This window comes from Heptranchias perlo, chromosome 29 (assembly GCF_035084215.1).
Source record: "Heptranchias perlo isolate sHepPer1 chromosome 29, sHepPer1.hap1, whole genome shotgun sequence".
NCBI classification, from domain to species: domain Eukaryota; kingdom Metazoa; phylum Chordata; class Chondrichthyes; order Hexanchiformes; family Hexanchidae; genus Heptranchias; species Heptranchias perlo.
The window spans coordinates 27,037,347-27,109,435 of NC_090353.1; the positions used below are offsets into that span (position 1 = coordinate 27,037,347).

Here is a 72,089-nt window from a genome sequence, read left to right on the forward strand (position 1 = left end):
TTGCAGACAGCGACTGCGCAGTTTATGCATTCCAGTGATTGTTTCTATTAAAAGACCTGTTAAGATCCATTTTATTGTATGCAGCTTCGTTAAGTAAAGGCCGCAGAAGATATTTATGTCTTAGTCTGCAAAACATTGCAAGCGTGATAAACTGTATCCTCTACCTCCCTGTGAGCTATGATTTTGTGTTGCCTTGTGACACCAGCTGGATTTCATTCATGATATTGTCAGTCATGAGTTATCTAGTGAGTTCCACGTGGAAATTAAAATCATATTTCATATTGAGCTATTGAGTATTTTGTATTTACTGTACAAGCTTATTTGGAGAGAAAGAATGCTCCCCCCAACACTCCCAACAGCATCGAAAAGAAATAAAACCAGTGCAGCAGGGGAGATAACAACACTAAGTGATTTAATGTGAAGTTTATAGCTTAGAAATTAGTTTTGGCAATATCAGTGAATGAGCACTTGATACGTTCATATGACACCCCCCTGTCCATTTAAAATGACCAGGTTAATGTCTGAATTAAAATAGCAGAGGAATGTCACACAAATGTATAAAGCACTCATCCATTAATATCCGACATAGTCCTTGTGTAGATAATTATTACGCTATAGCTGTTTGCTTGTATATTTATCTTCCTTTTATGTCTGGTTTTATTCACTGGTCCTTTAACACCCCGAGTCCAGCGTGGGCCATCAGATTCCAGTATACGCTAATGTTCTGCCAAATGTTTCCCAGTATGGTCAGGTTTGCCAGTTCCATTGCCTGTAATCTCCTCGTCACGTCACAGATGTTTAAACGATAACAGTGCACACACACATTTGAGTTAGATATTTTATCTGTAAACATTTACTTTACTAGGTTTACGACTGCCACCTCTCTAGTAAGACTACGCACTCTACAGGAAGTAGGTGCACTGTAGGACATTGTGGAAGGGTCTGCAGCTGCAGAGCTCTGACCCAAACACATGAGGCACCAGTCCAGCAGGACAAACATTATGTCATTGCACTGGGATTTCCCAGTGTTTGGGTATGAGTGGCAAACATCAAGGCATAGTCATTTAAATTCCAGGCCTTCCCTTCAAAATTCAGAAATTCCAGTTCACTTCTTTCCCATTTGCACAAAATGAAATTTAGTTTGAATCCTAAGGGCATTGATTGGTGAGGAATGACAAACTATTCAGCCTATTCATTGTAATCCACACCTCCAGGAATCAAAAGATCTGTTCAATGATTTTGTCACATCTCTGCTCAGAATCTAAAGCACGGAAACAGGCCCTTCGGCCAACTGGTCTATGCCAGTGTTTATGAATCATTCGCGTCTCCTCCCATGCTAATTACTCCTTCCCACCTTGCCCCACATATCCCTCTATTCCCTTCTTCCTCATGCATCTAGCCACCCCTTAAATGCAACAATGCTATCTGCTTCAACCACTCCATGTGGCAGCGTTCCACATTCTCACCACACTCTGTGGAAAGAAATTCCTCCTAAATTCTTTATTTGATCCGTTAGTGACTATTTTATATTTATATCCCCTTGTTCTGGACTCACCCACAAGTGGAAGCAATTTCTCCGCATCAACCCTATCGAACCCCTTCATAATTTTAAAGAGTCCTATCAAGTGTCCTCCTGGTCTTTTCTATTCCAGAGAAAAGAGCCCCAGGCTGCTCAATCTTTCCTGCTAGTTGCATCCTCTCAATTCTGGTAACATACTTGTAAATCTTATCTGCACTTTCTCTAGTGCTTCAAAATCCCTTTTGTAGTATGGTGATCAGAACTACATGCAATACTCCAAGTGTGGTCTAACCAAGGTTTTATATAAATTTAGCATTATCTCTCTGCTTTTGTATTCTCTTCCTCTAGAAATGAACCCCAGTATTTGTTTGCAATCGTTACTGCCTTATCAACTTGTGCGGCTACTTTTAGTGATCTATGTATCTGTATTCCCAGATCTCCTTGTGCCTCTACCCAATTTAGTTTCTTACCTTCCAAGGAATAAGCGGCCTCCTTTATTTGTCAGACAGCTCATCGCACTGTGGGTCAGAGAAGTGCAAGAATTCAGTCTATTTACATCAGCTTGATTTCCAGTTGTTTCAGAACTAGTGATAAACGACGGCCAGTGTGGGGAGAAGCAGGATTGGAGTAAATAAATTCTTACTGTTTAAATGGTGCATTTTGAAATCAGATAGCTGTAAGTGTTGAGCAAATACAGGTCTATAACTGTGTGGATTTATAACTGTGCTGTAAACAAAGCTTTAAATGGATAATTATTTGCCAGCAAGTGCAAACTTCAATTCCAGATTCAATGTTTAAACTGTAGATGTCTTTCCTCTATACCCTATAAGACTATGATCTAACAGTGGCTATGTGAAGACCCAGTCAACCAATTTGGTAATTTAGATTTGAAGATCCTTGCACAATGCTTAAGGCTCAATTGGTAAGAGCACTGCTGTGTGAAAATGAGTCATGCAAACCATGAAGATCCTGGATTCAATCCCCAGTCTGTGCTGAGTTAGCAGGTCTTGGCGAGTGTGGTAATAGGAACACTACAATTGCTGCGTAAGGGAAAAAATCAGCCAGGATTCCCATTCCTAGTCACTATCCAATGTCTCCTGTTGGAAAGTGCACAGCTGTGGAAATTGGATGGGTTTGACTGGAACGATCTCTGTTGTTTGAAAGTCTGCTGCTGCTTACTGCCTCACCATACGTATGAAGATTGGTCAAATGGACAGGCTAACTGCAATGGGACTGCAAGTCAATATAAGTCAACACCTTCAGGAGAGATGGGGAACAATTGAAGGTAACAATCTCTTTTTAAAAATGTAAATTCCTAACAATCAAACTGGGACCGTCCAATTTTGAATTTTGTCATTTGTTAAAAACACAAAATTATAATTTGGCATCAAAATAGTGTCATTTACTACATGATCCCTTAGTGATAACGTTTGTTGCAGGCACGGAAACACTGGCTGAATTTGTAGCGTTATGCCACATTATTGCAGCACAGTCACATGGCCTCCTCCCGACCATGTGTACTTCTCAATGTTTGCAGTGTTATACACAAAAGAGTAAACAACATGTGAACTGGACTTGAGGGAGGGCAGTGAAGGAAAAAACTATGGAATCATTTAACAAACAATTAGCTGCTGCGATGGGAGAACTGTAGATTCTATATTGATGCTTGAGGTAGGGTGAGCCCAATTATCCTTTCTTATCCATATCTACCTTGTGAATCTTATGATTAACTGGATTTTTCAAACTCTGTTCTAGCAGATGCTATAGGACCTGTATGGCCATAGGTAGGTCTTTTCTCTGTACACTACAGTGTTAGACCAACACATTTTAAAACCAGAAAAATAACAGTGGGACAGGAAACAGCAGACCTTATGATTGTTTGTAGGGGCAGGCAACATTTTTCTCAAGCTTGAATAAATGGCAGGCAAGGACATTTAACCTTCCCACCTGAGGGAAATGTTATGAAGGTGAAGATTCAGCCAAGTGCTGAAGAACACGAGGCATAGCCAAACTCGTGCAGGATTTAAAGACTGCAATACACCACAAAAGATTTAGGTTATCATTAACACTTGATAACATGCCAGTAAACTAGATGGGGATGATCATCACGAGAGATATCCTGGAAACGATAGTGAGTTGGATGGACTGGCTCCGTGAACCCGACCTTGTAAAATTGTCGAAATAGTTGCATGTTGGAGGTGGGGTCAATTGCTCAGCATATACTTCGTTGGTTTTTACAATTACGTATACGTAGCGACTGTACTTTTCTGTTTAAGTGAATGAGTTATCTGACGTTATTGAAATTATGGACAGTAGGACCTTTCTCGCCTGTATCAAGCAATATTATATTCCAATATTAGCTCTTTAATTTCTCATATCTATAATCTTGGGGCATGATTTTAGCAAGGTGCACGGTGGGTGGGAGGGGTATTCCTGACGGGAAACCAGGAAGTACCCGGATGTCCTTATGATTTTGACATAAGGACATGTTTTATTTTTTGTACATTCCCCGTTTGACAGGCCAGCCTGATTGACAGGGTGGCCTCAGTCGGACGGGAGAAGAGGAAGGAAGAGGACATGAACAGATAAGTGTTAGATGGGGTGGTGGGGTGGGGGTGTCATTGGAGGGGGTGTCATTGGAGGGGGGTCAGGGGTCATCAGCGGGATTAGTCATCGGGGGTCAGGGTCACCGAGGAAGTTGGGGGTCAGTCATTGGGGATCATCGGGGAGGGGGTTCAGTCATCAGCAGTCATCAGGGAGGGCTCAGTCATCGGAGGGGGGTCGGAGATTGTGGGGGGGTCGGAGATCATGGGGGGGTCGGAGATCGTGCTGGAGGTTCGGAGATTGTGGGGGTGGCCGTTGCAGGTAAGCTTGTTACGCCTGGGGGAAGCACTCCTGCTCCTCTGGGCCCACAAGCAGTGCTATAAAGTCACTTTACTGCAGTTTTGGGCTTTCTCACCTCCTCTCACGTGGCATGCAGGAGAAGGCCGGGGAATCCCGGTCTCCAGGGGTTAAAAGCAAAAAAATCTGTCAAAATGGAGGCCCGCAGCTTCCTTGAAAGCTTTCAATGACAACCCACCTCCTGAGAGTGGCTTGGTCGCCTGTCCCTTGACCTGCCTCCGTTAAAAGTGGAAGTGGGCGGATTGGGGGGCGGTTTTACATTTTCTAAATTTTTACTGCCCCCGCCCCCACCCCACGCATTTTTCCCATTTAAAATCATGCCCTTGGTGTTTTGTTTTTCAAGTTAAACCTCAGGGCACAGAGAATAATGTTGGATATGAAACAGTTTGGTGCAGAATGTGACCACTTCAGAACTGTATTGCATACTGTTGTTGCGCTGCTAATATTGTGCTACAGAGCTAAATGCTTTGGATCTCCTGCTACTTTGTGGCAAGTTTGAGCTACTGCATCTTAGTGTGTGTGTGTGTGTGTGTGTGTGTGCTTATAGATGGTATTTAAGAATACTCTACTGAGACAAATGACCAATATGTCTCAAGTTGTGGACATTGGTGAACATTTTATGCATATGATGTGATCATAGGCTACTCTCATGCAGGGATATTGTGATTGCTGTTTATGGATTCTATATCTTACAAAATATACAAAAATAAGCTTTATCCAGTCATGATGCATAAGTCGCATTACACAATGTAGATTTTGTTGTTGTAATTTTACCCTTATCTTACATCCTTAATCTCCTTTGTTATGTTGTCCCCCTTCAAACAAAATGGTGCCACGATTTTACCTGTGAAATTCTCCACACATGCTCTCAATGCCACCTCCTCTTGTCCAACAGAAGGTGCACCTAGCTGGCAGCATCATATTCTCTGTCGATTTCTCCTTGATTCACGCTAATTAGGGGGAATTTTAACTCCTCCGCCTGGCAGAAACCGAGCGGTGGGCAGTTAAAATGGAGCAGGAGACATATTTGCTGGTCTCTCGCCCTGGTCTTGTTCACTGCAATTTTAAATCCAAAGACTTGAGCACCTAATCTAGGCTGAGACCAAGGAAGTGCCGCCACTGTTTGCAATGCCGTCTTTCAGATGAGAAGCTAAACTCCATCTGCCCTCTAAGGTGGATGTAAAAGGTCCCATGGCACTTTTTGAGGAAGGGCATGGAAGTTCTCCTGGTGTCCTGGCCAACATTTATCCTTCAACCAACACCACTAAAAAAAAAATTATCAGGTCATTTTTCTCATTGCTGTTTGTGGGTCCTTGCTGTGCGCAAATTGGCTGCTGTTTTTTTTTCTACATTACAGCAGTGACTGTACTTCAAAAGTACCTCATTGGCTGTGAGGTGATTTGGGATGTTGTGAGATCATGAAAGGTGTTGTATAAATACTAGTTCTTTCTTTAACGAAAACCTCCATTGTGATGCTAGGAATAGAAGAGCTAGGAATTGCAGCCTCAACCTTCAGCAAATCTGCTGAATATAAGCAATAGAGCTCCACACACCATTTTTCCTGTCTGTGGAAGTGTCTCCCAATTAGTGTCATTGCTTTGAATTCTGATCCTTACACACAGCAATTCAGATGAATTAACCGTCACAAGGTAGCTGAGTTACTTGAGTGTGCATGAGGTTCTGGGAATTCTGTGACTTGGCCTGTGTCACCCAATATCTTCCTGGGTTCCCAACAACCACCAGGATTGTTGGCCTAATCATGGTGTAACCACTACTTGAATGACCTCGTCTTCTCTTTTGCTCTTTTCAACCTTGGCGGTACCCTGTACTATGGGTCTTGACCCTACTCCTGGGTTTTTGAAGTAAAAAAAAATCTACAACAAAGGCAATTACAAAAAATGTTCACACCCTTTTAGTAGTCACCTTGACACAGGAGGTTTTTGCCGTTAGAGGCTGAAAATCTACACTTGCAATAGTCCTAGTTCTGACCCCTGGGGAACACCACTGTATACCTTCCTCCAGTTTGAAAAACTTCAGGCACACTCCCGCCATAGATCTGATGGGAGTGCAGTCGAAGGGCTAGGAATTAGGCCATAACCTGGCCTTCTCCTTCACTTTCCACAGGGCCTTGTGTGGAGTGGAACCTCCATCCATGCCCCAACAAGGTCACCTGTTTCTGAGGGGACAACACCAGAGAAAGAGAATCCCAGGCCAGGGACTGGTAGAACAGCAGCAGCCTGGATACGAAATTAGCTAAGAGACAGGAAACAGAAAGTAGTGGCAAGTGGTTGTTTTTCAAACTGGAGGAAGGTATACAGTGGTGTTCCCCAGGGGTCAGAACTAGGACCACTGCTTTTCTGGATATATATTAATGACTTGGACTTAGGTATACAGGGCCCAGTTACAAAATTTGCAGATGACACAAAACTTGGAAGTGTAGTGAACAGTGGGGAGTATAGTGATAGACTTCAAGAGGACATAGATAGACTGGTGGAATGGGCGGACACATGGCAGATGAAATTTAACGCAGCGAAGTGCAAAGTGATACATTTCGGTAGGAAGAATGAGGAGAGGCAATATAAACTAAAGGGTACAATTTTAAAAGGGGTGCAGGAACAGAGAGACCTGGGGGTAGGGCAGGTTGAGAAAGCGGTTAAAAAAGCATAAGGGATCCTGGGCTTTATAAATAGCGGCATAGAGTACAAAAGCAAGGAGGTTATGATGAACCTTTATAAAACACTGGTTCGGTTATAACTGGAATATTGTGTCCAATTTTGGGCACCGCACTTTAGGAAAGATATGAAGGCCCTAGAGAGGGTGCAGAAAAGATTTACTAGAATGGTTCCAGGGATGAGGGACTTCAGTTACGTGGATAGACTGGAGAAGCTGGGCTTGTTCTCCTTAAAGCAGAGAAGGTTGAGAAGAAATTTGATAGAGATGCACAAAATCATGAGTGGTCCAGACAGAGTAGATAGAGAGAAACTCTTTCCATTGATGGAAGGGTCAAGAGGACCAGAGGACACAGATTTAAGGTGATTGGCAAGAGAACCAAAGGCGACGTGAGGAAAAACTTTTTTTACGCAGCGAGTGGTCATGATCTGCAACGCACTGCCTGAAAGGATGGTGGAGGTAGATTCAATCGTGGCTTTCAAAAGGGATTTGGATAAGTACTTGAAGGGAAAAAAATCTGCAGGGCTACGGGTAAAGGGCGAGGGTGTGGGACTAGCTGGATTGCTCTTGCAGAGAGCCAGCACGGCTAGACGGGCCAAATGGCCTCCTTCTGTTCTGTAACCATTCTATGATTCTATGATGTGCCTGGGTCATGGCCTGAACCCCTGAATCTAGGCCTGCATTGTTTTTTTATCATCTCACTTATAAAGGGACCAATGGACTACATTAAGCATGTTCCTGAGGGAGGACCAGAATCAATTACATTTGGTGGGTTGCCCCAACTGGCAGAAGACTAAGTTGTGCCCCCAATAACACGGGTGCCTGTCAGGATTATTAAAATGAGGGAACCTTCTCCTGACTCTGGAATATCCAGTGGGGTCAGTGCCAGAGATTCCCAGCAGGCCAATCCTGGCACATACACTGGGATCGAAGGCCCATGGATTCTTGGCCCCCTTGTGTTTTGCTGACAAGACAAACCAAAGCAATTGGTTTCCCTGAATCTACCCTGACAAATCCCTATATAATTTTAAAGACCTCAATTAGATCACACCTTAACATTTGAGGTAGAGGAAAAATTATGCAGTGATCACTGCTGGATAGTGTACATGCAACACATGTCCATCTTAAGACCTGGCTAACATTGTTACACAGAATAATTCATGTGTTTGCTTCTATTTAATTTTTATTTGCTGAAACTGTCAGTCGTCAAACATCCTACTCCAAGTCTCACCCACTGCCTGACTGGACTGTCCAAAAGCTGGCAACTTTGTGTGCAGTGTGGACTATGAGTGATATTTCTATAGGCATTTAAGAACATTAATCTGAGAAATTACTGTTGGTAATATTTGCGGTAGGATTCTTAATGCATTTGTATGACATTCCTTTGACAACTAATTTAACAGAGTCATTAGCCCATCTATAATATATTAATATATTGCATATTCCTGTTAATGTCACACTTACCCCATCACATTTTGTTAATACCACCTTTATTTTTATGAAACAACATATCCTCAGATGTGCTGTGAGCAATGCCACAGAAGACTAATAATGTCTGTGTCAAACTAGCAAAGAGGAATGTGTTAAGTATTTGTATCCTAATGGCACCAATAGTCATTTCTCGGCTTTTATTTTCATTACTGTCTAACATCACTTGCAGAGATTGTGAAAATAACAAACAGATGCATAATAAATAAATCCAAAAGGGTATCTCAATGCAGAAAAGATACAATCTGATTAGTCTGCCAGTACGCAATCATCTTTTTTGTTAGGCTAAGCGAATCTGGGCAATTTGGCCCCTTTAAAGGGCAAGTTCTTTGATTATTTGGGCTGCATTGTTTTCAAATGCACATGGTACTATTTCCTGTGAAATACTGTGGCAGTGATTCGTGGAATCTTTATCAAAGATGTCGTTTTTATGTTGCCCTCATATGCAGAAATTGAAAACTAGATGAAGATACCATGAAGCAATGTTACATTTTGGGTGAAAGAAAGCTGGTTCTTAAAAATATCGAAGATTGTTGTATCAAAAGAGTTACCACTTTATGCCGCCTTTATACTACAGGGTTTCCTCAAATGGCAAGCATGACATTGAAAACAACCTTAAATGTTAAAGACCCAGCACTAGTGATCCCAGAGATACCCAAATTATTCTTGAACAGGAGTTTTGTTTCTTCAAAGTAATGCTTCATGGCCCAGAGTGCAGGACACCACAAAGGGTGACAAGAGTACAGGACGAGTTCACCAATCCCAGGCACCCAATGGGAAGCTGTCTCAAAGGGAGTTTGGGTCAAAGAATTGGTGCTGTTTGTTTAAGCCCTATCTCTGACCCACACTCCCTTTAAGTGTAGTTCCCCACTAGTAGTGGAGGATCAGTGCATTTACCTGTAAAAGAGATGAGATAACTAGGGCAGTAGTGATTAAGTAGCACTAGGCCTGAAGAACAAGGAAGATAGAGAGTTCCAGTTTTGAGCTCCTAGCAAAGAGTGAGTTAAGAGTAGAGACTGTAGGATGGATCTTAATTTCAATACAGTGAAAGCACAGGGAGGAGAAAAAACATGAAGGACAATTTTGGAGGAACAAAAGGGTGAAGTTCAGAGGAACACATAGCAGCATTGATAAAAAATGGTGCCCCTAATTGAAAGTGCTGCCACAATCTTGGGTCAGCCAGACATCAGAAAGATCCAGGCCAGAATGATAAACTCACAAATGAAACTTTTCATTGAATTTGTTTTGTTGTGAAATCCATCCTGGGACAGATTCGGTGCCAACGGGAATCATGTCATTTACAGAACCACCTCCATTGGAAGAAACATAAAATATAATGTAAAGGGCCTCAAAAGTGCTACTCCAAGACAAATGGTCATCAGTAAATCTTTGAACTAGTAATGGTCCCCTTATGAAATAGAAAGCTTTATAGAGGTCTGTATGATGGATTTTGTTTTTCACAAGTGAGGTGAGCAAATTGTGAGCAATAAAATTCTGATTGAGTTATGGTCAGCCTTGTAAGTGGATTTTTTTTTCTGTAGTTGGGAAATGAAGAATAAACCATGTGGTAATTGTACAGCTCCATTATGACATATTATGATACAATTCCAATACCACATATCAGCGTGCTACAATGCACAAAAGTTTTAAAACTTGAATATATTCCTTAGATTTTTACCGTTAGATGTTCCTCTTTCTATTCTCAGTGGTTGGTCCCACCACCTATGTAGCAATAGTGACTTCATTTCAAAAATAATTAATTGGTTGTGACGCACATTAGGATGTCCCGAGGACGTGATAAGGTGCTATATAAATATTAGTTTATTCTGATGATCACAGCCATGCTTATCATGCTTTTTGTTCAACTTAGGACATCACCACTTGTGAGTAGTTCACTTGAAAAAGGAGGCATCATCATTTTGGTAATAAAATTTGTGGTCTGCAATATTATTTAAGAACTTTAAAAATATTTTTTCAATTTATTCTTGGGATGTGGATAATGTTGGTACGGCCGGATTTATTCCCTGGTTGTCCTGAAATGATGGGCCACCTTATTCAACTATTGTAGACCTTATGGTGATGGTACTCCTATGATTATGTTAGGTAGGGAATTCTGGAATATTGACCCAGTGACGATGAAGGGCCGGCAATATATGTCCAAGTCAGGATAGTGTGTGACTTGGAGAGAACCTGGAGGTGGTGGTGTTCCCATGACATTGCAGCTCTTGTTCTTCTCAGTAGTAGGGTTCACGGGGCTGGTCCTAATAGAAACTGTTAATTGTCAAGATTTTAAACATATATGTCACTTTGGGAATTCACTGTAAATGGTTCACTCAAATCCAAATGCCACTGTTTGCTTGTTCCTTGATTATTCTTTATCTTTGTGGCTTTCAAGAGCGCTCAGATCCCCTGAGAGCCTTGCTTGAGCCAGGAAGAAAAAGAAAAGATGATCTGAACTCTTCCACTGTAGTATCACATGGATTTTTTTTATTAAAAAGTTTCTATGAAAGAACAAGACCCATAAAAACAAAGAAAATCATAGAATTTCACAGCACAGAAGGAGGCAATTCATCTCGTTGTGCCTTTGGCAGCTCGTTGAAAGAGCTTTCCAATTAGTCGCTCTCCCCTGCTCTTTCCCTTCTTTCCTGCAAATTTTTCCTTTTCAAGTATTTATCCAATTCCCTTTTGAAAGTTGCTATTGAATTTGCTTCCACCACCCTTTCAGGCAGTACATTACAAGTATTGGTAAAGCAATGTTGAGCGCGGATTTTAAAAGCCCATTGTTGTATGAGAAAGGGAAAACAGGGAGAGGTAAGAAGTTATAGGGGGTGAAATTGGACTGTTTAGCGCTCATTTTTAGGCACTATGCGGCCAACTAAGCCTCGAAAATGGGGTCTGAGATGTGTGCCGGCGTGCAAACCCCTTTACCAAAATGGCCTCGTGCAAAAGTGTGCAGGAGGCCATCTTGGTAAAGGGGTTTGTGCGCGGACACCTAACGACTGCTGGCAACATGCAGAGTAGGGAAATTATGACGTGATCAGTGTGCAACTCTGATTTAAAGGGACCACTGTTATTTTGGAACTCCACACAATGCACTGTCTTAACCTCGCACAGCTGAACATGACTTAAAGGGCATGAAGGACCTCCCCCTCCACCACCACCACCAGCGGTTTTTAAAGGGATCATGCAGGAGTTACAGGTTATTTGCTGGATTATTTCTTATGGCTGCTGGTTCCCTATACTTGGATAAAGTTTCAATACTCTACAGGGAGTGGGCTGGCTGGCTGGCTGACAGGCAACAGCAACAGCACTGGTGGGGTGGGAGCAGGATTGCTGTCATCCTGAGAATGGACAGCAGGTTCGTGTTCCATGGAGCCACTGCCACTTGCTGCCTCTTGTTATGCACCACCTTCTCCTACAAGAAAGAGGGAAAAGTGTAACAGTGAGTGTCCTGCAAGATATTTGGGTGATGTGGCTGTTATGGTTGAATAGCTACCAGTGTGCATAAACTGTGAGTTGTGGGTGTGATGCTTGCAACAGTGCTAAGTGTGTGAGGGTGAGATAAAGCATATGATTTGAATGGTTGAGTACTGACTGAAAGAGGTTGTTGGTAGGTGGGTGACAGGGGTGTAATGAATTGAGCAGTCAATGAGGCTAATGGTGCAGTTGGTACGATATGCCACTTGTAGCTTGAACTGACTCACCTTGACTACTCATTTTAAATCATTGAACTTCTTCCTGCACTGAATTCCTGGCATTTACCTCCTCCCCTACTTCCTCCCACTGCTTCTTCAGCATATGTCTAAAGGGCTTCCTGCCCCCCTGCAGATACAGGATAGCTTTCCTTCTCTCCACCTCCAGTGCATCATCAGAGAACCTTGATGTGCACTGTCTCCCAGGCACAGCCATTCTTCAAAGTATCACAGCACAGATTCAGTTTTGAAAATGACTCCCACCACTTCGTGGAGCCACAATGCACCTCCCCTTTAAGAGATGCAGGCTGCCTATAAGAAGCACGAGCCAATTGCGATATCAGGGCCCCCTGCTGATGCGTACAGCCGATCAACAGCGCAGGTGGCGTTGGCTGCCCGCAGCAATCATTTAAAGCCGCAGGCTGCACGAATGTAACTTGTTGCCTGCATCGCTATGAACAGGCACGGGTTAATTGCGTACCGCTCGTTATCAAGGGTAATCCAATTTAACCCCCATTTGGTTTTGAGGTCCTGTGAAAAATGAATTAGAGGAGGAGATGGTGTGAGTGCACTTCATTTCAACACAGATAATAAGAAAGGAGATGGAATGTGTAGAACAGCAGATTAGTAAATTGGGAGGAACAAGAGAGGGAAGTTCAGAGGAGCAATAGCCTTAGAATTATTGATAAAATAGAGAAAAAGAAAAGTTGTGATGGAGAAAAAAAGGTTAGAGGTGAGAAAAGGTTTCGCTGGTAGGAATGTGAGAGATGCATGCTGAGAGAGTCTCTCCACATATGGGAGTAGTATTCAAATCTTGGACTTGTGCATTATAGAAATTTAAGAGCTGTTGAGGGGAAAAAGATATATTTAACATGGAAAAGGAAAGCTAGTTTTGTGGAGGCAGCTTTAGTGATGGAGAAGACGGGGGAAGTTTCATGTGAGATCAGAGAAGACAGTCAGGTCAAGAATATGAATAAATGAAGAAGGAATGAATGGAGGCATCGAAAAGTTAGAGATGAAGAAATAGTCGTTGGTTTGACTTGCAAGAAACATGAAGTAACTGTGCCTTCAAAGAATTGAAAGCAACAAGATTTTCAATGCCCAACCAAAAGGGCATGTAGATCAAAATTTAGTGATTCAACCACTGTACTATGAAAGGAATGATGGTTGTGTGCATTGGAAATGCACAATCTGAAGGAACTTAATGAATACAGAATGAATTCATTGGCAAAAGAGTAGAGAAGGTGAGATGGAGGTCACTGATCCCAGAAGTGTCACCACTGTGTTTTTTCTGCAATCTATTCAAGTTTTAAAGCCTGGAGTCTGTACGAATAGGAATTAATATTCTTGTGAGAACCTGACGCAACAAAAAGAAAAGTAATACCAATGGCTACAGGCCGAAATATAGGGGGTAATTTTGACTTTGTGCGATAGTGTAAAATGGGTGATAGCAAACCAGCAGCTCATTTTATATCTCTCCCGAACTTTATTTCAATTGACTTCAATGGAAATTAAATCGGGAGAGATGTAAAATGGGCTGCCAATTCGCTATCACCCATTTTACACTAACGCACAAAGTCAAAATTACCCCCATAGACTCAATACTGTACAGTCTGTTAGATTCATTGGAGTAGCTCAAATAGATTAATGCTGATGTTAGAAAAAAGGACTATACAATGCATGTGTAAGGGAAATGTCTCATGACGATTGGAGTTGTATAGTCTTTCTCACCGGTTTTATCCCTTCCCTTCCTCTCCTAATAATGTTGGTTCCTTGTTGGATTACAGTTCCATAGCAAACTGTACCTCACCCAACCAGATACTATTTATACATAAGCTTTGACAACAAACTTTGGCAGTCCATTTAACTACAGGGGCATTAAAGCCAACCTGAATCCTGTCCTCACTCTGAACCGCACGCACACACTTCCAGTACAGGGTTCCTGAATAGCGATCAAAACAGGAACCCTGATCAATTTTCCCTACCTAGCCAAGAACTTCTGAGGCCAATCGTGGTCCCCCTAGCACCTCACTAGCTGAGATTGGCTAACTCAGCAAAGTTGATGGTTGTATCTGGAACCTTGCTGGTTCGCATGGCTTGGCTCCAAACTGAATAAACTTGCTGAGCTATTTTGCCAGGACCAATGTATTCTTAAAGGGACAGGTATTTTGAAATCTGTTTCCCTTGTGCTGGACTAGCTTTGGATGGCCACCCATAGTGTGTGGAGGAGTACAAGTGAAGAATCACCACATTCAAGGATAACCACAGATTAATCCGTTACAGATTTGCATTAGATATCATATGTGCCAACTGGGTATAAATAAAAAACACTTCCAAGATACCAACTTCACAGGCAAGTATAGCAGGTGTTGCACTTCTAGTGCATCAATAGTAACGATTGTGACAGATTTATTGTGCAATTCCAAAACATATCATTATTAGCAAACACAGGGTGAGGTACTAATCACTGTTTTGGCTGCTCAAATGTGTGATTACAAACAAAGCAATCCGGAGAAAAATATATATGTAAAAGATAACTATTTGCGGAGTAACAGATTCCACACATATCGAAACTGCTGACGTGTACTTAACTTGGCAACAGTGAGTGCCAAACGTAACCCTGGATGGTGGGTTATCCAATACAGGTTACAAAAATATACTCATATTGTCGGTGTAGCTACAATGAAAGGTGCTAAACATACAGGTCAAAGGTCATTGTGTGTCTACTAAAGGACAGTTTTCCCACCATACAGTCACATTTTGCTGGGTATGGGATGGGAAAAAGAACATGTGGGAAAATATTTTCAGTGCGTTGACTCACTGATTGAGTCTAATTCAAACACGTAGCGTACTGATAAGGTTCCAACAAAACTGGTTTGTTTTCAAAGAATATAACTGACCACATAGTTAATTGTTGTATGAAGAGTGCTGTTGAATCCAATGAGAAAAAGACAGTCCTACCTATTCCCTGTCTATGATTTCAGGTTGAATTGAATAACGCAAGTAGGATAATCTGCAGAAAAAAAAACTTGTATTTACATAGCACCTTTCACGACCTCAGGATGTCCCAAAGCGCTTTGCAGCCAATGAAGTGTAGTCATTGTTGTAATGAAGGAAATGTAACAGCCAAATTGCACATAGCAAGGTCCCATAAACAGCATTCCGATAACATACCAGATAATCTGTTTTACTGATGTTGGTTGAGAGCTAAATATTGGCTAGGACACCAGGGAGAACTCCCCTGCTCTTCTTTGAAATTGTGCTATGGGATCTTTTACCTGAGAGGGATGACTTTAACATCTCGTCTGAAAGACAGCACCTCCAACGGTGTAGCACTCCCTCAATACTGCACTGTAGTATCAGCCTAGATTTTGTTCTCCAGTCCCTTGGTGGGTCTATGAACCTACAACCTTCTGACTCAGAGGCAAGCGGGCTACCACTGAGCCACGGCAGACACTCATAGTATTCTCTCACCTGATGTCAGCACATATCGACTTTCCAGAAGAGGTGACAAAGTTCATGGATATTGTGGGCTGCATTTTCCTCTGTTTTCTTCCCCAAAATCGTGTGGGATTGTGGTAGAAGCAGTCGGGAAATGGGGCAGTGAGGCCTGGAAACTAACTCTGATTTGCCCTCTTGTTTGGGGGGGGGCAGAAGATTTGCCCATGCCCGCAACCCGGTGGAGCTTGTTTCTGCCCCATTTTCTGATCCCCCTCCAAGATTTCTATCGGGTTTCCACCTTGGCCCTGATGGAAATTTAAGGGTCAAAATGTATTACCTCACTCTTATCACATTAAATTTCATCTGCCACCTATCCACTCATTCTGATAATCTAACTTTGTCCACCTGAAGTTTTTCACAGTCCTCCTCACTGTTTTACAAACCCCTACTTTTGTGTCAGTAGCAAAATTCAATATTAAGCTCCAGAAGCTCAAGTACAAATCATCCATATTTACCAAGAACAAAAATGGACCTGGCATGGACCCCTAGGATACACCACTTCCAACCTTTCTCCAATCCAAACAACACCAGTTTACCCTAACCTTTTGTTTCCTGTTCATCAACCAACTTTGTATCCATTCTGCTACATTTCCTCCTATGCTATACACCTGAATTTTTGTAACAAGTCTCCTGTGAGCCATCTTATTGAAAGCCTGCTGAAAATCCATACATACCACATCTACTGAATGCCCTTCAATTATTCAATTGGACACTTCTTTGAAAATGCTTTTGGATTCAAAAGCAAATTCTAAAAGTGATTAATGGACTGTAACCCTTGTGAGATGGTTTTTTTTTACAGCAGTAGCAATGGAATGCATTTGTGAAGACTTAGTTCTATGGGATAAATTTTGCAAGAGCCCACACTGCCAGCTGGAGCCTTGTACACAGGTGCTGGCAAGTGCCCACTATTTTCTGTCAATTTGGAAAATTGCAAGTTTGCTTAATCTTTCCTGATAGGTATAACCTCTCAGTTCTGGTATCATCCCAGTAAATCTTTTTTGCATTTTCTCCAGTACCTCCATATCCTTTTTATAACATGGAGACCAGAACTGTACACAAGTGTGGTCTAACCAAGGTTCTATACAAGTTTAACATAACTTCTCTAACTTGATAACTTGATGAGATGGTGAAGAAGTGTTTCCTGATATCAGTCCTGAACCTGTCCTTTACCAGTTTGTACTTATATCCTCTTGTCAGACAGTTGAAATTTGACTTGAATCAATGCTCTGGATTAACCTTTCCCATTTCACTTAGTGTCTAATATACCTCTATGAATTTCTCTCTCATTCACCTCCTTTCAAGGCTGGAGAATCTGAGAATTTATAACCTTTCTCCATAATTCAGTCCTCTGATACCAAGGGTCAGTCAACACATCAGTTTAATGTCATGACAAATGTGTACACACAACAACAACTTGCATTTATATAGCGCCTTTAATGTAGTAAAACATCTCAAGGCACTTCACAGGAACGTTATCAAACAAGATTTGACACCGAGCCACATAAGGGGATATTAGGACAGGTAACCAAAAGCTTGGTCAAAGAGGTAGGTTTTAAGGAGCATCTTAAAGGAGGAGAGAGAGGTGGAGAGGTTTAGGGAGGGGTTTTCAGAGCTTAGGGCCTAGGCAGCTGAAGGCATGGCCGCCAATGGTGGAGCATTTAAAACCGGGGATGCGCAAGGGGCAAGAATTGGAGGAGCGCAGTGATCTCGGAGGGTTGTAAGGCTAGAGGAGGTTACAGTGATAGGGAGGGGCGAGGCCATGGATGGATTTAAAAACAAGGATGAGAATTTTAAAATCAAGGTGTTCCCAGACCGGGAGCCAATGTAGGTCAGTGAGCACAGGGGTGATGGGTGAACGGGACTTGATGTGAGTTAGGATACGGGCAGCAGTGTTTTGGATGAGCTCAAGTTTATGGAGTGTGGAAGGTGGGAGGCCGGCCAGGAGAGCAATGGAATAGTCGAGTCTAGAGGTAACAAAGGCATGGATGAGGGTTTCAACAGTAGATGAGCTGAGGCTGGGGCGGAGATGGGCGATGGTACAAAGGTGGAAGTAGGCCGTATTGATGATGGAGCGGATATATGGTCGGAAGCTCATCTCAAATAGGACACCAAGGTTGCGAACGGCCTGGTTCAGCCTCAGACAGTGGCCAGGGAGAGGGATGGATTCGGTGACTAGGGAACGGGGTTTACGGCGGGGACCGAAGACAATGGCTTTGGTCTTCTCAATATTTAGTTGGAGGAAATTTTTGCTCTTGTCAGGCAAGCAGTGTGGCAAATCAAAGACAGTGGAGGGGCCAAGGGAGGTGAAGGTGAGGTAGAGCTGGGTGTCGTCAGCTTACATGTGGAACCTGACGTGTTTTTGGATGGTATCACCGTGGGGCAGCACGTAGATGAGAAATAGGAAGGGGCCAAGGATAGATCCAGGGGGGACTCCAGAGGTAATGGGAAGAGAAGCCATTGCAGGTGATTCTCTGACTACTACTGGATAGATAAGAATGAAACCAGGCGAGTGCAGTTCCACCCAGCTGGATGATGGAGGAGAGGCTTTGGAGGAGGATGGTGTGGTCAACTGTGTCAAAGGCTACAGACAGGTCAAGAAGGATGAGGAGGGATAGTTTACCACAGTCACAATCACATAGGATGTCATTTGTGACATTTGTCACAGTCGGTAAGGTGATGTTCATTGATAATATTAACATATTGAGCTTTTTTAGTTACTGAATTCAAAAGGAGCTTTAAAAGAAGTGATGGACATAGCAGTACATTAATGTGGTTTATCCTGGCATTGATACTCTAGAATTTTTTTTGATGCAAACAATATTTCTAAGCTTGCACATAGGGTGTAAAGGTTAACATGGTTTTTGATTAATAAGAACTATATAAGGCTGTACATTAGGCAGACTGGAGCTGCCAGTAACACACATCACACTGCTTGTGATGAAGATATGATTAACCTCGATTCTAAAAGCCTGCACTTCACAAAATCAGGTGCACTAATCCACTTAATTGTTTCAATGCAGTTAGAATAAAAAAGCTACTTAATAGTCGTCAGTAACCACACCAAAATTTATTTTTAACTGAAATACTCTCCTTTTCTTTTATCTTCTGCATGTAGAATGCACGGTTAAAGACAGTTTTATAAAGAATACTGTGAGACATTTATTATTAACATTATTATCATTGCATTCTGATCCCAGAATCAACAAGATATATCTTGGCTCAACCTACTGGGTCCCCTGTTCTTCATGAACCAAGGCGGATAGATGGTGTTAAGATACAGATCAGCCATGATCTAATTGAATGGTGGGATCTATGAATCTGTTTATTTCAGAATGGTTTTGTGTCTTTTTATCAGATTTGTGTTGGTACTGTTAGCATTGGATGTTTTGTCATCGCAGCTGTCTTCATTATCTGAAAGATGTTGATATATCATCATATTATTTGCCTTTTACTGTTCTGATTATATTTTGACTATTTTGAATTTTTAAAATAAAAGTTTTGAAAAAAAAATGATAATCCAAGACTCTTGTGAATACTTTGGGAAACGTTCGTTAACACTGTCCATCTAAGGGTCAACGGCAAAAAGGTAATGGGAAAAGTGGATGAGCATAACACCTTACTACCCAAAGAAATAAGGCTCAGCTAATTTTCTGTCAACAAGGCAAAACCATTTTAATATACTGCTGTGGTATTCAGGTGGGTAACATCTGAAAGATTACTATCACCAGCACAAAGTCTGAGGCAGGATATCAGGACTAGTGCCAAAACAGTAAAGCAAAGGCCAGTAGGTCCTATTTGTAGAAAGGTAAGCAATGTCAGCCTGGTTGCCTTTATCTAACATGGCTGGAGCTCTGCCCTATGAGAACTGGGCTCTACCAGTTTATTGGGCCATCTTTAAAAAAATAACAAAGTTGTTAAAGTTTTGAGTCGCCCGTAACGCTTCTCTTTTCAGATCGAAAAATTTGGAGGAAGTGGTAACTGAGCCTAACCCTCCTTGATTTACATGAAGTATCCACAGGAATGGTAAGCCATTACTGCTTCTCTGGGCACACTAGAAAATGGAGATCATTCAAATTGTGTAACCACGCCACCATGGAATGCTTATCAAACCACCCACCCAAAAACTCCTCCCTATGTTTCCTGTTTATGTGGGGTCACCAATATCATAGATTTACCATTGTTTTCAGACCTGTGAGAGGTGTTTGTGGCCTGTACCATGAGTCAACAGTGTGGGTTTTTCCAGTCTCGACCATTAACCTTCTACCCAAAATAAACGCAATGATAGTGTGAGCTTACAGATAGTGGTCTCTAAAATGATCTCTATTTAGAACTCATTTCTATGAACTCACTATTAAGCTCCCAAAGTCATATATTTTTGAATTTAACTTTTTGCAAGTCTAGACACTCCCGATTGCTTGGGTGCACTGTCAATGAGTTAGTGAGACACACGGACTACGAAGATCCCTGGTTCAATCCCCAATTTCATCTGAGTTAGTTGATCTCTGCCTGGGTGATGATATGGCTAGGGGCAACTGGGGACGAAATTGGGCTGTATAGCGCTCATTTTGTAGGTGGTATGCGGACCCCTAAGCCCTGAAAATGGCATCCGAGATGCACGCGCACATTTCCGATGTAAAGTGCGCAGAACGGCATCTTGGTAAAGATGGTTGCGCATATGACGAACGCCGGCAGCATGTAGAGTCGGGAGATTATGATGTAAATCAGTGTACAATGCTGATCTGAAGCAGCCAGCAGCATTTGGGAACTCCATGCTCCAGCCATCGCACAGCTGAACGGGACTTAAACGGTACGAAGGAACCCCCCCCCTACCAGCGCTATTTAAAGAGATCATGCAGGTGTTACAGGTTAGTTGCTAGAATGGTTATTCTGGCTGCTGGTACAATTGTCCATGTTTGTGGAAGTTTCCTATTCTTGGGAGAAAGTTGTAATACTCTATACAGAGTGGTTTGGCTGGCCTTGTGGTACTGTTAGTGGCATTCAAAATAGTGTGCTGACCAAAGTTGCTTCCAGACATGGGTGGCCTGCCAGGGCTTCCCCTGGGAATTGAACATGACTGGGAGCATACAGAGAAGCCACACAAAGCAGGACAATCTGACATAAGAGGGAGGAGGAGGAAGTGGAGGAAGAGGCAGGGAGGCAACAAGGTAGACAGGTCCTGCCTGCCAGGGCTCTGCATGACCAGATGATTAATAAGCGACACCAGTACCCTCAACGACACCTCCCCGTTCAGTTCCACACTCCTCACCTTTCCTCTCCCATATAACCATCAAATCGTCCTCCTTATGATGACACATGGCTTTCATTTCTGCGATGAGCTGAGGGAGGAAGCAAACACCAAATGCAAATGCAAATCCAAATTTCTCAATTAACATATGCAATAAAGCAAACAAAACGAGACTATTCACTCTTGTGCATTCCCATAGTGCCTGTCGTTCGTGGGTGGAATGGGTGATCACCTCCATCAGCACACCTGTAGAACCCACCATGATGTAACATCTGATGACCAATGTCACAGTTTCCATTGCAGCACAAACAGCTGCCTTTACCTTTCCTAGTGCTCCTACAAGGTGAATCCCCAGTGGCTGGAGCACGGGTGATGGGAAGCTGCTGACCTTCAATTGAGGAGAGTGCAAATGGCCTTGGAGGACGACTTCGAGCAGCTCTGGGCCGGGAGGGCCCGGCTTCAGACTGCACCATCTCGGCCTGGGCTGCAGCAGTCTGGTCTGGATGGCCGACAGGCAACATCAAGGGCACAGGCAGAGTGGCAGGGGTGGGAGCAGGAATGCTGTCAACCTGAGAGAGGGCAGCAGGTTCATCTTCCGTGGCACCACTGCCACTCTCCCGGGGCGGTGCCTCAGTACTCCTGGTGGTCTGCTGGAGAACAGATTGCTGGACTGCTGTGATGTCCTGGAAGCTCCATTCCACAGTGGAACTCAGAGCCATGGTAGCAGCAGTCTGAGCTTCCACACAGCAGTCTGAGCTCTAAATGCAGCAGTCCGACCTTGGATGGCAGCTATTTGTGCTGCAATGGAAACTGTGACATTGGTCATCAGATATTGCATCATGGTGGGTTCTACAGGTGCGCTGATGGAGGTGATCACCCATTCCATGTTGGAAAGGATGGGCTCCAAGCTCGATGCAAAGTCCTGTGCCAAGTTGGAGCTGGACTCCTCCATGACCTTGACATTGTGCACAGGCTTTTTGGCAGGCTTTCCAGTGCACCAAGCATTTGGCTGTGTACGCCCATCAGCCTTCTTCTGTAGCTTGGCCCATCAAAGTCATCATCTGACTCCTCTGCAGCAGAACTAGTGAGCGACCTCGCCCTCTGGCGAGTTGACACCTGCAGTATTCGTTCCCCACCCCGCCCCGGCTCATGCGCACTTGTGCCCGGTGTTTCACCACATGCAGATCCCTCCACTGTGCCGGTTTCAGTTCTTGGCTCTCTGAAATGACAAAGGGACACGGGTTGATTTGTGGGGCGGGGAGAGGAGAAAGTAAGATGTGCATGCTTACACCATCTGCAGCACGTGAGTCAGAAAAGATTGTGGGCTGAGGGAGAATTGGGAAGCGAGAAAGAGGATTTGGTATGGCGAGACCCTCACCATCGATACCTCCAGCACCACCAATGGCCACGGCCTCAGCGACAGCCCGTCCAATGATGGACAGCACTGTCTCCTCCATAGGGGTGAGGACGTGTAGGCGTGCCTGTCTCCCTCAGTTCTTTCCTGCTGCCTAGTGTTGAGTGCCACCTTCTCCTGCAAGAAAGAGGACAGTGTGCCAGTGAGTGTGCTGCAAGATGTTTGGGTGATGTGGCTGTCATGGTTGAATAACCGCCAGTGTGTGTGACCTGACTTGTGGGTGTGCGGCTTGCAAGAGTAGTAATGTGTGAGGGTGAGAAGCAGCACCTGATTCACAGGGTTGCGTACTGATTGAAAGAGTTCAGTGGTAGATGGGTGATGGGGGGGGGCGTAGTGTGTGGAGCAGTGGATGCAGCTAGTAGTGCAGTTGGTAGGATAGGCCACGTGACAGTTGAACTCACTCACCTTGACCACTTGTGTCAAATCATTGAACTTCTTCCTGCATTGCATCCATGTGCCTGGTTCAATGCTCTTGGCATTTACCTTGTCCGCCACTGCCTCCCACTACCTCTTCAGCATATGTCTTGAGGGGCTTCTGTCCAGCTCTTCCACCAAGGCCTCTACTGTACCATCTGAGAGCCTTAGTGCACACTCTCCCCATTCTTCAATATCTTCCAACACTTCCCAAAGGACTTCCTGCCGCCACTGTACACCTCCCCTTTAAGAGGTGAGGGATGCCTTTAAGTAGAGCTGGCGATATCGGGGCCCCCTGCATTCAGCCAATCAACAGTCCAATATAACCCCCGTTGTCTCAGTGCCCTTGAGTGAGGAATGGGAGAATTCACCAAAGGCTGCCACTCATAATCTTTATGCTGTGATCTGTGGTGGAAAGTGCATCTCGGGTGACAATAGGATCGAGGAATCCACGGAGGAATAGCTTGCCAACGTTCACTGTCTAGGATCCCACATGAAGAATGGTCACTTTGGTGAGGTAGTGGAGGGTGTTCCACATTAAGCGAACTCTTACTTGGTGCCTTTCAGGAGAGAAGGGGAGAAAACTAAACGGATTAAAAGGACAAAAGAATACAGAAGAGAAATTGTAGAAAATCAAGTTTGTTGTAAAAGAAATATTTATTATGTAAGATGATTATTTTGTTACATTGTTACAGCAGTTTGTTGTCAAGGGAAAATTAATAGTCACAATTCTATCTATATCATAATAGCTTTTACATGCTTAATTTAGCCAGCAGTACTTTAAATAAAGCATTAAATAAATAGCCTGTTACAGAACAATCATCTAGGTTAATAATTCAGCAGAGATTTGTACAAAGCATGCAGGCATAAAGATGTGGATTAATGTGGAGTCATTGGAAGCCCAGAGAAAGTTTTTGTTCAGTCAGCCTCCTATGCCTCTTACAGTCTTCAGGCATTTGGAACCCAAATTTGTTGCCAGCAAGATTACTGTTAATATGAGCGGACAAATATTAAATGTATTTATATGACCCCTCCCTATCCGTTATTTTAACGCAAGTGTTAATTTTAAATGGGTCTATCTGTTTATTTAAATGGACAAATTAAGAATCATGAATAACTTGTTTCTTGATTTAACCATCTTTCCTCCTACTGTTTGCAACCTTCGTGGCATCCTGCAAGAAGAACCTTAGCCCTTGACCTGCAGCTGTTTGACATTGGAGTGTCTTGTGCCAAGGGCGGTATGATGCTGAAGTGACTGTTTAATTTCCTCATTTCCATTTCCTTTTTCACCATCTCGCCAGTAAGTAAACATTAGTTTAAAGTAGCATGTGGTTTGAATTATTGCGTCTTTGCGAAGGACAAAGCAGGCTGCATAGAGAAACGGATTATTCAATTATCAAGATGAGTATTTTTAAATGAATGGGATTTGAATAAATTTAAATAAAGCCTGTCTATTGTGAGAACTTGTTCATTGAAAATTATCACTAAAACTCCAATGTCCTTTATTGTAGATTGCGACATGTGTTGACAATGTCGCTGCAGCTGCCCCGGACCTTTCTTCTTCTTCTACGTTGCCCACCGTATAAGCAATTAGCATTATGATAAGAGGAGTTTGTGAGTCATTTTGCCATTTAAGTTATTGTGCACAGGCAATTATTATGAGAATTACAGTAGTTTATGCTGTGAAAGTGGGAGAAGCATAACAATCATGTGGGAGGTATAGCTTTGAGACAAAAGTGTAAATCGTACTCAAAGTGGGAGTATTGGAATGCATATGACATCATACAATGACTCCCTACTAGTCTGTTATTGAATTTATGTGCTCTTTCCTGATACACCAGCAATTACATTCTGCCATTGTGAAAATAAATCCGAATCTACCTGAATCAAGAAAAGCTTTGGTTCCCGGCCACATTACACCATCCTCATTTCGATTCCCTCAGAGCCTTGGGCTTGCTTTCTTCTCATACCTTCCCTTGAACATAGGACAACTGCTCTCACTTTAAAATTGATGACTAAAATCAACATCCTGAATGAATCAGTGTGTAAATGCAATGCTTGGATTAAAGAACAGGGAGGTCCCACATTTGATTCCAGGTCAGTGCTGTGTTACCCAATCTCACAAGGATGGTATTTGGGATACCACAACTGAGCTTAATGCTGCTGGAATAGGGAGAAACTATACTATCAGTCTAGATTTTGTGTGCAAGCCCCCTAGAATGGGATTTGAACCCACAACTTTCTGACTCAGAGGCAAGAGTACTACTACTGAGCCGCAGCATCAGACAAGGTGCCTGCCTTTGATTTGTCCTCCAGTGACTCTGCTGAAAAGCCTGTCTTTACACAGATGAGGACAACATGGAGTTTGGCTGTGATGCACCCCACCGCCTTGTATGGTTTAATAGTCTGCTGACTCTCACTGCCTATGATCAAACCCAAGAATGGTCACTTGAGTGAGGTACCAGAGGGCTAAATGCAGCCATGGAACTACACCACAGAAAGAAATGGGGAAAACAAACGGTCAGATTATGAATGTAGATGTCATAGGATCTAGTAAGAACATAAGAAATAGAAGCAGGAGTATGGCCACTCGAGCCTGCTTCACCATTCAATAGGATCATGGCTGATCTTCGACCTCAACTCCACTTTCCCGCCCGATCCCCATATTCCTTGATTCCCTTACAGTCCAAAAATCTATCAGTCTCAGCTTTGAATATACTCAATGACTGTGTATCCACTGCCTTCTGGGGTAGAGAATTCCAAAGATTCACAAACCTCTGAGTGAAGAAATTCCTCCTCATCTCAATCTTAAATGACTGACCCCTTATCCTGATACTATGCCCCCTAGTTCTAGACTCTCCAGCCAGGGGAAATAACCTCTCAGCATCTACCCTGTCAAGCCCCCTCAGAATCTCATATGTTTCAATGAGATCACCTCTCATTCTTCTAAACTCCAGAGAGTATAGACCCATAACCTCTCATCCCAGTCAAGAAAGCACTGGAAAATTGAATAAAAGGATTTTTAATAAACCAATGCAAACAACTATGACACACCTCTGTGAAATCTATCATATCTATCATAACAGAATGGAAAAAAAAGACAAAATAAGTAAAATTGCCTCAGAGACAAAGAAAGATAGACAGATTTAGGAATGATTCAAGATTAGAGAGCAGATTGAACAAATGTGGTAGCATATCACTATCTAGTGGTGTGTGACAGTCACTTTCAGCTGATCATTTCTGCAATGTTGTTAGATATTTTGACAGGTTAAAAAAGTATAATATATGCTAAACTCACAGGAGAAGAAAAACAGATCTATTGGGTGAAACACAACTTGCAATTTTAACTATCATAAGGAATGAGACCAGCCCAGACGTAGGGATGTGACATTTGGGGTCGAAACCTTCTCTTTTCTTGAAAAATGTAAGAGAAACCTTCTTCTTCAATATCCCTGATTCAGTAACAAAAATGCAGGAATACATGATCTTAAGTATGATTCATCAGAACATGAGAAATAGGAACAGGAGTAGGCTCTACGGCCCCTCGAGCCTGCTCTGCCATTCAGTAAGATCATGGCTGATCTTCTACCTCAATTCCACTTTTCCGCCAGATCCCCATATCCCTTGATTCCCTTAGTGTTTAAAAATCTATCGATTTCAGTCTTGAATTTACTCAATGACTGAGCATATTGCTACAAAAAAATGTTTAATGGCACCCAATCAAGATGCAATTGTAATTATGACCTATATTGTATGCAGCTGGCAAATTAGCTGAGTGGCCACCCTTAAATAATGGAGCACGTAGAAACAGAGTGCATGGGGAAAATCATGAGTCATATGGTGTGTATACAACAGCAAAATACAACTGGCAGACCACATGCTTGCACTAGTGCATTCACATACATACTAATGTACAAAATGTCAAAGCAGACACAACCCCCCAAAAAGGTGACATCTCAAAAGTGCAAGGTGCAAATGAAAACAAGCCTTGAATAAAAGATTATGACCACAGTCACCGCTTCAAATAGATCAAATAACTTAAATTCCTTTTTATTACATTGCATTTCTAGATTTTTATTACTACACTTTCTGCACTTCAGTTTGTTTTTCTGTGAAGTGTTACTTTTCATTTACACCCACCTTAAACTATCTCTAACTTGTGCTACCATTACCAACCATCAGCTAAATCTTCCACCTGGATTTGGATGGATAACGATTTAAAGCTGTGAGATAATTCTGGCCAGGCAGGCAATCTGAAGAGAAATTTGGTTGGGAAGGAACATTCTCAATTACATTCAGGATTCCAAGGCTACTTACTGGGTAGGCTATAAGAGAAACAAAAGGATCTGCAAACGAGCAAAGGTCATCACCATATTCTGAGGTCAGACCAACAGTAGGTCTCTCTCATAAGATCTTGCTTCTGACATCTTAAGGAATATCTTAATTAGCTAGTATTTTGATGTGAGGCTGCGCTTTCCAGCTATTAGAACACTTCTTAGAACAGTACTTGTGAGCACAATGTTCCCTGCCTCCCACTTGGAAAACCTCAACAGAAAATGTATCACGGGTCATGTCTTCTGCACTTGTGTTAAAATAATGTGTTCACACCCTGTGGATGGTGGCTGCTTCTGTATACCATGGTCCTCCTAGCCTTTCTCACCATGCAACCACTCCTCAGCTAAGTCCATGATAAGGCCTCTGTTGGTGGAAATATTGGGCAGCATGCAGGATACGGCTAAAATTATGCCAAGATTCACCAGCGCATATTTGTATGGTTCCCCCTAACTATTTAAGGCCTGCTCAATGACACATGTTTTGTATTTGTTCTCTGCTGGGATTTGAGAGTTGTCACATCAGCCATTCTAGCACGGTTACCCATTTCTCCAAACAGTTAGCAGTTCATCATTTCTACCCCTTCAAAAATCTGCAGCATATTTGATTGTCTCAGAATAAAAGTATAATTTTCACTATCCATAGAAGTGCGTATTAATAAGCATTATTTTTGCTAGTGTGCTAGCATTTGCACATTGGTGTTGAAATAATAACCCTTCCTGTTTAGGTATACTATAAGCCTGTTAGTGGGCAGATGAACAATGACGTGCATGTATTCAGTCATGCCCTGTATCTTGGGGATTCCAGCAATTTTGTAAAACCTTTGCTGCCTTTGCTATCATTGGTAGTCACTGCTGAAATATCTATACAAGGTGGGTGTTGAAACTGAATGACTTGTTTATTGCATTAATATGTGGCAAACTTCTGTGATGTCTAGGTTTGGGGAGCTTACGACCTAGCTGAAGGCACAGCCGCCTATGGTGGAGTGAAGAAATTCGGGGATGTGCAAGAGGCCAGAGTTGGGAAATAGGGAGGAATGAGGCCGTAGAGGGATTTGAAAACAAGGATGAGAATTTTAAAATGGTCACGTGAGAGTAGGGAACCTACACTCTTGAGTAAGAAGTTTTTAAAAAAATACTCTAGACTTGTATGCCAAATATAAAGATCTAACTGAAAAACGACTTTTGGGGACATTTTCCAAAGTCCAGGTTAAAGGTTTTCTATTCAGGTCTCAGCTTTCTACCAGTCTTTTAAGATCATGTGAAAAAAGGAAGACAAGGAAGGACTATGGGGAAAGAGCAAGGGAGTAGGACTAATTGGATAGCTCTTTCAAAGAGCCGGCACAGGCACGATGGGTCGAATGACCTCCTTCTGTGCTGCATGATTCTATGATATGATCCTATGTCTCCGATGGATGTCTGAAAGGTCCTTGTGGCATAAAATTCAGGGCATTGTGATCTTCCTTGATGCTAATAGTCAACCAACATTGCACTGTCATTATACGGCTCTTTGGACCAGATGGCACCTGAAATCACAGCCTAACTTTTGAGCCTGAATCTTTTCAAGCATAGGTAGCTGACACTGTTGTGGTACTCCTGTTGCATAGTGCCAGATGTTAAATAATTGTTTTACCAATTAGTTTCTAATGGTATGTAATAGCTCATGACTTCCCATTGATTGGCCTTTAACAAGACCTTAATAACTATTACGATTTGTCTTCTTCCCAATATTCATACTCATTGCAAAAGTTAGCTTCCATTGGTAAATCTATACTGAAACATAACTTTATGTGGGAAGTTAATGGGATAGCATGCCACAGGACAAACGACACTTATACTATTGAGATATATAATTAAAATAGTATGACCTGCCCATTGTGTTCACCAAATCCCAACACTAGATGGAGAAATATGATGCTGGCAGACACATTGGGGGTGATTTTAAACCCCAAGAACTGGCGGGTTGGGGGCGCGTGGGACTTGAAAATAGTTGTTTTTTAGGTCGCAACCGCAACCCGGCTTTATTTCCGGTTTTAACGTCAGTGCGTAAAAGTACAGGCTTCCCACTGGGAATGCAAAGTCCGAAAACTTTGCGGTTGCAACCCAAAAAAAACAATTATTTTCAACACCCACCCGTCCCCGACCCGCCCGTTCTTGGGGTTTAAAATCACCCCCAATAGCTCAGGCTAAATTATTAAATCATTTTATTGTTGGAAGTTAAATTAAACAGAAGCAAAATACAATCAATCAGCAGATAATCATAGCAATAAAGTACTTAATTCAGTACTTTAAAAAACACTTTTTACCAATATAATAACATTCCATTGATGATTTTACATGGAACATCCCTCTGGTTCCACAGAATTCTAACTCATCACAGTGACTTGAACTTGTGAATCAACTCTGACGTAGGAGAATTAAAGCAGCAGCCAAAGCTTGTCATGATTATTCTGAGTTTAAGCTGCCTCTGATCCAGAGCTGCCAATTAAGTCAAACGTCAACTTAGGGGTTCAGGTACATCGATCATTGAAGTGTCATGAACAGGTGCAGAAAATAATGAATAAGGCTAATGGAATGCTGACCTTTATATCTAGAGGACCAGAGTACAAGGGGCAGAAGTTATGCTGCAGCTATACAAAACCCTGGTTAGACCACACCTGGAGTACTGTGAGCAGTTCTGGGCACTACACCTTCGGAAGGACATATTGGCCTTGGAGGGAGTGCAGCGTAGGTTTACTAGAATGATACTCGGACTTCAAGGGTTAAGTTACGAGGAGAGATTACACAAATTGGGGTTGTATTCTCTAAAGTTTAGAAGGTTAAGGGGTGATCTGATCGAAGTTTATAAGATTTAAGGGGAACAGATAGGGTGGATAGAGAGAAATGATTTCTGCTGATTGGGGATTCTAGGAGTAGGGGGCACAGTCTAAAAATTAGAGCCAGGCCTTTCAGGAGTGAGATTAGAAAACATTTCTACGCACAAAGGGTGGTAGAAGTTTGGAACTCTCTTCCGCAAACGGCAATTGATACTAGCTCAATTGCTAAATTTAAATCTGAGATAGATAGCTTTTTGGCAACCAAAGGTATTAAGGGATATGGGCCAAAGGCAGGTATATGGAGTTAGATCACAGATCAGCCATGATCTTATCAAATGGCAGAGCAGGCACGAGGGGCTGAATGGACTCCTGTTCCTATGTTCCTACTATGACACTGCCTGGTGGGACAGCCAATACAGTCATTTCCAGACACCAGGCACTACTGTGAGGTTGTAAGGCTGTCTGTATCTGGAACTTCAGAGGCTTGGCATGATGGCAAATGGAATAAATGGTAAGTATAAGCAATTGATAGAAATAATCAATATTGATCAACAGGCTATCACCTGGATGAGTTATATACCTTCTAACACTTGTTGGACAATACGAATAGCTCGCTCCAAAGCTTTTTATGGTGGCAATTGCATGACCCTATGTTCCCAGTGAAGTGTGGGTTGATGACAGGGCTACAACACTACAGCCACAGTTCTCTGCCTCATACTTCTTGTGACTGAGGCTCCCCACTGGGAGCTCAGGATTGCAGAATGAGCATTTGATGTGCATTTGAGGATTGAATTAAACCTATTTTAATCTGATGAGGGACTGTTTACAAAACCATAAACAAATGGTCGGTCATCCTCTTATCAAAGTCCACTCCAGGCAGGTATTCATATAAAAATATAGAGATTCTTATAACTTGAAACTGAACAGCTAAGCACAGACTAAATCTCCATAGATTTTAATACTTTTCATAAATGTCTAGGTTTTCAAATATGTTTATTGCACAAAGGTATCTTTGGTGCTTTAGCTTTCATGGAAAACAAGCCACAGGAGTCAGACCTTTCCATTTTAACCCTTTGGGAGGATTGCTGTAGCGCTTCTATACAAAACATTGTAGTTTATTTGGAGAACATTTTGAGCTATAAAATATTCCAGTGTTTATACATATTTCACTTACCCTTCATGTAATTCTAGATTAGAAATTTATATAGAGTTCAGTGGACTGCAGGACATGCAATCCCCACAGAGGTTCCAGTGTGCAAAGCCAAATCTCACTGAAAATCTGTTGCATTTTTGACTTTCTTTTTGCAAATATCCATGTTTGCAGTCTGACCTTGTCATATCCATGTGTACATATCTAAAAGATGTAAGAGGTGTATATATCTAAATGTGCAGTGTTCCACTGTAAAAATCAGTTCTATCTGAAGTCCAATTTGTTTCAAACCTAAGTGTCAGTTTGTGTTGGTGAATGTGTTTAGATGCAGAAGAAAAATTTTATTTAAGGAACAAAAGTTGATGGGCCGCATTTTGCTGTGAACAGCACCAGCCATTCGTTAGACTTGCACTTGCCCATAGATTTTCTATTAGCTTTTGCGCGGCAAGTCCCTGTAAATTAGAAATCCAAAAAGCACGGCGCCTTCTACAGGGCATCTGGGACCTGCGTGAACAGGGCGAGCAGCTGCGTATCTCCTTAACCAATCAGATTGAAGCATCGTTAACAGCGCAGTCTCAGAACCAGGAAGTGTAAGTTAGAATAATGAATTCAATGTCAAATCAGGGACAGAAAGCAAAATAAAGAGAAGGTAAGAAAAATTGAATTAAGAGACAGATAAAAAAGACAAAAAGAGAAAGTAAAAAAAAGGTATTAAAAATGTATTTTTTTTTAATGCCCAACAATAATTAAGATCTGAAGGAATGAGACTCCACACTTGTAAAAGTTAATTTTCAGTGCCAGAGAGGTTGATTGGCAGTAATTAAGACTAACCACATTGTTAAAGGGGTATTTAGACTTGAAATGACTTGACTGAACTTTTTTTGGCGAGTTGAGTTCATATCTATCAGGTAAGTACAGGAACTTCATGCCGAACGGGGAACCAGATGATGAGATGCCATTTTCGAGCAGCTTTTGGTGGAGCATTGCATCACGTACAGCAACTTCCGAATTTTTGCATTTATCTGCGCACGTGCAGTCGCCGAAAGTTACTGTCCAATTTACGCATGAATATAAGAACATAAGAGATGGGAGCAGGAGTAGGCTATATGGCCCCTCGAGTCTGCTCCACCATTCAATAAAATCATGGCTGATCTTTGACCTCACCTCCACTTTCCTGCCCGATCCACATATCCCTTGATTCCCCTTGAGTCCAATAATCGATCTATCTCAGCCTTGAATATCCTCAACGACTGAGCATCCACTGCCTTCTGGGGTAGAGAATTCCAAAGATTCACAAACCTCTGAGTGAAGAAATTCCTCCTCATATCAGTCTTAAATGGCCGACGCCATATCATGCAACTATGCCCCTTAGTTCTAGACTCTCCAGCCAGGGGAACAACCTCTCAGCATTTACCAAACAAGCCCCCTCAGAATCTTATATGTTTCAATGAGATCACCTCTCATTCTTCTAAACTCCAGAGCGTATAGGCCCATAATGGTGAGTGCTGTTAGCCTCACTGCATAGTATTATGGATTGGGACCAACACAAGTCTTCAAATACATATACATGTAGTAATATGGTATTGTCACATTGGCTCAGTGGCAGCAATCTCACCTCTTGGTTGGTAGGTTGTGGGTTCAAACTCACTCCAGGAGTTGAACACATAAACTAGGCTGACTCTTCAGTGCAGTACTGAAGAAGTGTTGAATTATCAGAGGTCCTGTCTTTCAGATGAGACATTAAACCACAGTCCTGTCTACCTGTTCAGATGGATGTAAAAGATTCCATGGCACTATTTGAAAAAGGGCAGGAAAGTTCTCCCAGTGTCCTGGCCAACAATTAACCTTCAATGAAAACAGGTTAACAGGTCATTTATCACATTGCTGTTTCTGGGATTTTGCTGTGCACAAATTGGCTACTGCATTTGCCTACAAAACAACAGTAACTATGATTCTAAAATAATTAACTTGTTGTGGTGAGGATGTGAGAGGTGATAATTAAATCCCAGTTCTTTCGTTATTTTAAATCTCCAATGTTTAGAATCTGTACCACAGCTTTTCATTTTCTTCGTATTGCATTCACAGACATGCCACTCTTTGTTGGTGCTACTAATAGATGGATCATAATTATTCCTTTGATCTTCCACTGCAGCTCTTTTTATCAGAAGATGAAGGAAGTAATTGCGAATCAATGAGCAGCAGCACAATAGCCACGGTAATGTCATATCTGTGGCAAGGATCTAGTATTAAATCAGCATTGCAGATCAGAGATGTTGCATGACAGAAACAGTGCAAAGGGCAGTCAATGTTCTAGGACTATAGAGCTAATGAGGACCATCAGAGGTCTATCAGGTTCCATAGTCAGGAAATCTGTGTGTGTATATATATATATATATATATATATATATATACACACACACACAAGTCACACAAATCTTAAGTTCTTTGTTTTCATCTCTTCTGTCTGTGATCCTGGATGGCCTTCCTGGACTTTAAAACAGAATTGTCAAACATTAAAAATGTATAGAGGCCAATTAAACTGTAGCTTTGCAATGACCCAGGACGAAGGGAAAATCAGTCAGGGTTCCTGACACGGTCGTTTTTAAAAAGGCCAGTTTAAATGCAAGGTCAAACAAGATTACCCCCACAAAGATACAAACCAGTGCGGTTCCAGGGGGATGACACCAATAGAACTTACCCACCCCCCCAAACATATGTTGGTCCAACCAACCTCATTTTTAACATGTGAATAATTAACTAAGTTAATGGGAAAATCATCAGAAATTCAAATGAGATTCCCATGTGGTGCCCACTGGTCCCTAATTCTGTGGATCTGCTGGAATGTAGATGTTGGTTGAGGCTCAGATTTGCTTCCACCCATGGAAAATACCCTGTCAACACATTATCTATGCTCACATATGAAGACTTGAGAGAGGTCCCGGAGAGTTATGGGATCCATCTATTAGTAGCACCAACTCATCAAAGTGTACTGAGTAGGAGTCAGGATGGTGAGGCAGTGGTAGGCCTCACCACCCAAATTTTCCATCATTCTCTGCTGCGGAAGAGAATTGTCCATGGGACCAGGCCAGGTTGATTTGATCTGCAAGTTAGTCAGGATATAAAGTGTTTGTTCCAGATGCTAATTAAATTATATATGGTCAAAGCATTAATGAGTACTCAGAGACCAGATAACGTGTGAGCATCTGCTCATCTACATTCTATGCAGTAGTTCCTGGCCATTGTATCTCTTTAATTATGGATAATTGACAACTCTAACCTCTATGGCTGGATAAGTACAGGAGAATTCTCCTATAACCTTTAATAATAACAAAACATCAAAATTCCATGGGTGGGATAGAAATTTGCATCATCACTTACAACATCACACCATGAAGGTTAATAAAAAATTGTTTCATCCATAACCCCTGTCAATTGTTAAACAATGTAGAGAATACACTGTAAATGACAATTTAATCCCTTGTGGACTGTCTGCATTTTGTTGTTCTTAAAGTCACGTGGCCTCTCTATTCTCATAAGGCCATCTCTGATTGATTCTTTATATCCCTCACCACTCACATCCTCCTTCCTCCCTCCAACCCCAATTCCTGCTGCATCCGCCCCTGGAATAAATTCTCCTCCAAGTCACTTACAACTGCACTTTCAAACTCCCAACTGGCTAGCCGTTGGTCCTTTGGCCGCTGCCACAATACTTCTGCAGCTGCCGATCTGCTCAATCACTCCTTCACTTCCGCCTTTGATGCCTTTGTCCCCAGTAAAATCCTTACTCTCTCCCACCCAGGTCGTTCTTCCTGGCATGGCCCCCATCGTCACTCCCTCGAGTCGAAGGCAAGGAAACTTCCACATTCCAACCTGTTTATAAAATCTACTTATTTCATGGCAACTATTTCCATTAGAGGCCCAAATTTCTGACATCAGAATTCCCCCCTCCACCCCACTGTCTTATATAGCAAGGGCTGTATAATGGTAGTTTTATAGTGGAAAATGTAGGGTAACACGCCAGCTGCAGTGTTAACTAGACAGTCTAACACATTAAGTGATTTATTGTCATCTCAACTCGAGCTATGTAACTGCCTTGTAACACACACTAGAGTGTGTTATTTTTTTACAATGTACACAAACATAATGATTATTTATTGTGATTTACCATTTTACATCTTTTTTTGCTGACATAGTATTGTGATGAGTAGTGATGTAGCCGGCCCCCACAGTTGTATTGTATAATTTATTGAGGAAGTACATTGCACTTCAAATATTGACAAGCAGTAATATTAAGATTTATTTAACTAAATGCTACACAGCATCACAGCTGATGTGTATCATTATTCCATAATCTTTTTTGAATGTAACAAAAAGGGAACTATATGCAGCGAGGGAAGATTTAAGAGGCGGAATGTTCCCAGACTCGTTGATTAAAGGGACATACATGCTAAGCGTGGAATTTTGAGAGTGGGAATATTCCAAAAACTTTGCTAAGTGATGCACAGAGGGATACGTGTAGAGTATTACAGCCACATTCTGGGAATACAACAGTGTTCAGTGAGTGGGATGGAGTGCACGATCCATGCCTGAATGAGGCTTGCTGAGCACAACAATCAATCATTAATCCCTTGTGCCAAGAACAGGTTGGTTCATCACAGAATATGGTCATAACATGCATCCTTTTCACTTCATTAAGACTTTAATTGTATTCTTAAGTAAGTAGCATGATCTCTGTGGTCCATTTCAGAATGCAAAGATTGTGCATGGGGCCATTCTTTGGAACTAGGATGAACAACTGGGATGAATAGAGTTATTCATCCCAGTTGTTCATCCCAGAATTCTGGCACAAATCAGGCAAAGTGAAAGAAATATTCTGTATGTGGAACTTTTGTGTGGGAGGGTTCCAAAAGCCTGATTGAGTAAGACAAATAGAGTCTGTGCATTACATCGGTCTTTGTGGAATTTACAGACAGCCAACACAGTTAGAAAAAACTGTAGTCAAACACAATAACAGACATAGGGCATTTTTTGTTGACAGCATTGCAGAGCACTGAAACTATGCAGTAGTGGTTTAAGTTCCCACATTGGTTACAGTGGGGGATTAACCTGGACAATCAGACCCATACACACATTCAAAACACCATGCTGACTAGCTCTGAGATATATAATTAGCAGCTGCCGGTTGCTAGCTGTTTGAAACTATTCTTTAAGAGTGCTGAAACCCTCCAACAAGGAGTGTTCTTGCCTGCACCTGCGAAAAGCAAGGATTGAAACAATTATCAAATTACCAGGCTCAAGCACCTTGAGGTAATCAGAATCCGAATACTGGACTCAGATTGGGATCACTATTAGGTGTCTCTCGGAATCTTTTATTACGTTCTTCTAAGCAGCTCCAAGTGTTATCTGTTCTAACACCTGTCACTGCAGTTATCTGGAATGGGTGAAACCAATTGATCTGAACTGGGCACAGTCAAAAGTGAACTCTGATGTAATAGACCACTGTTGGGGCAGCTTGGATTGGAATACAAGTTTAAAGTACAACTTCAATCAACTCCAACTAATTTAAGGTCTCAAAAATTATGTAAAATGGTGCTTCATACTGAGATGCAAAGCAGAAAAAATACACCTGATTAGAGTACTTTCATTCAAGATGCTGGTGTTTTGTGTGTGGATTAACAAATAAATAATAGTTCTCTGATGACTCGGTGATAAATGGACTGGTGGTGAGCCAGAGAGAGCGTAAAGTGCTGAGTTACGTGATTATAGCCAAATAGCAGTAGATGGCCCTACTATTGGCCACAAAACCCTGGGCAATGGAGGGAATAAAATCAGCCAGGATTTCTGTTCCTCATCATTGTCCAGTGATCTATATTAGAAAGTCCGTGTGTGGATGTTGGGTAAGAACAGAATTAGAATTGGCTGTGATGCCCTTTTCCCCCTATGGGGGATAGCCTGCAAAATGCTCAGACACTCACAAATGAAGAATGACCCATGAGTTTTAATACACCTTGCCCAGCTGTACACTAATCCTAGCACTAAAATGCATTGGTGACGTATTTCTTTGTCTGTAATAAACTGTGTGGTAATAAATAGAAGTTTATGAAGAACACATGTTCCTGGCATCATTTAGGCAAGGATACAAATTATTGCTCAACGCTGTAGATTTGTGGGTTTTGCTTTTCATGCAGCTGTTGAGGACAGCCAATGCTGACAGAGGAACTTCCATAAGAATTGTATCAGCAGCAACTTTCCGTTGGCTGAGTGAGATCATCCGTTGAGTAGATGTGGACCAGGATGCGGGGCCAAGTTTGATTCCAGGTCTGTGCTGAGTTAGCTAATCTCAGCTTGAGTAGGAATAAGGGAACTAAAATTATCCTCAGCACCCCCTGGATTAAGGAGAGGAAAATCGGCCACAGTCCATCATCTCTATCCAGTGATGCCTACTATAAATGCACATATGGATCGTTACTGTGGGAAGAACTGGGCAATAGCCTGCTGATACTCACTGTCAAGACTCACATATGAATAATGGCCATAATAGTCTTACTAGAACTTTAGCTGCTTTTCTAATGACCGTGTTAAAAGGACAAACTGCAACCCATAATGCAATAGCGTGTGCTGTGACTGTGTTTAGCTTGATGTGCTCCTCTGCTTTCCTCTTGTAGCTCATGAAATAAAGCAGTATAGTCTGCTTCACACACTACGCCTAAGTGATTTCCTAATGGTAACAGTAGATGTAGTAGCTAGCTTCAAGGTTAGCTTGCAAACCTCTTGTGAGTGCAATAGCCCGCTGCATCCATGTGCTCGTAACCCACAGAGGAATGCACCTGTGCCAATAATGTCCTGTAATCCTCTCACAGTGGGGTTGAATGCTTTTAGGAGCATCTCCTATCACTTGTGCAGAGGCACATGATGACAATGGATTGGTACTAACATGAGAACCAACTGCCTGTTCCTATACTACTGCATGCCATGTTGCTGATGGAGGTCAAGTCCTTGTGTAAGCCTTTGTTCTGTGATCATTTGACGTCAATGGAAAGGAAAGTTGAGCAGGAGGTGTATAACGGGCGGCTGATCCGCTACTACCCGTTTTGCACTCCTCTGAAGTTGAATTTTAGGCCCCCTTTGTCACAATCTCCACCCAAAATGTTAACTTGTCTTTTGTTTTCAGATCTGCTGAGTATTTCCAGCATTTTCTATTTTACTTCAGACTTTTCAGCATTTGCAGTTTTTTTTCTTACCTGTACCATGTGGAACTCTTTGCCTCCTTCAATCTTCCCTTACTCCTACAGTCTGTAGGCTTTTGAAAGCCTAGCTTGGTACTAGCTAAATACTAATTATTGATTCATCTCATCTTCTCTCGTTGCTGTTTTTAACCACAGTGATGTCCTACACTATGGGTCTTGACCCTTAACATAGGTTTCTCGATAATAATAAAATATAGTCCATACTTCTTCCATTTGCAGTCGCTTAAAATCTGTTATGCTCAGGCTTTTGTATTTATTCTGCTCATGAATTCTATTGCCTACTGATATTACTGACTGAATACTATTGCCCCTATTATCAATCGGCAAAAAATAATAATACCTATTTTCTCATGTATAATGGCTCATTTAATGTTTCAGTCCAAATATATGACCGTGCTTCATATGTATGCAGATAATGGAGCTGACAGCTGGTTTGGTAATCATGCTGAGCGATTTACCCTTGAGTTTTCATGAGTCACCTTTTAATGTAATGTTATTGGCAACTATGGTTCAGACGAAGAATTGTACAGGCTGCAAGTGTTTTAAATTCTTGGCACCCGGACTGTAAAGGCCATTATCCACAGGCCCCACATTTTCTACTATCAATCAAAGCTGCAGAATGTAAAATTCAATAGTCAGTCTCTAATGTCCCAGTTAGATGTCAGCAAACGGTGCAGTGTCTAGTGTTTCTGAGAGCAAAACAGGCAGGCAGCCGTGGCTATACTGCCCACTCACACCACTCTTGCATAAGGGAAAGCAGGCTTGAGGCATTAAACCAATACACATTGCCCTGCTTACCAGCTCATTGCTGCCAGTGACATTTCTAATGTTAGAAAAGAGCTGAGAGGAGTAGTCAGGTGTCTTCTAAAATTAGAACTTTAAATTTGTGACTGAAGGCTGCCTGAGAGTTTTAAAAACTTATGTCTTAAGTTTAACAAGTTGGGCTCGCACTCCTTGCAGTTATACTGTAATTGATGCTCAGCGAGAGTATTGCAATATCTCTTCAAAGTGGTCGCTGTACCAATGGCAAAATGCAAGGTCTTTTGAATCTGTAGCGCTATACTGCATGTTTAGCACTGGCGCAATGTGAAAGTTACGACCAACTGACACCAAATGAGTGGTAAAACTGGGCATGAAACATTTTTTGATGTATTAAATCCCACATTGTTAAATGTGGGGTGTAGTTAATACAAAGGAAGAATGCGTCAAAATGTAAGAGGACATTAATAAACTTGCAGAATGGGTATGTAATTGGCGAATTAATTTCAATATAGATAAGTATGAGGTGATGCCTTTTGGTAGGAAGAATAAGGAGGCCACATACTGCTTGGATAATAAGAGTCTAAACTGGATATAGGAGCAAAGGGATCGAGGGGTACAGATAAACAAATCATTACAAGTAGTAACGCAGGTTAATATGACCATAAAAAAGGCAAATCAAACACTAGGGTTCATTTCTAGAGGGATAGAATTAAAAAGCAAAGAAGTTATGTTCAACTTGTATAGAATCTTGGTTAGACCACACTTGGAGTATTGTGCACAGTTCCAGTCTCCATATTAAAGAAACATTGGAGAGGGTGCAAAAAAGATTCATAATGGTGATACCAGAACTGAGAGAATATCCTTATCAGGAAAAGCTGAACAGGCTGGGGCTCTTTTCTCTTGAAAAGAGAAGACTGAGGGGTGACCTGATAGAGGTCTTTAAAATAATGATAGGGTTTGATAGGGTAGATGTAGAGAAAATGTTTCTGCTTGTGGGGGAATCCAAAACTAGAGGTCGTAAATATAAAATTATTGCTAATAAATCCAATAGGGAATTCAGGAGAAACTTCTTTACCCAAAGAGTGGTCAGAATGTGGAACGTGCTACCACAAGGGGTAGTTGAAGCAAATAACATAGATGCATTTAAGGGGAAGCTGGATAAGCACGAGGGAGAAAGGAATAGAAGGGTATCCTGATAAGGTTAGATAAAGTAGGAAGGGAGGAGGCTTGTGTGGCCTGTTTCTGTGCTGTAGCTTTGATGTAACTCGATGTCTTGGTGCAACAGTGTAAATTCATTTTGATCATTCTTCTTGTCCAAATGGGCGTTTGTAACAACTGTAGGCCCGAATTTAACCTGGAGGCGGAAGCTGAGACAGAATATTAGGCAGCAGGAGACTGCCAGCTGGGACTGAAGGAACGGTCCCCTGAACTCAGGTAAGTCACGAGGATGGAGTTTTGAGAGGGCCTTACAATCGGTTTGGGGAGGGAGAAATTCGATAAGATTCCTGCTTCTGTTCACTATCCAGTCATGTCTGGCGGAATCAGACTTGATCTGATCCATTCCTCCACCAACCAACCAACGCCTCCCTTCACCAATATCTATCTATCTTGACGAGAGCTGAAGACCTGTTACCAGGCCCTTGCCTATTCTACTCCACATTTAGCTGATAATAGGTGCACTATCTGAGGTGGTTCATCCAGTGAATTACCCTCTCTCCCTCTTAGGAAAGTACCTGACAGTCCCCTTGGTAATTCTACTGCAGCAAGGCTAATATAAACCAATCAACCCTGGTAAAAATTGTGGGTACTTGGAGCCATAACATGCTATGCTATTGTGTTACCCTTATTTTTGTCGTTATTTACAACAGCTGTATTTATAACTACCATAAGCCATTCGGCCCATTGTGCCTGTGTCAGCTCTGAAAGAGCTATCCAATTTGTCCCCTTCCCCTGCTCTTTCCCCATAGCCCTGTAAATGTTTTCCCTTCATGTATTTATGCAGTTCCCTTTTGAAAGTTACTATTGAATCTGCTTCTACCGTCCTTTCAGGCAGTGCATTCCAGATCATTACAACTCACTACATAAAAATTATTTCCTCATATCGCCTCTGGCTCTTTTGCCGGTCACCTTAAAGCTGTGTCCTCTGGTTAATGGCCCTTCTGCCACTGGAAACAATTTCTCCTTATTTACTCTGTCAAAACTGTTCATGATTTTGAACACCTCTATCAATTCTTCCCTTAATCTTCTCTGTTCTAAGGAGAATAACTCCAGCTTCTCCAGTCTCTCCACATAACTGAACTTTGCCAGGGATGGAGAATTTTAGCTATGAGAAAAGATTGGATAGGCTTGGGTTGTTTTCTTTGGAACAAAGGAGGCTGAGGAGAGATTTAATTGATGTATATAATATATACGGGACTAGATAGAGTGGATAGGACGGACCTATTTCCTTTAGCAGAGGGGTCAGTGACCGGGGGCATAGATTTAAAGTAATTGGCAAAAGGAATAGATGAGAGCTGAGGAGAAATTTTTTCACCCAGAGGACGGTGAGGGTCTGGAACTCACTGCCTGAAAGGGTGGTAGAGGCAGAAACCCTCAATTCATTTAAAAGGTACTTGGACGTGCACTTAAAGAGCTGTAACCTACAGGGCTACGGACCAAGTGCTGGAAAGTGGGTTTAAGCTGGATAGCTATTTTCCGGCCGGCACGGACACGATGGGCCAAATGGCCTCCTTCTGTGCCATCACTTTCTATGATTCTATGGAGTCTCTCATTCCTGGCACCATTCTAGTAAATCTCTTCTGCACTCTCTCTAAGGCCTTGACACCCTTCCTAAAGTGTAGTGTCCAGAATTGAATTCAATACTCCAGCTGAGGCCTAACCTCATGGCAGTTAATTTTTCCTTGGTGCAATTCTGGAGTTCAAACACTGGTTTATTTACTGAGGAGTTAAACAATGGTAGGATTTTCAGCTCGTAAAAATGAACTCCTGCTCGAGAGCAGCAGTTTCACTGCAGGTTAACACCTCCGCCAAAATAACAAAAAAAGCATTTGACATGGCCATATTAAACATTAATTCACTCGTATTCCACAGTACTATTTCAAGGCTTATTTATTTCAGAAATAAGCAATAACCAGAAATATATAATGGACAATTCCAATGAAAAAACAATCACAATTAAGATGCAACTTAAACTCAGGTCTAACAGTATTTTTAATCAAATCTCAATGATGAAATGGAGTGACTGATACACTGGATCTTGCATTGGTATAATTGCCAGGGGAAATGTCAAGTTCCAGCACTTATGTTCAGCTTTAATTATTTGACTGCGCAGGTCTTCCAAACTGCAACCAAGTTAGTGAAAGAAAACAGCGTCCAGCCCACCAGTATAAAAACACAGTATCGATTACATTTTTGTCAGTGGCAAGTCTTTGCCGTGAATTCCCCTGGTTTATTGAGTATTTGTAAAGTTCATCCTTGTATTAAAGTCCAGAATGCTGACTTTCATGAATGATTTTTCCAGGCCAAAAATAGTTTTCAATGCTGTTTGTTAATTGACTTTCACTGGCAGTCGGCTCAAGTAAACTCAGAGAGCAATAAAGCACGGGGACATTGCCCTCTGATGTCACACAGCTGGAACTGCCGCTCTCGAGCATGAGTTCATTCTTACGATATGAGCTGAAAATCCTACCGTTGTTTGACTCTTCAGTAAATAAACCAGTGTTTGAACTCCAGAGTTGCACCAAGGAAAAATTAACAAATTATTTGCTGCCTAACGCAGTTTGAGTTCAGTGTCAACCCTTCATAATTGCAAATAAATGTCAACCTGAAATTGGGTTGAAATATTCCTTGAAGCCAATCATAATATACTCCTGACAAAAGGGGAAACTATTGTAGCTGATATGACACAATAGCAATCATTTTGCACACCTGCTAACATAGTTATGGTCTCTGTTGCCATAGAGACAGAACACAATCATGATTCTGAAGCAAAGTGAATTGGACACATGTGGAGGGAGTCCACTTGACTCCCATAATAGGCTGGGTTTCATATGTAAAATGGCTGCAACCACCCAGGAGAAAGGGAGGGAAGAAACCTGACAGAAGTGAATTATTTCAATAACAAAAGTAACTAGCAGGGTAGATAAGAGGGAACCAGTGGATGTAGTATATTTGGATTTTCAAAAGGCATTTGATGAAGTTTTTTTTTATTTGTTCAAGGGATGTGGGCATTGCTGGCAAAGCCAGCATTTATTGCCCATCCTTAATTGCCCTTGAGAAGGTGGTGGTGAGCCGCCTTCTTGAACCGCTGCAGTCCGTGTGGTGAAGGTTCATCCACAATGCTGTTAGGAAGGGAGTTCCAGGATTTTGACCCAGCAACGATGAAGGAACAACGATATATTTCCAAGTCGGGATGGTGTGTGACTTGGAGGGGAACGTGCAGGTGGTGGTGTTCCCATGTGCTTGCTGCTCTTGTCCTTCTAGGTGGTAGAGGTCGCGGGTTTGGGAGGTGATGTCGAAGAAGCCTTGGCGAGTTGCATCCTGTAGATGGTACATATTGCAGCCACAGTGCGCCGGTGGTGAAGGGAGTGAATGTTTAGGGTGGTGGATGGGGTGCCAATCAAGCGGGCTGCTTTGTCCTGGATGGTGTTGAGCTTCTTGAGTGTTGTTGGAGCTGCACTCATCCAGCCAAGTGGAGAGTATTCTGAAGTGTCACATAAGAGGTTGTTACACAAGATTAGGGCTCATTGGATTGGGGGTAATAAATTAGCAAGGATTGAGGATTGGTTAACAGACAGAAAACAGAGAGTAGGAATAAATGAGTCATTTTCGGGTTGGCAGGCTGTAACTAGTGGGGTGCCGCAGGGATTGGTGCTTGTGCCTCAGCTTTTTACAATCTATATTAATGACTTAGATGAAGGGGCCGAGTGTAATGTGTCCAAGTTTGCTGACGATACAAAGCTAGATGGGAAAGTAGGCTGTGAGGAGGACACAATGAGTCTGCAAAGGGATATAGACAGGTTAGGTGAGTAGGCAAGAAGGTGGCAGATGGAGTATAATGTGGGGAAATGTGAGGTTAATCACTTTGGTAGGAAAAATAGAAAAACAGAATATTTTTAAATGGTGAGAAACTATTAAATGTTGGTGTTCAGAGTGATTTGGGTGCCCTCGTACATGAAACACAGAAAATTAACATGCAGGTACAGCAAGCAATTAGGAAGGCAAATGGTATGTTGGCCTCTAATGCAAGGGGGTTGGAGTACAAGAGTAAGGAAGTCTTGCTGCAATTGTACAGGGCTTTGGTAAGACCACACCTGGAGTACTGTGTACAGTTTTGGTCTCCTTACCTAAGGAAGCTTATACTTGCCTTAGAGACGGTGCAACAAAGGTTCACTAGATTGATTCCTAGGATGAGAGGGTTGTCCTATGAGGAAAGATTGAGTAGAATGCGCCTATACTCTCCGGAGTTTAGAAGAATGAGAGGTGATCTCATTGAAACATACAAGATTCCAAGACGGCTTGACAGGGTAGATGCTGCGAGGATGTTTCCCCTGGCTGGAGAGTCTAAAACTAGTGGAAATAGTCTCAGGATAAGGGGTCGGACATTTAGGACTGAGATGAGGAGGAATTTCTTCACTCAGAGGGTTGTGAATCTTTGGAATTCTCTACCCCAGAGGACTGTGGATGCTCAGTCTTTGAGTATATTCAAGACTGAGATCGACAGATTTTTGGACTCTAAGGGAATCAAGGGATAAGGGGATCGGGCAGGAAAGTGGAGTTGAGGTCAAAGATCAGCCATGATCTTATTGAATAGCGGAGCAGACTCGATGGGCCGTATGGCTTACTCCTGCTCCTATTTTTTATGTTCTTAAAAAACAAAATGAAAATTTTAGTGCTAAATCCTCAACTGAACCCAAAGGTCAGGGTTAATGTGAATGTGGAAAGAATAAACTTTTGGCTCACAAGCCTGATGTACTTGTATTTTCTGGAAATGAGGAGACCTTGAGAATGATGAGCTCCCAAGGCACATTGTTTTTTTTTATTTGACAATCTCATCTGGTTTGCAAATTTTGTATCTATGAAGTAGCTTTTTGAATGTCATAATTTCAACTAGCTAAAAGCAAAACAGCATCGAAACTGACCTAAGTAAGTCAGATCATTAAAAAAAAAACACAGCAGGGGCTACTTAGAAAGAAAAAAATCAATTTCTAGAAATTCCTAGATCTAGAGAAAATATGCATTGCTCAGTGGGTAAATGCAGCACGGTGTATTGTACAAAGCCATACAAGATCGGAAGGTCCCAAGTTTGATCTTGATGCTGTGCAAAATTAGCTTAGCTAAATGATAGTGGCAGATTACAGTACACCTTAGGGAATTAGGGAGGGGAAAAACTGAGCAAAGTTCCCACTCCTGATCACTATTGAGCAATCTCGACTAGAAATGTGTATATGTCAGATGGCCTCCATTGCCCACCATCACTCATGGTCAAATATTGCACTTTAAAACTGAATAATTGGCAATGGCATTGGAAGGCAACCAGTGCCTGGAGAACCATACCCAATAAAAATCTTTATCTTCAGGAGACAGAGTATGAGCGAAAATCTGAAGGAGGAAAAAACAGGGTGCATTCCAATAAACAGCATATATAAAGTGCATTTCATATGGGATCCTAGGTTTTATAAACAAGGGCATAATGTACAAAAGCAAAGAGGGAATACTAGATTTATAAAAATGATTGGTAGGCTATGGTTAGAATATTGTCTCCAGTTTTGGGCGCCCTACTTTAGGAAGTATGTCAAGACCATGGAGAGGGGACAGAAAAGCTTTACTTAGCTGATTTCAGGGAGGAGAGGCTTATGAGTAAAAACTACAAAAACTGGGATGTTTTCATTAGAACAGAGGAGGTCAAGAGGACATCTGATCGAGGTGTTCAAAATTATGAGGGGTTTTGAAAAAGTAAATTGGGATAATTATTTCCTCATTTGTGAGTCACTAATTAGAGGGCATAAATTTAAGAACATTAAAAGAACAAAGAGAGAGGTTAGGAGAATTTTTTTTTACACAGTGGGTTGTTAGGACATAATGGGCCCTAAATCGGGCCGTGTAGCGCCCGTTGTTTCGGCGCTACATGGCCTCTCCGACATCCAAGATGGCGTCTTGGATGCGCACGCACGTTTCCAGCATGACATGCACCGGACACCATCTCGTTGTATGAGTCAGCGCAGGCGCAGATAACACACGCTGAAATCATATAAAGTAGTGAGAAAATGGCTTCAATCAGTGTGCAATGCTGATTTAAAGTGATAGAAACCATTTTGGCACTTAACGCTCAACTCAACGCACAGTCTTAACCCCGACCATCTGAACATGTCTTAGAGTGCCTGGAGGACCCCCCACCGGTGCTATTTAAAGGGACCATGCAAAATTTACAGGTTAGTGGCTGGATTATTGCTTCTGGCTGCCGAAACATTTGTAACTGTTTTTGGAGGTCTCCTAGACTTAAATACTAGGACGCGGGGACATAGCCTAACATTTAGAGCCAGGACGTGCAGGAGTGAAGTTTGAAAATGCTTCTACTCGCAAAGGGTGAAAGACGTTTGGAACGCTCTTCTGCAGACAGCAGTTGATGCTAGCTCACTTGTAAAAGTTAAATCTGAGATTGATAGATTTCTGTGAACCAAGGATATTAAGGGATATGGGGTAAGGCGGGTATATGGAGTTAGGTCACAGGTCCACCATGATCTCACTGAATGGCGGAACAGGCTCGAGGGGCTAAATGCCACTGCCACTTGCTGCCTCTTGGTATGCGCCACCTTCTCTTGCAAGAAAGCAGGATGTGTGTCTGGGTGATGTGCCTGTCATGGTTGAATAGCTGCCGTTGTGGGTGGGCGGCTTGAATGGTAATGTGTAAGGGTGAGAGGAAGCATCTGGTTGGAAGAGTTGAGTACTGATGGAAGGAGTTTGTTGGTATGTGGGGGATGGGGGGTGCAGTGCATGGTGCAGTTGGTAGGAGACTTGACAGTTGACCTCACTCACCTTGACCACTCATGTCAAAGCATTGAACTTCTTCCTGCACTGCACCCATGTTCATGATGATGTGCGCCTGGCATTGACTTTGTCTCCTACTGCCTCCCACTGCCTTTTGGGTATATGTTTAGAGGGCCTCTTGCCCCCCCTTCCCCCCACTGCAGATATAGGATGTTCCTCTTTCTGTCCAGCTCTTGCAGCAAGGCCTCTGGTGCATCAGCAGAGAACTTTGGTGCACGCACTGTCGCAGGCCTGGTAGAAACTCAAATTGGCAGATTGGTGAGGTCTGGCGTGCAGATTGGAGGATGTGGGATTTAGTAGTGCGCAACCTTTATTCAATGTTTTAACATAACTCGTTAGTGTGTGAACATAGGGATGGGACCTGCATCTGTGCTTTACGTGTGTGATGTCTGATCTCCGTTCAGACTCCTTGCAGACAGCAGACTGTTATTTTCAGCAAATAACAGGTACCAGCCAACTTTAAGAGATTTCTAACAGACAGCAGGAACTCCTGCAGCAATGTTCTAGGGCTGGCAGAACATTGCTGCAGGAGTTCCTCAGGGCAGTATCCTCAGCTCAATCAACTTCAGCTGTTTCATCAATGATTTTTCCTCCATCATAAGGTCAGGAGTGAGGCTGTTTGTAGAAGAGTCCATGTTCCTTTAAGAGATTGGAGCTCCCCCTGCTGGTGGAAAGTGCGGATTGCATGGAATCCGAGTTCAGTGCTGATTTCCAATGCAGATTTGCAGGTATGTCCTCAGGCATGACGAAAGTCTTGTCCTGCCTGCACAGGGGCCATTGAGTCCGGGGTAATAGCGGATCGCGCAACCCCCGCCCAAAAATAGGCCCTATCCAATTTTTTCCCCCATTATGCCCTACTGAATAACCAAAATAAGTGGTGTGTATATATAACCAACATATGTAAAACGCATCTCAATGAACAGCATACAGAACCACTTGGCTCCATATCTTATCACGTCTGTGATCCAGACATGGGAACGAGAGCCAGATGCTAGAGGAGAGATGAGCATAGCTGCCCTCAACATCAAGACAAGTTCCAACTAAGTATGGGACCAAGAAGCCTTAGAAAAACTCAGGTCAATGGGGTCAAAGGGAAAGTCCTCTGACCTCTGATGGTTGGAGTCATTCGTGACAACAAGGGAAAATCATTGATGAAGCAGCTGAAGTTGGTTGAGCTGAGGATACTGCCCTGAGGAACTCCTGCAGCAATGTTCTGCCACCAATCATTGCAGCCCTAGAACATTGCTGCAGGAATTCCTCAGGGCAGTATCCTCAACTCAACCAACTTTAGCTGTTTCATCAATGATTTTTCCTCCATCATAAGGTCAGGAGTGGGGCTGTTTGTAGAAGATTCCATGGTGTTCAGCCCCATTCACAACTCCTCCAATAACAAAGTAGTTTCTTTTATTAAGTTTGCTTTTCATGTTTGTGTGTGTTCTCTGTATAGCCCATAAGCCTTTGACATTAATTTGGCTCAGATTGCCAGTTTGCTCAATCGCCAAGTCCCTTACCACATTATGGCCTAGATTTACTAATTCAATTGTGACTGAAACATTTCATTCTGAACTGATTCTGTATTGGATACTGTTAGCAAACAGCTAAAGTTATTGTGATTCTGGCCTCTTGCAGATCCCCGATTTTAATCGCTCCACCATTGACGACTGTGCTTTTAGTTGCCTAGGCCCTAAGCTCTGGAATTCCCTCCCTATACCTCTCCCCCTCTCCATCGCTCTCTCCTCCTTTAAGAAACTCTTTAAAAACTACGCCTTTGATCAACCTTTTGGTCACCTGTCCTAATATCTTCTTATGTGGCTTGGTGCTAAATTTTGTTTGATAATCGCTTCTGTGAAGCACCGTGGGATGTTTTACTACGTTAAGGGCACTATATAAATGCAAGTTGTTGTTGTTGTTGATTGCAACTTTAAAATGAATGCTGCAATCTGACAAAAATGGATGCAAGATTGGTTCCTTTCAGCACTGATTTCATCGGTGATTTCTGAGGATGAGTTGGCAGAACGTTGAGACTAATGCATAGGTCAAGCTCAAGACAGGTGAAGGTTTTAAACATTTTTTTTTCATGTTTGCAGAATGCCTGAAAGAAAACTATAAAACAATCCAGTTTAAATACCAAGTGATTGGAAAAAGGAAACGGAGGTGTCAAAGGTAGAGTTGGCTTGGTATCATCATGATGAATCTGGAAGCAACTTAACTAACTAGTGTGGGCACATAAATGAGTTCTCTTTACGATTGAGGTAGTTCCAAGATGACATGCTTGAAGGTGGAAGATTGGAACCAGCACAGACTCGGTAATTCAAAATCAGGAAGGCCCAGGGCGCTCCTGATGACTGAATAGTCAACCTGGCACAGGAATGGGTAGATCTGTCATTTGGAGCTTGGATTCTTCCCACTCGGCTCCAGATAACCCTTGAAGTTAATGCTTTAACAGGAAGGACGATCTTGTCTGGACAGGCAGACAAGAGCTTCCCAGTTGTTAGTGCTGGTAAGCTTGCAGTTTTAGCTGGTGAAATTCTAACTGTACCTCTGTGCACACTTGGACATTCCTAAGGTATTCGCTCTTGCCAACCTATGCCTAAGTTCTTTGGTCTTAGGTAAATAGGATTGTGTCCTAACGGAGAGAGTGTGCACTCCATGTCAGGTAAACACAAGTCCTACCTGTAAGTAAGTTTTAGCAACTTGGTTTGGAAATGCTTAAGCATGGTGATTGGTTGGTGCCCATGTTAGACAGCATCCACTCCCCCCCCCAAAAAAAAATGCCTAGAGGCAGCTTACCTGGCTCTAGATAAAGGCAGCAAATTAGATATAGACCTGAACCACTGGCTGGCCCCTATATGTGGCAGTTCAACTCTAAGTATAGGCATAAGAAGCTGAAATGTTGAATATCGTTATAGAATTATTAATTATGTTCAATTGTAAGCGATGCCAGTACTGGATATTTAATACTATCTACCTCATTTTCAAAGGCCCTGATAAACCTTCTATTATCATGTGTAGTAATGTAATTGTCAATAGGTAATACCTACATTTCTTCTAGAATTTTGACCGGCTATCCTAAGTGCAGAAAGGAGACTGAATTTTCCTGTCAACGGTCTTATCAGCATAAATAAAGAAGATGAATTAATACGGAAGGACTCCAAAGACAATGAAATCCTCCTTGATTTGTTCCAGTATCAGTGTGTTGTCAGGAGTTTTCATTAGAGTCGAATATATAGAACCTGGGTTTTGAATTTATCTTTAATGGCTTAAAATACTTTATTTTTGATGAGATGTCTGTTTGGAATGCGGCTCATGGTATTTAGAAGTACTAACTCCTCTCTCAGAACCGTGCTATTTATAGGGCCAGGCACTTTTACAAGATGAGGTTAACACATTGCTGTAGTAATGAAACAAACATGGCTACCTTCAGCCCACCTGCTTCTCGTACTCTACTTCTATCACAGCTGACCTTCAAGTTTTGAATATTGACCTTCTCTGCATGCATGCTAATACTGTGGCTGTGTACACAAGATGGATCATTGTTGTTACTTTGTTAATTTTTGTTTTTATAGTAAAGCAGAGAGCAGGCATGTTGAAGGCGAAACCCAGAAAGCACGTGAAGATCAGTCAAGACAGAAGCAGGGGGGGAAGGGACAGATAGGCCAGTGATGCCATTGTTAACTTATCACTGAATTGATTGTGGTGCCTGTTGGCAGCTGTGCTAAAGGTAGAAAATTTAGATAAATAAAAAAAAGGCAGTCCAGTTTTTTTGAAAAGGTAGATGAGTGTTTTATTTAGGATCCTTAGCCATCAGAGAGAGGTGACTTTTTAAAATTTCTTCAAAACAGGTTATGCTGCACATATATATGTAAGAATGTGTTATTAAGATTACACTGTAATATAAATAGGCAAAGATAAGTCATATCAGATAAACTAATACCAAAGGAAGTTATAGCATAGTTAGCTATAACCATGGGCACAAATGTAAAGACACATCCAAGCTACAACTAGTTACTAACAATGGGATAACATACAATGGGAGTTGAGTAAAGCCAATAAAGTACTTCTGCACACCACCATAACGTAGCCCTATCTTGTCCAAGGTTATACCACAAGGAAACACCAATATAAAATGGCGTATGTACTACAGCAAAATGACAAACAGTGCTGAGATGATAGAGGTGCAGGAAGAGCAAATAGCAAATTGTATTGACACAATATTTTCATTTATTTACTTTTTTTCTATATTACAGTGTAATCTTCACATTCTTGTATGTCTGTAGCAAAATCTGTTTAAAAGGAATAGAAAAACCTCTCTCTGGTGGTTAAAGAACCAAATAAAACAGATGTTGGTAGTACGCAGCCAATTCCTGGTGAGCACTTCTTTATAGCAGAAAGGCTGTCCATAATTTGTCACTAATTTGACAATCTGAAAGTTTAGATGGTATGGGAATTGGGAATGTTTTTCCAATGTGGGGGGGGGGGTGCAGTGGACGAGGGGGTTTCTGAGTCTGTGGTTGAAACAAATTGTTCGAGCAAAGTAGAACAAATTTGCTGCTGCGCCCAAACATGGAGATTGACTAGGAATATGTGACCCTGCAAATCGGTGCAAAGGGTAAATATCATCATGTTCCCATCAATCGCCCTGAAAATCATAACATGCACATATGCAACAGCAGCAAATGCTTTGAATCTTTGGCCTTCAAGAAAAGAAAACAAATTAAATGACTGTTCTGTCCTTTGGCCACTGTAAAGTTCTTAGATTGCAGTCCCAAGCCAGGAACTGATACCATTTATGAAGTGACAGATCTTTTGCATATGCTGGCTGTAAACGTGATGTAATTTTTTTTCCGACCTAATTTTGGATGTTAGATCAGTGACCTAGGTTCGCCCTGCGTCAACCGCTGAACCAAACTTGGACTAGCTTGGATGTTGCTGTTTACAACAATTTGCACATATTAGATGTCGGCCTGGGGTTATGCAGAAAAACATTACCTCATATCCTATGGTATGCAATTCAAAACACAAAGACTGGCATATTTTTCTTAACGTATCTTTCTCCCATGAAACAGCAGTTTAAGAATTTCAGAAATGTTAACCTCAGTGACTAGCATTTGTTTTGAAACATGCCAATTGTCATAAAAATAATAAGAGACTGTATGTATTCCATATTTGGATTTGAACAGAAAAATAATAAAAATGACAACTGAAATGATCAGTGCTCTCAATATATTCAGATGTTTCAAATTTATTTTTCTGATAGCTTACAGAGCTATTAATTGTTTTTTTTATTTTGTAGTAGATTTAATTTTATACTTTTGAGTCCTATCTATTTATATAAAAGCCTGAGAGAATCCTTCATGCTCAGAACATCATGCTCTAGATATCACACTTTGTTCATTTGTGATTTGCAGTTGTTTTATACAATCTTATTTAAGAAAAGTATACAAAAAGAGTTTAAAAAATCCTGTTTTTTTTTGACTGTGAAACAACCTGGAGATAACAAAAAGAGGAGCCAAGCAAATGCCAATCTAAAGACGCTTACAACAGCAACAATAATTAGCCTTCAATTGGCCTCAGGATCTATTTAGACCACTTCCTCACAAAGTCTAACTGAGCAGTGGCCTTAAAGGGAAAGGGCAAAATAGCAGTTAACAAAACATCCATGCTCGAGATTCACAGTACCCACGAGCAATGCCACAGGAGATCAGCTTACACTTTTTAATTGTAAAATGTGAGATAAATTGTTTCTTCACATTTTAATTATGTACCGATTTGTGTAGCAGTGAGTCAGACAGATCAGAAGGCCCCAGGTTCAATTCCTGGTCTGAGTTGAGATAAAGCAACAATTGGGGAAATGCAACTGACCTCAGCACTCCTAGACTAGTGCGAGGAAAAAATGAGACAGGGCTCCTGCTCTTGACCATTACCCAGTGACTCCTTCTAAAAAAATTAATGTGTGTGGATTTTGGGTGAGGACAGGATCAGACTCCGTTGTGATGCCCTCCATGGTCAACTAGCCTGCCAACACTCAATGTCTAGACTCGCATATGAAGAATGGTCACTCGGGCGAGATTCCAGCACCATGGAACTCTAACTTAATAAAAGCCTTGAGGAGGGGAGAAAAGAGGAATAAGGGGAATAAATGGAAAAAATAAAAAGAATGATAAAATGAATCAATTATTTTTTCAGTGCCTTGTCAACAAGGCCATTTTTTATCTCTAAGCAATTAGTAGGAGTGGGAACTCTAGCTGATTTTTCCCGCTCCTGGCTCAGGAACACTGAGACCAATTGTAGCACCTCTATGTTACCCTGGCTAAGAACAGCTGACTTAAGCTCACATCAGCTACTGAGTCTAGGACTTGCATGGTTTCCACCCTGGGAGAATAATGTGAAGTAGTGGAAGGATTCACAGGCTTAGTGCCAGTCTGACAGGTTGTGAAGTGAATGCTCCTTCCATGGCTATAACCATCCTTATACCAGCTGATGGGGTGGTTAGTCCTAAACAGTGGATGGGATTCAAATATTCTGCTGGATGTCAACACAAAATTCAGAGCAAGAGCTCTGGTTTCCACTCACCAGGATTATCTGGGTTTGAACTCTGTCTCCTTCTGACTCAGAGGCAGGAATGTTACCACTAAGCCAAAGGCTTGCTCCTGGATGCCATCTTAAATCCCCAGTAAGCTATTGGGGTGCTCTCCTTTTGTTGTTGTATCTGGACCGCTCTTTGATGTTGACATTTAGGCATATTGTTGAGGCAGTTTTACTCTGCATCCAATCCATCTGAGCTTGCTCTCACTATTTATGGCATTGAATGTCTTATTTACCTCAGAGTTAATTCGAGTTCAAACACTTTTAGGCAAGTTCCAGGATAAGTTCATCAGCCAAATAATATCAATATTTTTGCTGAGATTCATAAACATCTTTTGCTCCAGAGATTAGCCATATTTTAAAAAAGATATTAAAATATAAAAGTCTGGATAGGGCACTAGATAAGATTCTTTTATCTCTGTAAACAAATTAATAATGTTATTAAAATCTCTAATGGCAAATTCAATTTTTATGGGAAGTTCTCAGGACACGTGTTTGGCATCAATTTAGCACTCGAACTCAGAGAGACCACATTAAAGACGGACCTGATTGAGAAATGAACGTGTCTCATTGACTAGTGCATGTGAATTCTCTGAAGTTGGGGTTAAAACATATTGAACAAGTGTAGAGGGTGCTCTGAACTGCATTTAACTGATTCCTAACCAGGGAGTGCTTGGTGGAGTGCAGGGAGTGAAAGCTGCTCTGTTCCTTAACATTGACGTCTTTAATTGGCATGTGTCAAACGGTCCCCACAACAATGATATTAACTTAGCATATACTTTCCATTCACTAACTTTGCATTTCCTGTTATAGGAGCTCTGACCTATAGCGCTCTAGATAAGGGGAAAGGGTATTTTCTATTCTTTATTTTTTTATGAGTAAATGATGAACAATGCCTGTTTTATCAGAGGAAATATGAAACAGGATGGTGTTTCTATCATTTCTCTATTAATATGAGAGCCATACGCTACCCTGATGTCTCAGCTGGCTAAGGCATTAAGCAACTGAGCCACATCGACCAGGAAAGTTCCATGTTGAATTTCCAGTCTGTGCTGAGTTACCAGATCTTAGCTGGGTCAATGGTGAGGGTGCTGCAATTGGCCTCAGTACCCGTTGCAGATAGGGAGGGAAAAACTGTCCAGTATTCACATTCTTGAATGCTGTCCAGCATCCCTATTGAACATGCAAATATGTGGACAGTGGATGAGGACAGTATTGGACTAGTGGTAGGGTAGTGTGTCCAATGTCTGTGGAGCTGTACCCTGGCAGCAAGTCAATGCCTTCAGGAGAGGAGGAAATTGGTGGAAAAAGAGGGACAAAATAACGCGGGAACGACAAAGCATTATGAGGAGAGGCTTCTGCATTTTTTTTTAAACTAACATAGAAATACCACTGTAGCCAAAAGGTTGATATTATACTTTCTGAAATTAAAAAAGAAATCAACCATCCTTCCCAGGACTGATAAGATTATAACATTGTAACAGGGCTTTTGGTCAGTTTTCTTGTAAATCATTTATAAAACAACAATATCACAAGAGATTAGCACAAATTTATGTTGGGACAATCTTGTGATAATTGAGTTTTTCTACTGAAGGTATGTTAGGGCAAGCAGATTTAGTAAATCAGGCCATGGCCTTAAACGCTGTCGAAATTTCTCAGGGGAAAAATGTCTGGTATTTGATTGGTTCTTGCTCCCCAGTGAGTCGGGAACTGTATAACTAGATGATATCTCATGGCTGACATGATATGGCACGAGGCACTGACTGCAGCCAATACTGGGTCAGAGACTTCAGCAACTGACCAGTGACGATAGCTGGAAATTATCCTGAGATCTTAAAGAATTCATAAATCATGCATTTGGTTTTCCAACACAGCTACACTGGTGCTGTATTCTAACTTCAAGATTACCATATATGATGGAATAGAAGTGGGTTGAATTATTTTCCCTTGGTAGTGATGTGGTCTTTCTATGGTATGATTTTTACATGGCTCTGGAATTGGGACTACTCATCTTCAGCAAGTGCTCTTCACTGTCATTTTAGCTAGTTTTAGGTGTATCAGAGGTAAAACCTAGAAATTACTGTTGAATACATTAGTGGACAAATGTTTAATGTATTTGAATGACATTCTTTCGTCGTTTTAATGGAGGCGCTAACCCATTCAAAAGAAAAGGGGATATAAAAGCAGATGAAGGAATGTCATTGTGTTAAATGCTTATTAACAAATAGTGCCAACAGTATGTTCTAGATTTGCATGTTATCCGTTAATATTCTGAACGTTAGAATCTCTGAAAAAAGTGTGTCCTTTTGTGCAGCTTCCTATCACTTTCCAGCCATGTATTGAGTTGTATGTCATCTTGTACCATTTTTCTTTCTAGCTTCACATGCGATAATGGGTGATGAGACTGGCAGGGAATTCATTCGTGAGTAACCAGAAGCAGCTTTAACCCGTGCAGAAGAAAATGGGGAGACCAAGCTTTCAAAATGCAACTAAAGGTTAGCACTTATAAAAATACCTGATGATGTATTTTCGGAAGAAATAGTTTAGATTTCTCCTGGGTGGTTCTTTTCCTCCATTTTGCGAGGATATTTTCTTTAATCCTTTCTGCACTCAAAAACTGTGAGAGTGATGCACCGAGTACATCTCGGAGATTCAGTCTGACAGTGGAATCTTTGAGTGAACAGTGGATGAAATTCTTCCTAGAAATGTTTCTTTTTCCAAAAAGTATTTTTATCCTCCTTTTTCCACTGCTCCCCCTCTAATTTTCTGGGGGGTTTTTTGTCCCTTGTCATGCCTCAGCTTTCTGATGGACCTGATCACTCAATTGATATAAGCATCCCATAGCCTAGGATAAGCCTGGTCAGTGAATGCCAGCAGACGCTGCAATTTTAACCAGGCTGCCTGGGTCTCTGCCTTGACACAGTGGAGATACTGTATCAGCCGTCCCACAGTCTCCTAAAGCAAAGGAAATGATAAACATAGCCGCATACCAGAAGTAGCAGGACCTGTGTTGAAAAAGTCAAATGGTAAGATTTTTGTTTAACAAATAATATTAAAAGATGTCAGTTCTTTTTAGAAGAAACAGAATTTTAGAAGCAAAATGGTTGCTGGTTTGAAATTCCTGTTATGAGAATTATGTTTGACCCTTACATTTGCACAGGGGTTTGAATTATTTTAAGAGAAATAACTGGCTTGTTGAATACTAATGCGTATGTTTTTGAACTGGGGTCTCTGGAACTTAAGTGGAATGCTGAGGGTTCATGAGATCATCAGATTTCTACCCATCTGTTTATCACATGTCTTTATTTTTCTGTATTTGTTAACTTACTGGCAAGTTACCTCTGCTGCTTGACTCTAATAAAGCATGTTTTCTGCATTGACACTGCTGTTTCCTTTGGATAACTAACACTGTCTTTGGGAAGTTAGGGCAGGAAGTAGGTCAATATTTCCAGGGTTACCCCACACAGAAAAGTTTGAAAACTACTATTCTAATGACCTACGTACCCACAATGGAATAGCTGAAGGGTTCTTAGCGATTGTGTTCAGTTTGAAACAAAGTAGACTTCAGTGGATCAGGCAAGGAATCAGTAAAGGAGAACCGGGTGTTATTGGACATAGGCCTAAAATAGAGAAAAGGGGATTGATTTTCCTCTATAGTCTGATAATGGCACAACATCGGCAGGGTATGACGATTGTCTTCCCCACGCCTGCACACCCTGATCTCCAGGGTGACGCTGTTGGAATATTTTTGGCAGGAGCCTGGCAGGATTCCCACTCGCATCGAGGAGTCTGCCTGGTGGAATGGAGAGAAATTGCTACTTCACAACTTGGGGACCTCCATCAGCATCGCATGTTTAAAAAATTGGGGTTTTCCTCACGGAAACAGAGACAGTCAAGGGGGCACACAATTGTGGTTTTCAAAATTATGAAAAGTTTGGAGAGGGCAAAAATAATGAAAGATTGTTTTCACTGGCTGGTAAATCTGTAACTAAAGACTATTGACTGAGGATTATTATAAGAAAGAATGGAAGAAGTTAAAAGTTTTTTCAGACGGAGGGTCATTAGGACATGCAATATGTTATTACAAGCGGCTATTGAGACAGCAACTGTAACAACTTTTTTAATGGAATTGGATAGGTATTTAAAAATGCAAAATATAAAAGGATATGCAGAAAGGACAGGAAAATGGGGTTAGAATAAATTACTCCATTTGGACACTTTATACCTACATGTGCATGTCAGGCTAAATGATCTCCTGTCATACAATCTCTATGATTCTATATATTGGGCCGGAACTTGCTCTGATCGGCGAGACAAGGCTGTCCGCACATCCTGCAGACAAAGACTACGAAAAGACTTATCTCGTGGTCTCCAATGTCCATTTGCTCCATTTTAATTTTTTTTTTCAGTTCAGTGCTATAATATCAGCTCACCTTCCTTCACACCGATAGACTCTGTGGAAATGAAAGCCCCGCCCACAGAATCTGTCAAGAAGAGAAGTCACGCCCACAAGCAGGCAAGTAAAACTCATTCATTTAAGTGAACTTGTTTATGTTAGTATAAATAAAAATTTAGCATACCTTATTATAAAAAGCCAAGCAAATGATTTAATTTAATGAAACTTAAAAGTTAAAAAAAGTTTTTAAAATTTTTAATTTTTAATTTTTTTTAATAATCAAAAATTATTAAAGAGTAATTTCACATTCCACATATTTAAAATTTAATTTTTTGTTGTTTCGCAGTCATTAACAGTCACCACGCTTTAAAAAGTAGTGTAGAGCTGGTATTTTCCAGAGTACTTTTTGATGGTGTATCTTCGTTCCAGCTGGGCAGATGGGTAAGTTTACGAATGTTTCCTGATTTTATTGATTGTAGTGTAGGTGGCCCTTTAATTCGTGCCTGTCAAACTGCTGGCGAACCAATGGGAGCAAGTCCTCGATTTTGGGGTTTTACTGCGCATGTGCGCATTCACGAACTTGGACAATCGATTCGCTGGCGGTTGGAGAGGCCGCCATTATGGAGCGGCGTCCTCAGGTGAGTAATTTCTGGCCCATTGTGCTAGGGAATTGAGGAAAGGCGAGTTGATCTGGAGGATGAAGCTGTTTGGAATACACTGCTGATGTATACTACACATGTGTGCTATAAACATCAGCTATAATATCAATTCTTGGGAAAACATCTGTTACATGTATCAGATACATGTTTGGAAATTACATCCTTTGTAAACAAGCTTCAACTGTCCTATCAATTCCATCAACTAGAGGAGTGGTGTAATGGCTGGGAAGCTCACTTCACATAGCTGTAAAAGTAGGTACATGCAATGGCACACATTCAGACCTGGTCATTCATATACTTGTGAGGCATGTGAGTTTTCAACTGGTTTGCTTCGCAAAGTTTCCTTTCTCACCTCATGAGGCAGCAGGCTTCTTTGCCCATTTTTGTCCCAGATTTAAATAAAAGAGACATTAAGGAAGTTAGGAAGAAGACCGCAAGCAACTTCAGGTTGATATAGACAGCATAGCGGGTTGGGCAGATACATTTCATGAAATTTAACTCAGAGATACCTTTCAGGTGGACAAATAAGGAGGAACATATACATCTAATTATAAAACTTTAAATGTAGTACTACATAAATCTTTAAAACAGGGATGGCAAATGCTAAAGCAGTTTAAAAAAAAGATATTCGATTCTAGGGTTCTATAAATAGGAAGGAACATAGGAACAGGAGCAGGCCATTCAGCCCCTTGAGCCTGTTCCCCCATTCAATTAGACCATGGCTGATCTGGATCTTAACTCCATTTACCTGCCTTAGTTCCATAACCCTTAATACCCTTGCCTAACAAAAATTAATAAATCTCCGTTTTGAAATTTTCAATTGATCTAGCCTCAGCAGCTTTTTGGAGGAGGAGTTCCAGATTTCCACTACCCTTTGTGTGAAGAAGTGCTCCCAGACATCATCCCTGAATGGCCTAGCTCTAATTTTAAGTTTATGCCCCTTTGTTCTGGACTCACTCATCACAGGAAATAGTTTTTCTAAACCTACCCTCTCAAATCCTTTAATCAACTGAAACATTTCAATTAAATAACCCCTTAATCTTCTTTATTCAAGGGAATACAAGCCTAGCCTATACAACCTGTCTTCATAATTTAACCCTTTTAGCCCCGGTATCATTCTGGTGAATCTGCACTGCACCCCCTCCAAGGGCAATATATCCTTCCTAAGGTGCGGTGCCCAGAACTGAATACCGTACTCTAGATGGGGTCTAACCAGAGCTCTGTACAGCTGCAACATAACCCCCACCACTTTGTATTCCAGCCCTCTTGAGATAAAGGCCAACATCCCATTAGCCTTTTAAATTAGTTTTTGTACCTGCTCACTAGCTTTTATTGATTTCTGTACTTGGACCCCTAAATCTCTCTGCTCATCCAGGGTTCCAAGCTTCCCGCTAGGGGTACAGAATACAAAAGCAAAGCGATAATGCTAAATCTATACAAATAATTGGCTAAGCATATATTGGGCGTAACTTTCAATTTTCCCTGCAGTCAATTCTTATGGAAACAGGGATTCTTAGTATCCCATAACTCTCTGTTATAGCTGACTGGAAACCCTCCAGACCACAAGTCTCCAGGAAAATTGTTCATGGTCTGTTACTGCACAATTAACTAGCATTTTTCTTTTAAAAAGATTCCAGGATTTCACAAAAAAAAGTCCTTTGTTATCGTTTGACACTCAGCATAATGCCATCTGGTATTTGTGGAAGCAAGGAAGGGTAGAGCCTGAGCAGGAAAAGGGAGAGATGTTTTTAGGCTGGATTTTTCAGGTTAAAAACATCTAAGCAGCAAAAAAAATTGGTCTGTATTTGTCTCAAAAATCAGTAGCAGCACCTTTGTGGTTCTTGAGAATTTTACATACATCTATAATATATTAAAAATCATATATCTGTGAACACTTCCTATGTCAACTTTTTCCATTATAAATTCCTATATCCACATTTATAATGGAAATTGCCTATGTAAACTTACCAGATTGTAATTACACCCTCCCACCAGTAGTAGCACTATATTGCCTCAGTTTTGCATCATAGGAAAATAGGAACAGGAGCGGCCTGTTCAGCCCCTCAAGCCTGTTCTGCCAATCAATTAGATCAAGGCTGTTCTGTACCTCAACTTCATTTGCCCATCTTTGATCCCTATCTCTTGATAAGGATCTTGATAAGGCTCTTGACTCTTACCTAACAAAAATATGTCGATCTCAGTCTTGAAAGCTCCAATTGACCCAGCATCCACAGCCTTTTGGTGGAAAGAGATTCAAATTCCTATCACTTGTGTGTGAAAAAGTACCTCCTGATTTCACTCCTAAATGGCCTAGCTCTAATTTTAAGATTATGCCCCCTTGTTCTGGATTCCCCCACAAGAGGAAATAGCTTCTCTGTGTACTCTATCAATTCATTTTATCATTTTAAACAGCTCAATTAAATCACCCCTCATCCTTCTAAACTTAAGGGAATACAACCCAAGTTTATGCAACCTCTCCTAATAATTTAATCATTTAAGCCCTGGAATCATTCCAGTAAATTTGCACTGTACCCCTTCTAAGGCTAATATACCCCTCCTAACATGCATCTTCTTGTTTTCAGCCTGTGCAGCACAGAAAATCCTATGTCCCACCTAACTCTATCCTCTGCTTCCAAATTGCTGTAAAATTTGCTATTTAACGAGAAACAATAATATGAAATTGAAAAATAAGGACAGAATGCATGTCTTTAAAATCGGTACTGAAATATGCCTAACCCAACTTCACCTAAAGACTGAAGACCTAGACTCCACAGGGCCTAAATTCCTTAGTGCCCCAAACTGGGCAAACTGGCATGCCGGAACGGAGCGGACCGAAGTCAATGGAGAGCAATATTGGGCGTGGTGTAAGACCAGCGTTCCACCCCATCCCGTGGGTTTCCCGCCCGGCAGATTAGGTTAAAATGACCCCCTATGAGTTGAAAGTTTTGGGAGCAGTTTTCTCATAATTTAAAAAGTCTATATTGATTTAGTTTCAGAACAACTATTAAGTGTAAAACAAGTCCTTATTTGTACAAACAGAAAAACTGCAAAAACGAGATATCTGAAGTAAAAATAGAAAATGCTGGAAGTGGATGTTACATGGGTCTCGATATGAAAGAGAAGAATGGTCAATGTTTTGTGTGTGCCTCTGGTCTGGACTTTCTCTTCTCTTTCAGATGCTGACCCAAATGTTGTGCCTTTCCGGCACTTTCCGTTTTATTTCACATTTGTAACTGCAGTATTACCAGATTTTATCAGATGTCTGTATAACCCAGAAAAGAATGATACAGGTGAAGGTGAATCTCAGGGTGTACGTAGTACTCTTCACAAGACTGGGACACTGTTTATCTGTAATGCACCATGCATCATCTGTTAGGTGAACTGATGAAAGTAACTGCTGTATTTCTAAAAGTGTTTGTAATAGTCTTTTACATGGCCCTAATTTTCACTGGACTACAATGAACTTTGATCACCAGACAGCAATTATATGCACGGCTCCCTTTAATGATGCATTTTCAATTGTAGTTACATAAACCCCTATTCCTTTAAAGTAGACACTCACAGAAAATGAGGAAAGTTTTGTGCTGGGTTATAATGAGTGCAGATATTTTGACATTGTAAGTATCATCAAGGTCTTGATGTACCAGATGGTTGCTTATTATCAGAACATCTTGTTCTTTATGTTGAGAAGGCAGACATGACTGATCTCGTCGGTGGACAATATATCCATATGTATCTGGAATGTGACAATTATATCATTTTCTAGATTAAACGACCATAAAGTATAATGTTCCTTAAAGCTGCCCTGCCCTGCACTGCCACAATTTACAATGCTGCAAAAATCACCAATGAACTTTGGGGATAAGAACAAACATTTTAGAAACCAAAATATCTATTTAAGCGTTTTGCCTAAACTCTCTAATTTTCAGTGCAGAACTGCTATTATCGGCAGGGTATGGTGGAATGTGGAGAAATGAAAAGGAATTGCTTTCAATTCAAGCCAGTGAAAGCTTTATTTTAAACAAGCAGCACAGCCACCCACATTGAGGCGCTTTCAAACAGGCTGCGTTCCTGAAGCAGTTAGCAGCATCCTATCTTTCCCTTCCAGCCGAATGCATGGTGTAATATAATGCATGTTGGTTGCAGGAGGGGTTTTAAGCTGCAGCAAATGTGCGATCTGCTGGATCACAAACTGTCCAACTTTTGCAGTGAGGTTTTCTGATTTTGATCATTCTTACTAGAATCCAAATAGTTTAGGCTGATTGGGTAATGTTCTTTCATCTCTGAAGCCTGGGTTCAAATCCAGCCCCAGAGCAGGCCAAGGTGACATCCCTCCGATTTGATTTCTTCCCGTGGCCTGCAGTTGACACTTCCCTGTGATGTTACAGTCAAAATTGGGAAGCTGCTCTCTGGGCAACGAGAGTGGGAACCCACATCCCACTGATTAGTGGCACAACAAGTTGCAACACAAAGTGGCGGTACCACCCAATAATGCGGTTTTATTGTAGACTACACCCACTATCATCCAGCCAGATGTGTGTTGATCAAGTGGGTATAGTGGCACTAACCAGGCCTATAACGTTAAATGATGAGTAAAAACAGAACTACAAATGAAATGGGCAAATAAAGAAATGAAAGATACATTGCAGAAATGCTGTGGCTCAAAAGGGATTCAGAGGACAACTGAAAGCCAATTCATATAGGTTTCCAATGAAGATGTTTGAATGTTGCGCACGTTAAGTTCAGGTCAGTTTGAGTTGAGCTATTTCAACCTAAAAACAAATTTTAATATTAAGTTGAAACCAATTTGACACAAAATTGGATAAATTATGTAGAAAGGGGCAAGAAACAGTTTTGGAATTCCATAAACAAACTACAAAACAGAATAAAATACATTTAATTCACTGGTTACGGGGCTACAGTGATGGTGGGGAGCTGACCTTCCATTATAAAGCAAGGTCAGTTAAAATGATGGTGTTACTGGCACACATTGGATCATGTACAGGACAGGGTTAATGAGCAGGATACCCAGTGCTGGCAGCTTTTAAAGGGATGCTGGTTGCCCTTAAAGCTGTCCTGCTACTGAGGAGGGAGAAATAGACCCTGAGGGATGGCAAACTGCAGCATTCAAAGATGCAGCTTTGAAGGTCCTGCTGCAAGACATCCTCCAATGAAGGGTCCACTAAAAGCTTCCCCTATTTCAACCAGAGGGACACCCTCCAGTCAGGAGCAGTGGCAGAGCAGTCTGTACAGATGCTGCAGAAAGGTGATATGTCATTGTCACATTTGCACTAGTCATGGAAGCAAATAAGGAAAAAATTTGCTGGTGTCCAAAATGTTACCAATGCAGGTGTGCTTCCCAATGATTACTTTTACAATATCATCTTACAATGTTTACCAACAGCACTTCACCGTAAGCTTGGTGCTGCTACATAGCGGAAACATGCATAGCACTTGCCAGCTCTTCACTTACTTTTCAAATGCACAGGCATGCCCATGTTTCTTTAGGTCACACTATATTTCTGCCATATGAATGCACTGGTACTGTTGCATATATATCTTGGAAGATAGGAACACTAAGCATGCTGCTAACACAAGCTGCCCGAATGCTGCATGTTCACAGCCTCACATAAGGTGATGCGGGCTGGGCGCTTTGGTGTCACGGATCTCTCATCTTCCTCATTCCAATATATGTCCATTATCTTTCTTGCAAGAGAAGTGGCAATATATGGTGATGATAGTTGTTCAGTACAGGGAAAGTCTTTTGACTCTTTATGATCAGAGGGCACTTCAGATTTTCAGCATGGAGTCAATGAAATTGTGCACTGGATAGTACAGGCACTGAAGTAAAAGTGTTGTCTATTAGACCTTGCCTTAAGGATCTTTCTGGCTGACTGGTTGGTTCAGCACATTTCCTTTGGGACGTCCTGAAGTTGTGAAAGGCGCTATAAAAATGCAAGTCTTTATTTTTACTCATGATCCAGTTTCTCCTCTGCTACTGGTTGATGTTGGCTCTCTGCTTCTACCTGATGCATGGCAATGCCCCTTTGCAGGGTAAAGTTGTGCTGCTGGCTAGTTTTCATGGGGAAGATAATGAAATCTCTGGTCGGGGTAAACAACGCATCTGTCACTAGCATAATGCAGCTGTGCACTGTTGTTTGGGAGATTCGACAGATATCTCCTACTCTTGCTTGGAAAAAATGTGCAGCAAAAAATTCCATGCTGCAGTCACCTTGAGGGTCACTGATAGAGCTGTTCCTGTCCGCAAAGTGGTTTTAAGCCTGCTCCAAAGCATCGGCTCATGTTTCCTTTTCTTTCAATTGGATTTAAGTTTGTGTCGACAAAAGGTGGAAAAATCACTGCAAATCACACTGTGTCTGGCTGGAAACTCTCAGCTATTGCCCCATATCTGAAGTTTGGACACATTAAAACTTGAAGGGCTCCGGTTTGAGCCCAGTGGAAAATATTTATTCCGGGGTCCTGTAGCAATAAATAGCTATGTTGTGTACGCAGTGGTGACCTCACAGGATCCTAATGTGTACAATGAAATCATGTAGCAATAAAAATTTTCTTGTGATCATGAGGTTACATTTTGTTGACCGTAAAACCTCAGTTTAATTCTTCCCACAGCATTAACACTTTCCTCACCTGCCCATGTTTGCAAACTTGACTATTAGCCACATTTCGCCATCCACAAAATATTTAAGGTGTGAATACTTTCAGACATGCAATGTTTCTATTGTAAAAGTAATGCCGGTTGTCTGGCTTTCGGTGTGCTTCACTCATTTTACTGATTTTGGTGACTGAGGATCCCCATCACATGTACAACACAGCAAGAATGTTTGCTGCACAGCATTCATTAAGGCTGGTCAAACTATTCACTGGCCTGGTTTGGTCTGAATGTAGCCAAGCATATTACACCCAAGCCAGCTGAGCCCACCTGATAGAAGTCTAACTGAATCCCTCAAGCTCAAAGGCAATGTGAAAACTCGGCTCAAAGGCAATGGAATGTTTGAACATTCCTTCCAATACAAAACAGAAGAAAGATGGTATTCTGCATAGTCTAATCATGGCAGCTATTGGTGGATTCTTAACCAGGTGCTACATTCCTAATATTTAAGGTTTATGTCAGTCCAAAAGAAGTGTAGATCATTAAATAAGATGTTGTTTATATATCTGTTCACTTCCGATGTGGCAACATTCAGTATTTGCTGTCAGTCACTTTTAATCTTAATAGGATCTGGATAATTTGGGACAAGTAGTGAAGTAATCCATCTCATGAACTTTGGCTAATTTAGAATGTGAACTTACCTTGGCCTTTTCTGGCCTCTTTGCTGCATGCCGCCAAGTTTCTCTGGTGGCTTTGACACCAGGCGGGCCCCTGAGTCTTTGTAAAAATCACGTCACTACACCGATGACAAACCGGATATTTGTCTTGGATATGTGCCACTCCAAATTCTTTGCAGGCAGACTGGTAAGACAAGGCCAGTTACGAAACATTCAACTAATTTATTTCAAAGCAAGCGAACGTACAGAGCAATGGTTATGATCAGACTCATTTAATTCAATCAGTGCAACTTGTCTTCATGTAATAATACAAAATAAAGAATATGCTATGCTTCCCCACATCAGGGGGTCATTACTTGACAAGCAAAATAACTCTTAACACTCCTGCTCCCACAAGGAAACATCAAAACTTTTTTTTTAAATGTACCTTTCTGGGCTTCTTCTGGCCCTGGATTCACTTCCCGAAGGCTTTGACCTGTTGGCGAGCCACCACTGCTCACTCAGTCAGGCCTCAGGTTAATATTGCAGTCATCGGAGCCTGATCTGCATATTTAAAGAAGGACCCCGCTAGCATCGAGCTGTCTGCTATTTAAAATTTCAGTCAGCCATATCTAGGTGGGAAGTCCGTTGGTAAATCCCCCGCTCCATTTACACTTTGCGTGATTTTACTCTCCATTGTCCCTAATGTTCCAACAAGGAGTCAGTACCTTCGTCAACTGATTGCCATGAGTTTCCACAATAGCAGTCCTGCCCTTCAGGACAATTTCTAGTCATTTCAAGGAGTGGGAGTTTTTTTTTATATAAAAATTGTAACTGGATAGACTGGCGATAAAGGGTACTTTCTTGGCCCTCTTCAGCACACCAATTTTTAAACTGGAAAATCATCGGGATAGAAATTTTTCTTGAGCGGTTGTGCAAAATGGGCAAGATCGGATCGACCGTCCATTATACGCCCCATCTGATATTGAATTCCATCAGGCGACACGTGTAACAGGTGGCCAATGCGATACTGCCCGTTGAGCATTTCTGCCAAAGTCGAATTTTACCCCCACTGTCTGCAATAATGCACTAACAATTAATGTAATATGCCCACTGCTGGGATCAACCATTGCCACTAGCATGGGCATGCAAGAGGCAATGATACATCAGATGCAGCCCAGGTAATGCCGTTAGAAACTGAGTGGTACCGATTAAGGGTGATTCCATAATCCGGTGGTCCCAGCGGGGAGCTGCATTCGCAGGGAGACCATCTTAGGAAACAGCCATTAGTTTTCGACTCATTTATTTTAATGGATGGAAAATGATGGGCTGCAGGCCTGTGGTTTCTGGACCTATGCTTCCTCCTCGGGCGCCTGATCATGGAATTGCACCCGTACTGCCCACCTGAAGGTTCCCTCAGATGATTTTATTGCAATTTGTTCATCACTATCTTGGCCTACAGATGAAATGTGGCTTTCTGGGCAAGGTATAAGAGGGCTGCCCTGACTCATTGAACCATACCCCAGCACGAGTCAGCACCTTCGAGGAGGGTTTTAAAATGGCAACCCCTCCAAGATAAATAACAAACAAAAGAAATATTAGAAATGTACTTGATTTATCAGATTTCAATAATATAGTTTAACATGGATGGGTATGTTATTTGATTATTATTTTCATTGTACTCTTAACAGCTTCTCAATGGAAGCCTAAATAATGACTTAGAGTCTTCATTTGCATCATTATATATTAAAAGCACCAGTATGCGACAGTAGTCAATAACCTATTAATGTGGAACTGGATAGACACAAAGTACAGGAATAAAAGGATCCTAATCTCAGACTGTAGTCTCCTCTGAGTCAAAAGATGTTTTCTGTTCCAACACAGCTCCCTTGTGGTTCGAATTGATTATTGCTGAATCTGTTCATTGGGATATCAGCACCTCTTATTGACATTAAAAAAAAGAAAATCGAGTTGACTTACCAAGATGATAATGGGTAGAGTGGGGAATTCAAAACACAATAATCTATGCATTTTTAAATTACGCATTATTACAATTTTTATAGTTTAAAAAAAACTTGTAAGTGGCTATGGGGAGAAGGAATGTTTGCAGCACAATGCCTGTGTTGAATGAAGCTCCTAGAACACAAACATTTCCCATCAGAAAAAAATCAAAAGGAACATTATCGACTCTGAACATCTCAGTTTACATAAACTGCCATTCTGCATTGACTTTACTTTGTCTTCCTGACTGAAGCATTTCTTTCTTTTCAGTGGTTTTCACTGAACGATCATTATGGGCTGCCAAGACAGACTTTTACAAATTCTTCCTCATGGTGTGAATAAGAGAACTGATTGCTAACAGTTTTAGAAGCAGCTATCAGAGAGTCACTAAATTCTTTCATTTTCTATTGTAAATTCACAAAACAGCGGGTGAGGGGTGGGGTAACTCTAACCGGTGAGAATTTATTATATCGCAGAATAGACGATAATAGTCAAAGGTCATTTTAAATCTTACCCTGTGCTTCTGAATTTGCCAACAATTTTTTTTACTTTGACAACAACAAAGGTCAAAATAGAGTGAGGCCAAGCTGCAAAGTCTTGTCTAGCTTTTTAAATAGTGGCTTAAGAATAAACGCCTTACTTGCATTGGGAGGTCAAATTCAGTTTGAAGTAATACCTTTAAACTGAATTTGATACCCACAGTGTTTATATCACACCTCTTCTCCAAAACAGTTGATGTGTTGGACAAGATCAAATTACCCCAAGCTACCCATTATCATCTTGGTAAGTCAACTCAATTTTCTTTTTTTTAATGTCAATAAGAGGTGCTGATATCCTAATGAACAGATTTGTATCGTACACCTGATGTGACGTCATGAACAAAGAGAGTTGCCCACACCTTACTGCATCTGTTCATAACATCACTGGAAAAAGAAATTTGTGCATCACAAAATGAGGAATTATACACTCAATGTCTGCTTCCAGACTGCTCCTAACCAGCAAATCCATGAGATAAAGCATTGTATCAAAGGATAACTGATAGAGGCCATTAGAACATAATTATAACATTATGGGATTATGGAACAATTCAATCTAATGTAATTTCTATTTTTTAAGCTGCACTTTATTTCAGATGAAACTTGCAAAAGGTGTGCCTTTTAGAAATGAAGGCCAATCCCTCTGTTTATTTTAATTTCCATGAACTGACCTATAAGAAAGCACAAAACCCTTGTCTCAAAAAGTAACCTGATAAATGTGTTCACTAACTTGAATACAGCAATCGTCTTACCTTGGAGAAACTGTGCTGATTTAACAGAGAACAATCAGACTACAACTAGAATTTTGTCAACGCTGAAGAGTTTTTCCAAACCTATCAGCTAGCTATTATCTTCTGTTATAAACCAGCTGAATGCTGAGAAAATATAACTAGTAGTTTATCAAAGTGCTTATGCCTGAATGAGGATTTCTATGTAAATGGAGTGAATGTGGATGGTACAGTGGTATTTTATGGATCGTTCAAGAATATGTTTGGCTCCAGGCTGTGAGATTTCTGACTTTTCAACTGGTTAAACAGATGGTATGTCCAGGGAGTATAACTGCCACTCACCTCAGGGTGGGGGAATTTGTATTCAATTCATTGAGCTCAGCTCTAAATGCACCACTGTTAACTGAGCCAAGATATAAAGACTCTGGGCTCATTTATTTGCATTACCCAACTGAAGGAAGGCTGTAATAAGGAGATGAGGAAATGGAAAGTATAGAACAGTAACAGCTAACAAAGAAATTAAAACCATCATCAACAGAACTTGGAAAAAAAGATGTAATTTGAAAAATATCAGTCAAGAATTATTATTCAAGTATTATTATCAATGAACGTATCAAGTAAAAAATATTCAATGCCATAGGCACTTGTTTTGAATAAAATCTATATAAGATCTATAAGACTGTTGGAATATGCCAATGTAAAGTGAGTTTTGTGACGTTTTGTTTAAAGCCTGCTGGTTTCACTCCAATTAATCCTTTTTTTAAAAAGTGATTCTTGCTTACATTTAAGATATATTGGCAAATAAATCTACGCAGTGCAGTATGGATCACCTTGAATTCAGATTTGACTGTTCCTTTGAAATAAATAGTAGTGCAGCTGTCCAGAAAGGCAGACACCGAATGATTTCTCATATTTATTTCTCCTCTTCCCTCCTCTCCTGAAAATGTGCTGGGGCATAGTCCCATGGGTGATTCTCTAGCATATCTTCCACATGTCCAATATTCAGGTTTGAGCCTTGACAATGAGTGTTGGCAGACTACTTTCCACTGAGCAATCACAACCATTAATCGTAATTAGTCTTTAATGTAAATGAATATGTGAAAATAACATTCCAATGAACCTACCTAACATAGGAATAGGAGTAGGCCATTCAGCCCCTCAAGCCTGTTCTGCCATTTTATTAGATCTGTACCTCAACTCCATTTACCTGCCTTTGATACATATCTCTTGATAACCTTACCTAATAATAATCTGCTGATCTCAGTCTTGAAAATTAAAATTGACCCACAATCCACAACCTTTTGGCAGAGAGAGTTCCAGATTTCCACTACTCTTTGTGAGATAAAATGCTTCCTGATTTCACTCCTGAATGGCCTAGCTCTAATTTTAAGATTATGGGGGTAATTTTACCACCCGCTATCGGGTGCGTTCTCGGTGGGGGGGCCCCGAAAATCGGGGAATCCCGGAGCGGGACTGGATCCCGTCTCGATCCCGCCCACTTCCGGGTTCCCCACGGACGCGCCGGCGTGCGGGCGCAGCCCCCGCTGGTGGGAATCCCGCAGGCAATTAAAGCCAGCGGGATGCCACTTGACAGTATTTATTTAGGTATTTCACGTCATTAACTGACCTGATTAAGGGATTATGTGGGATTTTAGAACAAAGTGGGACTGTTTCCCACACTGGGGGAAACACTCCCAGGTCAAATGGACGTGTTGCAGCTGTCAGCCTATGGCAGCTGCAAAGGTCCATTTGACAGGTGTGGGGGGGAGACCCTCGCCCATTGCAGGAGGCCACTCTGTCACTTGGGACAAAGTTTGGCCTCCACCACCCTCGTCCTGACAGTCAAAGTCACCAACTTGCACCCCGGGGTCCAGAGACATGTACCTACCTTGCGGACCCCCTCAGATGTACATCTTGCGGATGGGGGCCACCGTAGCTGCAGTCATGACCTCCTCGGAGGGCGAACAGCATCACCAGCCTCACCAGCCTCGCCATCCACGCCGTCCACCTCTGACACGTGGAGCTCCACAACAGAGTGCTGTGACACATCCACCTGCACAGCAGGAGGGAGGGCTACCGCAGAGAGAGATGTGTCGCAGAGGGCACTACCCTCGCCACAGGGTCCACAGACCGAGGCTCAGCCTCCTGGACCTCTCTGAGCAGCAGTGCACATGGAGGCTCAGAGTCACTCGACATGTAGCCGTGGACATCTGCAGCCTCTTTCATGCCGAGCTGCTCCTGGCTGGCCCGAGCACCATCTTCTTACCTGTCGCAGTCAAAGTCACCACTGCCCTCAACAACTTCTCCTCCGCATCCTTCCAGGGTTCAACCGGGGACATCGCCGATGTCTCCCAGTCGACTGTGCAGAAGAGCCCTGCAAATACACCTACATCCACTCTGCAGTGACACAATGGGTGGCATCAGTTGTGGGTCCTCATAGTGATACCCAGGAGCGGGCATTATTGCACAAACCAGACAGGATTTGCGAAGACATGGCAGTAGTGGTGCCAATATAATATGTAATGTGAGTTGTTCTGAAATTCAATATAAGTAACACCCATGACAAACCCTCAAACACCCTTGTGCATCCCCTTCATGCTCATGACACGTTTGCCTTACGCTGCCTACTGCACATATGTGATGCATGCCCTGTGGCTGCAGCACAGGTAGTGGCAGGTTGAGTGAGGCTGGCCGTGAAAGAGATGCACGAGAGGGTGAGTAT

The 72,089-nt window shown here is 41.7% G+C and overlaps 1 long non-coding RNA gene across 1 annotated transcript; it reads left to right on the plus strand.

Moving 5' to 3' along the window:
- The first annotated feature begins 2,397 nt into the window (after positions 1–2,397).
- On the plus strand, positions 2,398–58,294 carry LOC137299778 (uncharacterized). The gene is made up of 3 exons (XR_010957981.1): positions 2,398–2,804; positions 56,159–56,276; positions 58,191–58,294. It is a non-coding gene; the product is annotated as an uncharacterized lncRNA (long non-coding RNA).
- The last annotated feature ends 13,795 nt before the right edge of the window (positions 58,295–72,089 follow it).